This window comes from Suncus etruscus, chromosome 6 (assembly GCF_024139225.1).
Source record: "Suncus etruscus isolate mSunEtr1 chromosome 6, mSunEtr1.pri.cur, whole genome shotgun sequence".
Classification (NCBI taxonomy): Eukaryota; Metazoa; Chordata; class Mammalia; order Eulipotyphla; family Soricidae; genus Suncus; species Suncus etruscus.
Window position 1 is genome coordinate 66,835,887 of NC_064853.1, and position 71,723 is coordinate 66,907,609.

The window sequence follows — 71,723 nt, forward strand, 5'->3', positions numbered from 1 at the left end:
ATATGAGTCAGGACAGCTTTGCTGGACTGTGCGCAGTGTGGACATTTGAACTTGGAGGCTTGGAGTGGGTAACCCTGGAAAGAGCATTTCTGGAGGCTGATCCCAGCACCACAGAGATGTGTCCTGGAAAATCTCACTGAGCTTCATCCTCAGGGGGTGCACCCCCAGAGCTGGGGCCATCACAGTTAGGCAGAAATTGAGCCTCATCCTGCCATCCTGCCCTCCTCCCATCTCCTCCCATTCCCAACCTCCCATATCTCTCCTACCCCTCCTCCCATCTCTTCTCCTGTTCTCTGGCAGCTCCATATTCTGTCCACTGTCTTCAAGTGGCTACTCCTGTATTGGAAATGAAGACATTCAAGAAATAAATAAATTTAGCTAGAGGGGCAGATAAAAGTGATTTAAAGACTCTTAATCTAAATTACCTGAGCTCAGGGGCACCACTAGAATGCTCTGAGGGCAGGAGTCCTGTATTCATCTAAATCTGCTGTCTCTCCTGATGCAAGACAAACTTCAGATTCTACATTAGCTTCCTCTTCCTCTCACACATCCCTTTTAGAAGTGTAAATCTCCCTTAGGCTTGGTTAGCATCAGGCAGGAATTTGCCTGTTATCTGCCCTTCTTCCCATGTTGATGGTCTCTGAACTGTAAGTACTGTACATGGACAGTTTGGGCTCTTAGTCCAGGAGACTGAAACGGTGTCCCTGATTCAGGCTGGTTCACCCGGGAATGGACTCTGGACTCCTGTCCCAGCTGCCCATGCCACAGTTATAGAGGATGTTCCAGGGTCCCATCAGGCATGCCAGGAAGGGTCGGGAGTGGTTAGGACAGGCCTGCTCTGACTCTTGCTCCCGAGATTAGTCAGAACAGGGTCTGGTGTGTAGATTCCCAGGTTTGACATCCTGTGTACTGGAAACTTAGGTGAGTACAGAGTTGGACCCCAGCATCTGTACCCTGGGATCCCAGGCGGCCCCATGGCCAAGAGGAGGCAGCCAGAGCTAGAAACCAGCAGCATTTTCTTCCAGTGCACTGAACTGGTCAGAGCATGGGCCATGGTGGCTGGGTCCAGCTCATTCTGTGGCTGCAGAGAACTGTCCCTTCTGCCTCTTGTGTTGAGCAAAGGGCCTCTGTGGGCAGTACTCTGTTCTGCTGTGGTGGTTATAGACTGAGGGGCTGGCAGAGACACACAGAGCCAATCCCAGAAACACTGAGGGCAGAGTTAGATCACAGAAGCTCCCAAGAACCCTCAGTCCCACTCAGAGACACTCATTCCTCCAGCACCTAACAGAATCACAGCGTCAGTTTATTATCAAAATATTCCCATCAGGTGACAACAGACTGCGGACACAAGACCCTTGAGGGCCACCCACAGCCCTCGTAGTCTGGTGATTGTCTTAGGCCCAGTGGCCCCAAGTCTGTGCTTTTCCCAGAGAGCTTTCCATCAATATGATTGATAAATTCAAAAGGATTTGGATCTTCATCTGTTCAGCCCTTCATAGATCTTGGCTCAGATCTCAGCCTAAAACTTTAAGGGTAGTGACTGAGGACAACAGTTACTTAGCCATAAATGTGGTTAATCATTAAATATAAAAAATTATTTGTACATGACTACAAATCTCTTAAAAAGATGAGAGAGAGAAAGAAAGAGAGAACATGAGATTGTTTTAAAAAATTGAAGAGAGCCATAAGAATTCCAAGATCCATCTAAGCAGGTCCCACAAGGAGGGGTCAGGGCCTTTGGCTTGGACAGGAGAGCAACTACTGAGACCTTGCCTCAGAATGCAGTGCTCAGAGCTGCTGGTGGGGCCTGGAGCAGCACAGGAACCTGTTGGGGCTGGAGGGCTCTCTTGCCTTCTGTGATGACAAGCACCTGGCTGTGTTCTCAGCCCTTGCCCTCCAGCCCTGTGGGTGTGGCTCAGCCCTTCTGCCTCCCTCTGATCGGAATGTCCAGTTATGATCCAGTGGCTGGCACGGATAGACAGCAGGAGAGCCAAGGGAAGTCAGCCACATCAGTGCAGTCTTGAGTCACCACCCCTGCAAATACATAGCTCTCCGGATCTGGCTTCTGGAGGACGAGTGCCCCCATCTGTGCTGAGTCCAGTGGAGGGCAGCAGGCCTCATCTCTCACCATACACGGCACTTCCGGTTGGGGTTCATGTAGGTGTTCCTTTGGCAATGGTAAGCTTCAGAGAACTCAGGAGAGTTCTGCAGGGTCCCAATGATCCTGCCAACAAGCCAGAACAAAGAAAGTTTTGGTGGGGACAGTCTCTTGAGCCGACCAGGACACCCTCTGGGTGGGGAAGGAGTGATGGTGCTGTCTAGAATGTGGTCACAGACCAAGGCTGTGCTGTGCTCTGCATCTGATAGGGGTCTCAGTGCACAGGGGTGAAGAACAGTTACTCCTTTTGCCCTAAGTAAACCCTTTCCAGAAACCAGTCCCAGAGCCTTGAGGGTCAAGTGAAACATTGCTTCTTGGGCCCCCTTGATTAGACACAAGACCCCAGGTCAGCCTGCTTCAGAAAGTGGGCACCCTATAGGCAGAATGGCTTGGGTCCCTGACTACCTTGGAGATAACAGTCTTTGTATTCATGGTTTTGGGAGGACCGCAAGGGTTTCATTGACGACTGCTTTTACTTTATCACACAAAACAAACACAAAACTGCTTTTACTTTATCACTGGTTTGCTGCCATCTGTGCCCTCAGCTGGGGCCTGTTTCAACAAGCTCTGAAAGGTCTGAATTGGAGTCTCTGAGCATTTCTGACTGCCCACCCACAGCAACATGAGCTTGTGGCAATTTGTAGGCCTGAGAAACTGTTGCTTTTAAAGGAATGGCTTGACTACAATATACCATAATTTCGATTCATGAACAAATCCATCTTAATAATTAAAGAATGATTCTTTGAAGGTAGGTACCACTCTTGACTCTCAGCCCTGCCATAAGTTCATGAGAAAATTACTGCTGGGATAGAGGCCTCTGCAGGCCAAAGGTTACACACACCCCACAGGAAACCTGCAGTAGGAGTCTACAAAGCACTGACAGCAGATGCACAGCAAACACAGTCGTATGGCCCATTCTGGAATGAGGCTGGACAGTAAAAATTGGCTTGAAAGAGAGAGAGATAGAGAGACAGAGAGAGAGAAGTCATTTCAGAGAGTACATTCAATTTCCAACTCTCCAGGGGAGTATGTGGTTTAAATGCTGGAGTTTTTGAAGGTCCGCAAGACTTCATTGAAAATCCCAAATGAGAATTTCCACCTCAGAAAAAGCTAGCTGTACAGTTCCTTTCATATTTATATTGTACTTATTACATGTCCCCCAATGTCAGAAATGTTTCTACATAAAATATGAGGCAGTTTTTCAATAGTGACTCAACCTCTATTAGCTTTTAAGAGTCTTATAAAAATAAAGAAAGAATGATTCACTTTGTATAGCCAGAAAGCTGCTGTTTCCAGAACGAAAAGCCATCTCAGCCTTCTGCCAGAAAATCCCTGGCCTGCAGTACAGGGACAATTTCCTCCCCCTCACAGTGCAAACCTGCTCCTCACAACCACTGACAGATGCATCTCTTGGGACCAGAACAGATAAGAATGCAAGTGACAAATCATTTTACACATTTCGAGTATGATATTACTCTCAGGTAAAAATTGGATATAGGAAAGAGCCATATTGTGTCCAGTGGCCTATTGTGCAGCCAGGAAACGAGCTAAGATACAAGGGATGGCCATGATGGGTGTGGGGATCAACCTGTGATCATATTCTGCTCCTCTTTCTCATCTAAAAATAATCATTAAAAATAATCCTCTATGAGGTTCCCAGTGTCACAGGGGGCAGCTGGAGACCATGTGAGGAAACAGAGAAGCACTGGGCAAAGTCTGGAGAAAATGTTGGGCAATGACTGCAGGGGTCCTAGAAGACCCTGGGCTGGGCATAGAAAGTGAGAGCACACACATACACTCATACATTTACACAATACTCTAACACATACACAAGATTCTACACACACACATATCTCGCAGGAAACCTGAAGGAGTCTGCAAAGCCCCTGACAACAGATGCATTGTTGTCTGGGGACAGGAGACACAGCCATAGTGTCTCTAATGTTCTGGGGGGATTTCAGGGCCCTGACTGCATCTCAGCTTGGAGACTTTCTCTCTGGGTCAGAATATTGGCTACACTTCTCCAAGTCCCTGTGCTCACAGGACTCAAGATTCAGCCCTGGGAAACATGAAACTTCCTGCTGGATTGTTCTCAGACATCTTCCCTGGAATCAGTGATCCTGGGTAAAACCTTCCCCTTAGGGGGCTGGAAATCTCTCAAACCACCAGCCATGGAGTCTGGGGCTACAGCCTGGGCATGTCTCTGTGCTGTTTCACACACACACATTCTGAGGAGGAGGAGGAGGGAGCATACACAAGCCCCACATAACAGGACACTCATTCTTTGGGGCTCTCAGGACTGTGCTAGGACCCTCAAAGACCCCCGCTCATTGCATGTCCCCAAATGCCCTACCCACTGTAGCCTAGCCCAGCGCACCTGAAGTTCCCAGGGCTATGCACGTCTGTGTTGATGGAGTTGACAGCGTATTCGGGTCTGTAGGTCCCACACCATACCTGTGGGACACAAGATGCAGGGGCAGGCTTAGGTTCCCACCACGGCTGGCCAGGGCTGTGCCTACCTCTGCACGCCCATGGGGTCTCCTTCCCGGGACAGGACTGAATGAATGGGCCTAGGTTCTTTGCTTCTCCACACTACATGGTATCCCAGCTGCAGGCCTGGCTACCTGGGGTTAGCAAGTTGCCCAGAGGTGACCCCTGGAACTGGCCTCCTGCAATCTTAGTTTTGGAAGGAGCAAAGCGCATACCTGGGCAAAGTTCAAGAAGAAAAGTTGCTTGTGGTTTAGGTCGAGCCCTGGGAGCAGCTTCTCCTCACCGTGTTTTCTGACATAACTCTGATAGGCCTGGAACAGGGTGACATGGGCACAGCATTAATTCACCTGTCACTCACTACAGGATAATTTACCCATGGGGTGGACAGTCTACGCAGTGGTCTCAAACTCAATTTACCTGGGGGCTGCAGGAGGCAAAGTCGGGGTGATCCTTGAGTGCAAAGTCAGTAGTAAGCCTTGAACATTGGGGAGTGTGACCCAAACAACTAAAACAAAACAAAAAAAGATTCCTCTAGGGCAGGGCCACAAAATGTTGTATGGAGGGCTGTTTGTGGCCCTCGGGCCACAAGTTTGAGACCCCTGGTCTACAGGGTGGTATGACAGATAGAAGATGAGTTTATCTTCAGTACTACTCTTTCAGCAGGGAACAGAATTATCATAGTATTGATACATGCCAAGTTGCTGAACACCCCACAGCCAAGCTCCTGGAGTCCTGCAACCCCCAGTTCCATCCCTCGGACCCCCACAGCTTTATCTCCCAGACTTATACCCAGAACACAGCTCTCCTGACTGGCCTCTCTGATAAATAGTCTAATGCAGGGGTCCTCAAACTTTTTAAACAGGAGACCAGTTCACTGTCTTTTAGACCATTGAAGGGCTGGACTACAGTATAGAAAAATTTCTATGCACACTGCACATATCTTATTTTGAAGTAAAGAAAACAAAATGGGAACAAATACAATACTTAAAATGAAGAACCAGTAAAGTTAAATCAACAAACTTAGCAGTATTTCAATGGAAATTATGGGCCTACTTTTGGCAGGCTGTAATTTGAGAACCCCTGCCCTCATTGAGGAGAATCTGAGAGGAGTTGAGTCAGTGAAGGAGGGAGTTGGAGAGTGTGGAGCACTTCCTACACATGGGGGATGAGTCTACTGCTAAGCGGGACAGGCAGCAGTGACAAAAACACCCGGAAGGCCAGATAAATATTGTCAGTGGGCTGCATTTGGCCTGTGGGCTATAGACTCAGAACCCCTGGTCTAATGTCTGTTTTGTTTCATTTTCTATTTTGTTTTGTTTTGGGAACCATATCTGGCAATGCTCAGGGGGTGACTTACTTCTTCCTGCTCTGTGCTTAGTGGTCACTCCTGGTGGTGCTTGGGGGAACTAGACAGTGCTGGGATGGCACTTGGGGGGGCAAAAGTGTCTGCTGTCCTATCACTCCATTTCCAGCAGGCTTTCTTTATTCTGAACATATGAAACAGCTCGTGTGTGTTGTTCTCTTTCCTTCCGAATCACCTCGCTTAGTTCGAACATTCAGCTGCATCAAACTGGCAACTTTTCAAAGTTGGACAGACTCACTCTCCCCTATAACCAAGGGTCAGGGCACCCTGCCAGGGACAGTCTCACTCACCCTGTAGGCCTGGCCGAGACCCCCATTGTCCGCAATGTTCTCTCCAAGCGTGTTGATCCCGTTGAGCTGTGAGGGAGAGAATGATGTTGGGAACCTTCTGTAGGAAGGCCCTGTGCTCAAGGGCCAAATTGCTTCTGAGAAATTCAACCACTCTGTGATCCCAGCCACCTATGCTGCCAAGACAGTCCTCAGGGCATAGTCCTGGGATCCGAGGTGCCACCACTTAAGAGTGTGACTCGGGGCATCCCACCAGATGTTTGGCCTCAGTTGGAAGATAAACACTAGGGGGCAGTCGTGTCCCCACAGTGGCAAGACCCAGGTCTGAGCACACGTACGTGTTGGCCACCAGCCAGGTCCCATGAGAAGTTGCTGTATTGGTCCACTATGCACTGGGACTGCTTCTTGAAGTTGTCAGCCGACTGAGGGCTCCACCAGTCCTGCAGATCCCCGTCTTTGTTGAAGTTCCTACCTGTAGGATGGGTATATGTGAGGCCTGCATAGCCCAGGATCAGGGCCCTGGTAAGCCTCTGATGCGGGGCTGGGAGAAAGTGTTTGCATGCTCCCAGTGATGGCCCAGACAGAGGCTCCTCCCAACTCCTCACTCTCCCCATCATGCTAGTTGCTGGGTGTCTGTGTGTCTATGTCTGTGTATCTATGTGTCTGTGTACTCTGTGTTTTCTGTGTGTCTGTATGCCTATGCATTTTCTCTGTCTGAGTGTTGTCTGTGTATCTGGTGTATGTCTGTATCTCTGTGCTTTTGTGACACACAGATGTATGCAGACACCTAGAAAATGTCCCAGCTCGGGAGGTTTGGCAGGCCCCCAGCCGTCCTCCTCTTTCTCCCCTGAACTCCAGGCCTTCCCTGGGTGCCAGCTCTGATGGCCAGAAGTGGGTTCAGGTGGACTCTTAGGGGTCCTCAGGCTTCCACCCTCCCTCCATACTCCAGGGGGGAGGTGCTTGGGGAGGAAGGCGGGCAGATATCTGGCTTCTGGTTTCCCCTTTGATTCTGGAGGCCAGCTCTTGCCAGGTATGGGGTTTGGGGAGGCCCCATGCGGGAGGCCTTCTCTCAAGCCTGGGGAGTACTGGGAGGCTTGGCAGGCCCCCAGCCATCCCCCTCTTTCTCCCCTGGACTCCAGAACTTCCCTGGGTGCTGGTCCAGGTGGACTCTATAGGGGTCATCAGGCTTTCCCCCTACCTCTCCCTACACTAATGGGAATGTGCTTTGGGAGGTTGGCAGGGGCCGTTGCAGCACTGGTTTATGTTGGGACAGTCACTGGAAATTTTTCTCTTTGGTCTCCTTTTCAAAAACCACGCGGGGGCTGATGCCCCCACGCGTACAATATATAATGATAGTATTATATGCATATAGTTTATATTTGCATAATATCCATTTTGTATTGTGACCTTGATACTGTCCTACAAAGCTCATTTCTAATCTTTTCTGCCTCAGTCCCAACCATTATTTCCCCCATTTACCCATGTAGGTGCAGCTCATGACATGAAGCTCACCACATAGAGTGATGAGTGCAGTTAGAGAAATAACTACACTGAAAACTATCATAACAATGTGAATGAATGAGGGAAATAGAAAGCCTGTCTTGAGTACAGGTGTGGGGGGGTGGGGAGGAGGGAAATCTGGCAATTGGTGGTGGGAATCTTGTACTGGTAAAGGGGGGTGTTCTTTACATGACTGTAATCATACAACTACAATAATATTTGTAATCACAGTGTTTTAAATAAAGATAATTAAAAAAAAAGAAAATGTCCCAGCTCTCCCAACCATAGGGCTCAAACCCTTCTACCCCCCCCCCCCCCGCCACTGAACACACAGGCATTTTTTTGGGGGGGCTCTGTGAACCTTCCCTGCATTCACCCTCCATGGCTCCATGTGCTAAGGTGGGGCCTGGGGCAGGTCTGAGAACAGGCTCTGAGCGGTACCTGCCTCCTGGATTCCAGCCCTGTGTCTCTGGCAGCCAGCTGTTAGCCTCTGCTGCTTCCTCTGAGCCTGGACTTTTGATGGCCATGCTGGATGCCAGAACCAGCACTGAGCCAGCCTCGGGAGTACAGTCATTGGGGATCCTGTCTACTGCCTCCTGAGATCTCACCAAAGCCACATGGGTCTCCCCACATGCCTTGTCTTCACCTCACTCTCCCGCCTCAGTGAGTTCCTGTGTTTGCTTACTTGGTGGTTTGAGGCTGCACACAAATGGAAAGTGCATAGCTCCCTGGCCAGGTCTTTTCTTCATGTTCTGGGCACTTACCATTGTCGTCAAAGCCGTGGGTGATCTCGTGCCCAATGACCATGCCAATGCCTCCATAGTTAAGAGACTTGGGCTGCTGGATGCTAAAGAATGGGGGCTGCAGGATGCCTGCAGGAAAGACTAAGGTGGGGAGAGGTGATTAGTGCTCCCCCAAATAGCCTGTTCCTGCCACTATCTATATTTTTTCTCCCTAGCCTCAGTCTGGCTCTCCCCCCCTCCCTTACACATTCTATGTGCACATATTCTTGCCCTAGGAATTTCTACTGAGCCCACCCATTCTCTGTCTCCCCCACTGACCATGTGTCCTACTGCCCACTGTGTCCTGACCCCCAAACCTTCTCCCTGCACACCTACCAAGAAGGCTACTAACTCAGAGGTCTTAATTTTCGCTCTAAGACTGTAGTCCTGGAAAGTCTGCTGAGCCTCTAGTCCATCCTGTACTGGGTGTTAGAGGGTTGGGTCACACCTGACAGTGCTCAGGGCTTACTCCTGGCTCTATGCTCAGGGGCCCTTATGTGGTGCTGGGGACAGAGTTCAGCTCTGCGGTTGTCTTGCAAGACCAGAACCAGCACTGAGCCAGCCTCTGAAGTAGTCATTGGGGATCTTGTCTACTGCCTCCTGTGATCTTACCATGGCAAGACCAGCTGTTCTAGCTCTCCAGGACTCAGCATTTTTCTGCCCTTTTTTTTTTTAAATGAAGGTACCGTGAATGACAAAGTTTTTCATATAGAGTCTCAGTCACTGGTCCCCCCACCAGAGTCTCCAGGTTCCCTCCTGCAACCGCCCTGTCTCTATCACAGACACACTTTCCTATTTTCAGGTTCAGTTGCTGTCATTTGCTTACAGTACAAATGTATCAACCTGGGGTGAGATCTAGAAATGTGCCACAAGTTCCCTGTGATCAAGGTCCCTGATCCCTATTTCTGCTATCTTCTGCCCCATCTTACTTTCTCCCCTCATTTCCTTAGTCCTGTTATTACAAATGTCACAAACAAGTGAGCTCTCAGTATTTGCCCTTGTCCTCTGCATCCCTTCCTTCCTTCCTTCCTTCCTTCCTTCCTTCCTTCCTTCCTTCCTTCCTTCCTTCCTTCCTTCCTTCCTTCCTTCCTTCCTTGTTTGTTTGTTTGTTTTTGGGCCACACCCGGCTCGAGGGACCATATGAGACACGGGGATTTGAAGCAACCACCTTTGGTCCTGGGACAGCTGCTTGCAAGGCAAACATCACTGTGCTATCTCTCCGACCCCACATCCTTTTCTTAAATCTAGACAACAATCTTTCATCCATGTCACATGCCACGCATTGGGCCCTGCCAGGCAGGACTCAGGGATGCGTGTGTGGGACTCTGACCTTAACCTCTGTGAGTAGGACTCAGGGACACGTGGAACTCTGACCTTACAACTCTGTGAGCCAGGAGCCCATAGAAGCACATGCTCCAGCCCTGGGATGCTGCTGAAGTCAATACCCACTTAACTGATCATGAGGCTCTAGGAGGGAATATTCATCACACAGAGGTGACTTCGAGACTGGGCAAGGAAAGTGTTTGCCAGGTCTTGGGAATAAAAATCTAGACAGTTTCTCCCAACATTCCAAATGAGCAAAATCAGGAAGATACCAGAACCTGGAATTCGAAGAATTCCGATGAGAACCAAGCCTCACGTGTAACTCCCTGAGCCATCAACAGTGTGTTGAAAACTTATTTTTAGCTCCAAGTATAAGAGTGACATGCAGTGCTGCAGGCACTAAAGAGAGCTTCATCTCCCACACTATGTACTTAGCTGCGAGTTGCCCATTATATAAAATGCTCTTATGAAACGTGCTCTCAGGTGTAAACATTAACTGAAAAGAACCTGCTGCTTTAATGATGCCCGGAGAGGTCTCCCTCCGGCAGCTGATAAAGTTTTTATGGCTCCTATGAGTTTTCAAGTCCAGCTCTGCAAATGGTATTGACTACCTTCTGTCAGCAAAATTTGGGGCCAGGATTTTCCTCTTAACCTATTGCTGTTACTACAGAACCTCACAACTCTTGATAATCACCAGCTGCTTAGTTGCACATTTTTCATGTTCAACACTGTCAACAAGTTAATTAACTACCAAGCCACTGGGTGTGACACACTCCCATTCTGCGCTCTCTCCCCCACCACTTTTAAGACTGCAGACAAATTCTTTTCAGCATCTTTGATTTAAGTTTAAACTTGCAAAATCAGGTAAAAATCAGACAGTCTTTTGGTGGGGAGAAAAACCAAACAAAACAGTGAAACCTTTTTATGTTAAGTAGAGTTTCAACCTGTTTGAAATCATACTTTGATTTCTCAGTCTGAAAGAAAGAAGTGAGGTATTTTTAGGTCATTTAACTTTCCTAGGGTGTTCCAAGACCACCTGGGTGAGTTAAACTGGAAGAATAGCTGCATTTTCCAATAACCAGGAACAAAAGAAAGCAGGGGTAGCATTTCCATCTTGCTTCCTTAAACAAGGCTAATTTAATAGGATGACTGAACATTGCTAGACCTGAGAAACCCCTCCAAAAGTCCCAGATCAGCTCCCCAAATGGAGGGCAGGAGCCGAGGGCTCTGGGGACCAGGGAAAGCTGTCTGTGTTGTCTCCTCCTGGAAACAGACTCACATGTTGATGTGAATTTGGAATTAGGACACTGGCATCTGCGTGCTAACACAAAAATGGGTGGGACTGGAATGAAAACAGAAATAAGAACCATGAAGGGTCACTATGTTCTTCATCTGAGACCAAACAGCTTTATTTGCCATAAAAAAAAAATCAATCTCAGGAGAGTTTGGACATGAGCTCACTGAGGTGGGAGAGGGGAGGGTGGCCCACATGGCTCTTGCACTGTCACTCTGTGTGAACTCAAAATCTGTAATTCATGGGACTCTGCACAAGATGGCAAAGCCACATGCACATGCGTGTATACACAGCACACACAGACTTACTCAAGCATATGCGCATGGGTGCACATATACACATGCACACAGGCATGTACACACAATTGTGTCCCTAAATTGGGAAGGAAAGGGGAAAGGGCACACCATGGTTTTCAGTTAGGACAACCCCCAGGTGGAAGGAGAGAGCAACACAGCTCAGTCCCAGCATGACACCCCTGCATGTCTGTCATTCCCAGAGGAGCTGTAATGAGAGCGACCGGGGCTCTGGGCAGCATGAATTCTCATCACCCCATTACCGGAGAGGTAGGAGATGCTCTTTCACAGATAGTTCTCATCTGTTTACTTACAACAGCCCAGATCAGGGAGGTCAGAGGGCAGAGGATGTACAACAAGCACAGGAGAGATGGGTCCTTCGCTAAAGGAACAGGAAGGCCCCGGGAGCTCAACAGGCAGTGCATGATTCTGGGGTCTTTCTGGTGGAGGGTCAGCAGGTCTGGGAGAGTCTGGAGGCCTGGCAAGCTGAAAAAGACCTTCTGTCCAGAGGTCACCCTAATATAGACCCAAGCACCGCCCTTTGGCTGGAATTCCAGGAAAGCCAATCACGTGGCTTAATGAGTCTAGAATGCACTACAGCTGTACAGACACATTGAGCTGTGGAGAGTGTCTCCAAGGCGGTGACCCCTCCACCCCCAAGGCCTTGCTCGGCTCCAAGTGGGTCTTCAGCTCTAGCTGTGCTTGGGTAATCATTTCACATGCTGAAAAATGCAAACTTACAATGATTTTGACCCTGGTTTATTATTAGTGGGTCACAGAAAGTCACTTTCTGGTGACCAGACATGACTCAATTGCATCTCCTGTGCCCACACAGAGGTGACCAGATAAATTGTGCAAAGTTACCAGAAGCAAGCTCTGGTGCAGTCTCAGCTCTTCTGGGCTCCAATAATTGGGAAAGGCAAAGCAAATGTGAAAGTGGACCATTTTTTTCTAACCAATGGTGATAAGACTTGGAGGCTTTCTGACATTTCCCCATTCACTGGTCAGAGATTGGGATCTGGAACTCGGCAGATAGAGAACGAGATAGCATTGCTAGGGGGCTCTCTCTTGACTCTGGCCACACTTACAAAAGCAGGGCTGGGTGAGGTGAGGTCCTGCTTGAACACAACAGTGCAGTGTTGGAGCCTCTCTATGGATTCAAACTCAGGAGCAGGACTGAAGCCTGAGGACAGTAGGGAGGGCACTCATCTTGCATGCAACCAACCTGGGTTCAATCCCCTGCATCCCATATGGTACCCCAAACACTGCCAGGAGCAGTCCCTGAGTGCTGAGCCAGGACTAACCCACATTGCCAGCATGGATCTCCTCCCTCCAAATCCATGCAGTGGGGTAGGGAACCACACAGGTCCCTCTATAAGATTCATTTGTTTTGGTGATGGAGGGTACACCTGTCAGTGTTCAGGGCTTACTCCTGACTCTGCACTCAGAGATTACTCCTGGTGGGCTTGAGGGGCCATATTGAATGCCAGGAATCAAACCTAAGTCAGCGTGTGCAAGGCAAGTAACCTTCCTGTTATACTATCACTTTGAATTCTTAAGAGAATTCTTTTTTTTTTTTTTTTTGGTTTTTGGGCCACACCCATTTGACGCTCAGGGGTTACTCCTGGTTATGTGCTCAGAAATTGCCCCTGGCTTGGGGGGACCATATGGGATGCCGGGGGATTGAACCACTGTCCATCCTATGCTAGTGCTTGCAAGGCAGACACCTTACCTCTAGCGCCACCTTCCCGGCCCCAGAGAATTCATAAGAGACTTAAAGATGTCAAGTTTGTCAGGCCAGGAAGAGGGGGAAAAAAAACCCTCTTCTATTAGTCACTACTTTGGACTAACATTCAATTCACACAGACATTTATTCCTGCATATAGTTCTCTTGTATTATTACTCAAGGACATATTACTTTTGGGATTAAAAATGTTCAGATAGTTTCATTATGAGTCAGCCAGCACCACTGACTTTTTGGCTTTCAGAGCCTCTGGACTTTTCCAGAGAAAATTTGGAGCTGGGGTCTCCAGCCGAACCACCCGAGTGTTCCAGCAGAGCTACTGAGTCAGGAAAACGGGGTCTCTGGAAAGTTGGTTCTTGGATGCTTCAAGCTTATTAAGAAATAAATGCCTACCAGGCAGACAATGCAACAAAACTTCACACACACATACAGAGAGAGAGAGAGAGAGAGAGAGAGAGAGAGAGAGAGAGAGAGAGAGAGAGAGAGAGAGAGAGAGAGAGAGAGCAGGCTTTAAAAAGAGGTTTAGTGTGGAGTTAGGTTACTTAGACACAAGTTAAACCTTTCAGCTACGAGTGAAAACGCAGTGATGGAAAACAACTTAGTATGATTTGAAGTCATTATAAACTAGGCATGACAGTGAAGAGAGTAACAAAACACATTTACTTCAAGAAATATATACATTAAATCGATAATTCGATCTCCCTGTATTTCACATGGAATAAGATCAGGAGATCACATAACTCACTGCAGACTGGCACCAGGACGGGTTGGGTATCTTAGACAAATCTTACCTATTTGGTTTCGTCCCGAGGAGTAAAAGGCATTGACCACAGCTGCCCCGCTAATCCACCTGGAAGAAACAGAAGGTTGTTATCTGGGAGCTGATGGTCTGACCTATTCTGCCTGCCTACCTCCAGCATCATTACTCCCCTGGAGGAATGGAAACTTGTGTGTAAAATCTACATTGTCCACACATTGGAGTCAGCTCCTTGGGTGAGCTGGCTCAAGGAAAAAGTGTGTCTGATCCCTGGAAAACCAGAATTGAACCAGCTAAGTGCTCTGCTATTGCAACAGCAAGACTTGCTCGAAGCTGCTGAGGTCACAAAACCAGCAAAAGTGTCTCTTTGGGCATCAACAGGATTCAGGGGCACTGAAATATCTTGGTTCTCTCTCTCTCTCTCTCTCTCTCTCTCTGCTACATGCAGCAATGCTCAAGGCTTTCTCCTGGCTCTGTACTCAGGCATCACTCCTGTGGGCTTGGGACAATCATATTGGTGCTGGGGATCAAACTGGGTCAAGGCTGTGTGCAAGGCCAGTGAGCTCCCTCCATCCTCTCTCTGTCCCTCCCCTGCTTTCTCTTTCTGACCTGAGTCACAATGTCAACCATACTGGAACAAGTCCCCAGGACACTTGAGGGAAGCCCTGGTCATTTCAGATCCAAGTACAGCTGAAATACTCAGGCTGCTTCCTGCTAGGGTGTGACATTGGGAACTTTTCACATACAAGAATATTGGAAAGGGAGTTGCAAATAGCTCATGGCCACTGGTTGATGACACCCTGCACTGCTTAGGCATGTGCAGTGATTCAGGCTCTTCTTGTGAGGGTCCCAGATGACCCAACACTACATGTGACTCCTAGAATGGGGTCCAGGCCTCTGCTGACTCTCAATACTACCCCAAGAACTGGGGGTACCTGGGGTGTCCTTGCAGGTGCTACTTACTCAGCATGTGTCTATGGGATAGACAGAATCTGTCCTAGGAGTATAAAGACCTTGCAAGAGAGACATACCCAGGGCCAGAGTGACAGCAAAGAGGGGAGGACACTTGCCTGGCATGTGACTTACCTGGTTTCCACTCTGTCATCCCAGAGTCACCTGAGCCTGGCAGGAATAACTCCTGAGTGCAGAGCCAGGAATAACCCCTGAGCACTGCCCAAAATCAAACCAAAACAAGTGATCCTTCTCCACCGAGTCCTGTCAGAGCACTGGCCATTGGCTACTCCTGTCCCCAAGTGTCTGTTCTGGGACCTGCAGAGCTCAAGGTGACTGGTATCTATGTGTAGGGTTCCCTAATTCCATCTCTCCACCTGCCTTCAACCTGAAAATTCACTGTTCCCGTCGGTTACTGCCTAGCCACCCTCACCAGCTGCCAGTACTACCTATCTCTAAGCTATTCACACTTAGGGAGCACTTTGCCCAAGGGGGCACGGAGGATTCATAAGCTTTAGGGTCTGGTCTCTGTATCCCCCTTCTAGATGTCATAAAAGATCTCTTAAGGCCAGAGGTAACGATAACTACTGTAAGCACTGACTCAGTACACACACAATCATCAAAGTGGGGCATTCAGCTGTCCACACAGGGCACTCACAGCCATCCATAAGGGATACATACAGACACTCATATGGCAGAGTGAATAGGCACTGTTGGCCAGGTCATTTAATGGCATTGTTGAGACTCAGACTCTTGTGGTGGAACTGCCAGTGTCCAAGTACAGGACAGGACCACTGAGCCCCAGAGCCCCAGAACCCGGACTGTCTCTGTCCCCCAAATATGGACACACATACTCATCCTTATCCACTCTTTCCCGTAGCTTCTTCAATAGCCTGTTTTGGCTGAACTTCAAATTTTGCATGATGTTCTCAAAGTATTCATCTTCCTTGTAGTTCAGCTACATTAGAGAGATTGGGGTCAGCACAGTGCCCAAAAGGGTCCTGTCACCTACCTTCTCCACCCACACAGCTGACAGCATGAAGGGGCAATGCCCACCCGCAAGCCCCAGGTTATCACAGCTGTGGGTGGTTCCTGCAGTTGGTCACCTTGGGAACCCCACACCATAGGGTGTGGACATGAAGTCATGGGGAGACATACAGTCAGGGGTGACATAGAGTGCCAGGGACAGAAGATCATGGGAGACCAGGAGGAGTGTGAGAGTATATGTGTGTGTGAGTGCAGATCAGAGGATACAAGTGTGAATGTGGTTGTTAGTGTGTATAAGTGTGGAGGTGCACATGAAAGGGTAAGTGTGAAAGTGTGAACAAGTGTGTGAGAGTTTGGACGAGAGCATCAATGAGAGTGTGTGAGTCTGAATGACTCTCATCATGTGGATGACAATATACGAAAGTGTATATGATTGTGTAATGTGGATGTGTCTGAGTGTGGAGTGTGGACAGTGTGCGAATGTGAGAATATGAGTGAGTGTGAGAATGTGTGTTAGATGAGTGTATATGTGAGTGCAAAAGTGTGTGTGAATAAGTGCATATAGAAGAGTTGTGAGTGTGGGAATGAATGTGAGGAGAATGAGTGTATATGAGTGCATATGTGAGTTTATGTATTATCAGTATATATGTTTATGTGTGAGAATGTGTCAGTGTGAGAAGGAGGTTTGCTTTTGTGTGTGCGTGTGTGTTTTTTTTTTTTGGGGGGGGGAGTCACACCTAGCAGTACTAAGGGGTAACTCCAAGCTTTGCATTCAGGGATCACTCCTGGTAGGCTCAGGGGACCATATGAGACGCTAAGGATTGAACTCGGGCTGGCTGTGTGCAAGGCAAACACTTCCCCCATTGAGAATGTATGTGAGTTTGTGTGAGTGTGAGTGCATCAACTATTAGCCATTGGAACCAGGCAGTGATAGCCAGCTCAGGTCTAAGCTGTAGCAAAAATGGCCTGGGTTTGCAGGCGAGACACATCATTCCCCCCCCCCCCTCGCCCCGCATGACAGCCCAGCCTGTAGGCAAGACTCACGTCGAGGTACTCCTTATTGAGCTTGTCATTGTCGGAGATGATTTCATTAGGGTAGCCGATCCTTTCTCTGATGGCCAATGCCTGAGAGGGCAATATTGGCCATGAGTGACTGTGGGGCTCAGCCAGGTTTCCTGTCCCCTCAGTGGTCGGCATCAGGGTTCCAAAGCACACACAAACACACCCTCACAGACATACAAATATACAGACTCTCCCACAGATACACACAAACCACTCTCACACACAAACACACCCTCACACATGTACAAATACAGACTCACACATGGATATACACAATTCACTCACACATTTACATTCTCACACACAGACTCTCACAAGTACACTTTCACACACAAACACACACATGATTCATTCATACACACAGACATATTCATACACTACACTCTCACTTGCTAAATTCCACCCAGGGAATAATAATCTAAAATCATCCATTGGCTTCAAGGAACTGAACAATGTTTGAGAGGGTGACGGTCCAGCGCAAAATAAGGGGACACCCTAGGCCCTTCAAGGCTCTCTCCCAGCAAGGCTCTGTTAGAACTGAAGGAGCTTTTCTTCCCTTTCTATTCTCCTCCCTCTCTCCCTTCCTCCCTCCCTCCCTCCCTCCCGCCCTTCTTTCCTCCCTCCTTCCACCCCTTCCTTCTCTTTCATTCCATCTTGCCCTGGACATGGCCATTTGCTTGTCACACCTCCTGCCCTGGTAAGCACTGCTTATGAGAATCCCAAGCTGCTCCAGCTCTCTGGAGATGTCAAGAACAGACATCACAGAGGTCCCTTACTCTTTTCGGAGTCACAGTTCTGAGCATATCATGAGCCCCAAGATTGGCAAGGGAGGTAGTTGGAAGCTACATGTACCAAACACTACAGACTTGATAGAAAACCACAGTGCCACAAACTTTAAAACAGACACATCATGTGAGTAAGAGCCATCCAGAACACATTTCTTTCTCGCCCTGTTCTTGACTGGGTGCCTCCCCTTTGCTCCAACAAAAGTTTGGTTCTTTTATTACTCCTTAGGGTCAGGGCAAGGGCAAAATAAACTTCAGCTGGAAACAAATATTTAAAATGAGGGGTATTTGGGGAATTGGTAAAAGCTTTATAATTATTTGTTATAAAAGGAGGAAATAAGGGAGGGAGAAAAAAAGGAGGAAATATGAACCACTGGGATGGGTTTTTATTTATTCGTAAAATTCTGAAGTCTTCCTTTTTGACTTTTTTTTTTTTTTTTTTTTTTTTTTGGTTTTTGGTTTTTGGTTTTTGGGTTACACCCGTCAGCGCTCAGGGGTTACTCCTGGCTCTACGCTCAGAAATTGCTCCTGGCAGGCTCGGGGGACCATATGGGATGCCAGGATTCAAACCACTGTCATTCTGCATGCAAGGCAAATGCCTTAGCTCCACGCTATCTCTCTGGCCCCCCTTTTTGACTTTTTAAACAAAGGAAAATTGGACATCTTTCCTTTTTTTGGGGGGTGGGGTCACCCCTGCAGTACCTGGATCGCTCTTAGTGCTGGGGGTTAACCTGGGTTGGCTGAGTACTCAGCCAGTGCCTTCCTCTTATTCTAGCTCTGCAGGGAAAGTCTTTCCCAGTTTGAAAATGACTGAGGTGAGTTGGAGGTGGTGCTCCTACATAAAGGGGAAAAAATGAACTATAAATAGAGGTAGGAGGGCTGAAAATCTGAGGACAGAATCCCTGTGCGTGGACCAGGATTGTGTCCGAGAGAGATGCTGCCATTCTGTACCACTCCCAAGACCAACTTTTCTGAACTGCCCGAAAGTCCATCCATTCCTGTGAAGTTTCGCCCTTGAGACCTGAGCCCACCCACACTCACCTTCTCCTCTGCTTTCTTCTTGGTCTCTGTATCCATCCAGGTGAGGTCATCGAGAGTCTGGACAAAAACTTCCCGTATCTGTGCGATCAAATCCTCAACCTCCAGTCGGGAGAGAGACAAAATTACTATCTGTGATACATTTATAGACCTGAGCAGGCAGAGCGTCGGTGGGTGACAACATACATGAATCAATGAAATTGGGTCTCAGTTGCTGGGGCAAGGCCACTCACAGAGCGTTCTATTCTATAGCTACATTGCTGCTATGTGTGTGTGTGTGGGGGGGGTAACTAAGGGGCAATAGAGACACTGATATAAAACCTTAGAATGTAGAGGCTATGCTAGCAGAAATCAAAGATGAGAACTCAAGCCACAGGCCATGAGTGCTGATTAACATCAAATGGCATTTCCAAGAATTCTTTGCCCCAGTCTTTAGGGGCTGTGGGGCTTATCTCAATGTCCAACAAAGTGGAGCTCCTGCTTCAGCTTCACAAAGACCATGGTTCCTCACTGGGCTTATTTCAAGGTTGCTCTTTGGGGGAGCTTTCAAGCAAGGTTGGTGGGTCCTAGGACCAACTGAGTTATACAGTACGCTCTGGGGGCCAAGGATGTGGTAGTATGCAGGCCCTGCTGGGCTTGGGGATACCCAGGCTATATATAAGGAGTGCCAGGGGCCACAGATAAAATTTGTGCATGCAAGACCTGAGCTTCCTTTCTGATCCCACTTTCTACTTTTGTTTTGGGCCATCCCCAGTAATGCTCAGGGATTGCTCCTGGCTCTAGTCCCAGGAATCACTCTTGGCTGTGCTTGGGGGAAGGGTACAGCATGCAGAAATTCAAACCTAGGTTAGCTGCATGCGAGGCAAGCACCCTACTTGCTGTACTACTAATTCCTAGTGCATTTGGTCAATGTTCCCTTCACAAGGCACAACTGGTTTCAGACTCAGCAGTATTATGGCAAAAAAGCAGTGCCAGGGGTCCAGGGTGGCAGTACAGCTGGGCCCAAGAGTGTAGAGGCTACTAGCATGGCATTTGTTCGGTGGGATGCAGATGGGGACGTTACCGCGTGTTTACTCTCTCCAGCGAAAGCCTCCTCCACGTACAGCCGTCCCACCACGTTCTCCATAATCCCATTGACGTAGTTGGCACAGCGCCGCCAAGCTGCAATCTCTGAGGTGGTGCCATACAAGGCCTGGGGGTAAGCAGAGGAGAGTGGCAGGTATAACTCCAGGCCTCTTGTCCTGTCTCTCCTTGCCAGCGCAATCCTGTTCCCTCTCAAGAATTAGGGAGAACTTGGGCCCCTGCCCATTAATCTCCTTCTAGAAGACTTTAGAAAATAACAGTCAGAGGCAGCCCCATGAAATACCCATGATAACAATGAAGAAAGGCCCAAGAAGGAAATTGGGGTGACAGCTAAGTGCTGCAAAAGTCCCTGATCTAGGTTTGGGCCCAGCTCCCCACAGGGTCTGTGGGGAGATGGTTAAATACTCGCCAGGCTGTGTCAGGCGAGGGGAGCCTATCCGAGCCTGTCCTCACTGTCTCGGAGTTGGATGTTATTTGAGTCTCTCAGATGGACAGACACTGCCCTCAAGCCTTTGCCTAGACACTGGCTGGTCCCTTATGGGAATTCCTCCTTCCAAACCCCTCCTACTGTGCCCTTCACTACAGGAGAAACACAGCAGCTAAAAGCATCCTGAGCAGTAAATGAGGCTGCCAAAGGCTTCATGGTTCTTTCTTTTCTTTTCTTTCTTTTTTTTTTTATGTCCTTGGGCGCTCAAAAGTATACACCAGAGCACTAGGGTCTGCCTGACTGCCTGTCTGCCTGCCTACCTGCCTGCCTGCCTGCTTGTCTGCCTGCCGGCCTGTCTGTCTGCCTAACTACTTTGTCTGCCTGCCTGTCTGCCCGGCTGTCTGTCTGTCTGTTTACTTATCTGTTTGCCTACCTGCCTGCCTGCCTGCCTGGTCAGCAATGGGATGTCACTGACACCAATGGTCCTGCAATTACTTTCAATATTACCACAAACCAAGCTGCGATCTCCTTGGAACTGAACAAGGGATCAGCCCCCTCATCCCAGAGCCATGCCAGTTACAGCTGACACCAAGGCTGACTAGCAGGGCTGATCACGTCAGGCCACCACAGATGACCACCATGATGCCCATCACAGAAGCTCACCACAGCAACAACCACAGTAACTCCATAGCGCCCACTAGGGGAGGCCACCATGGTGCCATGACACAGAGGCACAGCCCTGTGGCACTGATGGCCTAATCATGGACTAAGTGGCCGGCTGTGGGCATCTGCCTCTGGCCATGCTGGCTGCTTTCTCACCTGCCCCGTCCATCTCTGACCATGCTGAGGGAGACAGAAGTTCATCTCACCTTGCGGAAAGAATTGCGGGACTCCTTGTAGTTTCGGCTGAGGCTACTGACTAGGTCCATAATAAAGCGCCAGGACATCAAGTTCTGAAGATCCCTATAGGAGACACCCCACAGACAGTAGAGGATATGGGGCCCAGGACATCCTAAGGGCATTCACATCTTCTCTGAGCCCTGGGACTTCCGCTACCCACCTGGGAGAGTACTTGCTGAGGATAACCTTGAGTTCAACTAAATAGTTCGGAGCATAGACAATTACATGCTCTTCATTTGGAACACTGATGTTCACGGTCCCCATTATTTCATTGGTGAAGTTGGACCAGCTGAATGGCTGGAAAAAAAGTAGCACAAAACAATTAGTTGGGATGGATTTCTTTCTTGACAACAGGGGCACAAGGGTTGCAGGGGCATTGCTTTCTATCCAGCACAGCATTCTTCACTGGCATTTACTATATGTCTTCCTCCATGCTTCCCACCAATGTTTGAATATAGATCAATATTCAATAATCAAATCTATTGAATAGCAAGAATGGCATATCAATAAAAGTAACCATGAAAAGACAAAGCAAAGCTGTAAGATTAGGGAACACACAGCCAGAAATCAGGTATCTGATAGATTCTTGGTCTGAGTGTGGGTAAAGAAAGAAAAGGACATGACAGTGTGTGAGGTCATGAAACCTCTTCTGACTGCATGAGGTTGGTCCTCACAGTAGAGGTCAGTGATCCTCCTTCTGTGGTGGAGTTGTGGAGATTCAGTGGTTGTTCAAGACACTGGGGAGGGGGGAGGAGTGGTGGATGGGAAAGTGACTTTGTGACTTGCTGATTTGTGACTTGCTGAAAAGCACATTTCAGCCTTGGAGAATGTTGGAAAGTGCCAAGGTCTGAGGCATCAGGATGGATGTGTGTGTCCAACCCTGGTCACCTCCTCTGTAGGAATCACTAGGGGCCTTTTCCTTGTTTGTCTCTGTACCTTCCAAGTAATGCTTGGCATGGCCTACGAGCATGGCCAGTGAATCCTGGTAAACTAGTCTGGACAGGTCAGTGCCTGAATCACACAATGCAGGGCTGCTGGGGGAAACCAGAGTCACACCTGGGGGTGCTCTGGGACCATGGGGTTTTGGGATCAAAGTGGGATCCCTGTACCCAGAGCCCTAGGTCACTTCCCTGGCCCCTTTTTGATTTCCTCTTAAAATTTACTTAGCACTGATTATCCTAATGGATTTGTTGTGAGCAACTCCCTTAAAACATGCTGGGCTTGAAAAGTACTGTTCAGGCAACACAGCAAGGGGTGCTGCCATGGATGAGTCACAGATGAGCTGTGGATAGGCTGTGGATGGGCCTGGATGGAAAATGGATGGGATATGCATGGGATATGGATGGACCATGGTTGTGGATAGGTCATAGATTGGATATGGATGGGCCATGCGTGGACCAGAGATAGTGGTGATGGGAGACAATACCTTCCTTTCTGGAGTAAAGAAAGCATAAGAAGCCTCCAGTGTTTCCTCATTTCACCAGCCATGTTCACTGGCACAGCCTGACCTCTCAGGAGACATGCAAAATTTTTATAGCTGTAGCTATATCTGACATTATGCTGAGCTCTCTTGAAAGAACCTTCACCTTTGATATTTCACTTAACTAGAATGATTGAAAACCTTTATCCCATGTCTCTTAAGGAAACCAACAAATGGTATCTATATTGATTTTGAAGTTGGATTTATCTCAATAAACAAACAACTGAATCATAATAAACTGGAACTGAGGTTATACCCTTGGAACCTATATCAAGAGGGTATCTGGCTGGCAACTCACCTTCCCGCCAATCTCCAGAGAGAAGTTATTCTGAATTTGGGCTAATGTCATTTTGTTATAAAGGAGCATCGGATCATTCCGGTCTTCAGCTTTGGTGGTAGCCTGTAGATTTAATTGTTGATTGTTATTTCAGAGTTAAGAATTCTCTAGAAAGTCACCATTGCAAGACAGGAAATGGCATCTGCAGCACAGAATGAAGGCATATTTGGGACGTGGGATCCATTTTGCCATTTCAAAAGGAAAAGTTGAGTTTGGAGTCACTGTAATAGTGATAGGGATTTGGAACCCTGTCAAGGCTATGTTTTCTTGAGAGTCTTTTCGGACACTTTGAGAAGCCCCTATCACAGAGGCCACAGCCTGAACCTTCAACAGCTGAAGGTCAGTGTATTTGTCTGTGGCTGAATCTGAACACTGTCACCTCCAACTTCACCCTCAAATATCCTCTCCCCCATTTAGTGCCCTGTTAAAGTTCTGTCTCTGTTGAGCAGCTTCCCAACTCTGCAACCCTCACCCAAAGCAGCAACTCTTTCTTCTTTTTTTGGGGGGGGCTTTTGGGTCACACCTGGCTGTGCTCAGGGGTTACTCCTGGCTCTGCATTCATAAATAACTCCTGACAGGCACGGTGAACCACATGGGGTGCTGGGATTTGTACCGCTGCCTGTACTGGATTGGCTGCGTGCAAAGCAAATGCCTTACTGCTGTACTATCTCTCCGGCCAGAGAGCAGCATCACTTGTCTTCACTGGGCCCACAGAGCAACTTGCCATGACAGTCCTGCCTGGTGGCTGCTGTGGCAGAAACACATGCAGATAGGAAAAACTGAGACAGGGGGCCGCAGGGACAGGGCTCAGCTCCCATAACAGCCAACCTGATATCACAGCAGTCAGATTGAGAAATAAGACATGGATGAGATCATATCTTGGGGAAAAGGGGGACAGTGCCACATCCCTTTCCTTGTCCTGCTTTCTGACCCATCTCTGGCACCCCAGCTGTGCTGCTTTGCTTCTAGCCAGGTCCTTGGCTGCCAGCTGCCCCAGAAAGGCCAACACTGGCCTGGGGTCCCCAGACTGAGGGTGACTGATCTTGTGGATCAGCTAGGACCCAGAGTAGCATGCAGGGTAAGGTTTGCAGGCAGTGCCTGCCATGTAATTGGTAAGACTGGCTGTGGTTTTACATGCTCTATCTACCATGCAGTCTACAACCTATATGCTGCATAGATGCGTTCATAAACGCATGGTGCTGCATGGACTAATTCAAAGACATGGGCATGGACCCTGGGTGCTTCAAAGACTAAATTCATAGACCAGGGGTGCTGCATAGATGGAGTTCATGAACCCAGTTGCTGCACAGATAGAGTTCATAGACCCGGATGTTGCATAGACAGAATTCATGGGCCCTGACATGTGAGTCAGGTGAGTAATAAGTACCTAAGGCTTCCAGGATCCCTGAAAACTCAGGGAAATGCAAAAAATCTCATCTTGGCTTGGTCCCGATCCTGCTCCCTGTGCACAGCTGCTTGCTGAGCTCAGGGTATGTCTCAGCTCAGACCCTGTGTTGGCCCTCCCTCAACTGGGGCAATAAAATGTGGCTTGCATGTGGGAGCAAGCCAGCATGATTAGACTGTGACCGAACCAGTGTGACAGGAGCGCCTGGGCCAAAAGCCCCTTCGGCAAAGAAGAGTGTTGGTTTAATATTTGTCCATCTGTGTCTCCCAGGTTAAGGAATTTGACTGTTTGCCAAACTTCATTAAGGGTTTCAAAGTTCTTTCCAACAGGTCATACCTGTGGAGAGGTGTGACAGTCCAGAAGGACAGATTCATGGACCCACAAACACACAATAAAGAAGGAGAGGGGCAAGAGCACTGCTCCGAGAAGCAAGAAATGCAGCTTACATTGGCAATCTCTTTTTCCAGCTCCATCACTTTATTCATCTCCATAGTGATCTCTGTCTCATTGATGGGCAGTTTTCTTTCTGTCCGGATCAATTTGGCCACGGAAACCATAAAGTCCACATATGCTGTGCAAGCCTGTGAGGGATAAGCAAACAGTGTAATGGCTAGACACCTCAGAAATAGTCAGCGTGGTGCTTTAGCTTGAACTCGGTTTTCATTTATTATTCATATTTGCCAACCCCTGAAGCACAGTGAACTGCAAATTCTTCCCAGGATCCAAAGAGAAAAGACCTTACACAGAGCCTTAGAACACAAAGTGTCTTTGAATTCCAACAAGTGAAGGCTCATTTGCAAAGTATTGGGTAGGTGAGAACGACTGGGCTAAGGAGACTTCATTCTGCCTTTGTGAGAACACAGTTGCAGAAACAGCTAGCAAACTATAACTCATCAATTTTACTGGAGCACTGATAATAAATTGCTTTAAAAAATGTCCTTTACTGAGACTTTTCTCTGCTTGGACCTATCAACTATTTATGAGCCCAGAATCACAACTCATATATTGTTCGGATATTTTATGCCTTTCTCCTCTGGACAAACAGTAATTTTTTTTAATGAGACCATGTTCTCCTGTGTTCGTCCAACATAAACTTGTGGATTTTAATCAGTTTTGCAGCTGCTTCCTAAGAGAAAGTAATTCTACTGTCAGACATAGATTTGAAATTCGACTTTCTTTTATGAACTCAGTCTTTCTTATCTTCTGTGAGGCAACCTATAAAACGGTTTGGTTATCGGCCTTTGAGGAATCCATCAATGCCTCATCCTAGTACTGAGGGGGATTCACCCAGGGAAATGGGGCACCGGGTTTAAAACCTGCTGGGGGTTTGCTGTTATTACCTCTCAGCCATGAAGAATAAATTGTGAACCCGCTGTAATAAGCTGGTGCAGGACTTCCCAGCGCCCGCTCACCTCCCAGCAGCAGCTGGCATCAGGAAAGCATACTGCAGAAGGTGTGCCCTGGGTACACAGGGTAATGCCCAAGGAAGGCTAGAGAAGCGCTTTCTCTAGCAGAGGAAGCAGAGGCCAAGCCTAGATTTCGAGAATGCACAGAACAGACAGAACCTACGAAAAAAAATCAACCGCAGCCTCAAGAAAGATACAATCAGGCAGGGATGGAAGCAGCAAGTGCTGTGACCACTGGCTGACGGACCCAGAGCTCACTCGAAGGGAGGTCTGAAGGCCTCATTCCTTGGTCTTTCTTCCTGTGGAGAGACCCTCAGTGGCGGAGGTCATGCCGGGGTCAGTGGTGCTCGTGGCTCTGTCCTGCTATAGAGTAAGCAACCTTCCCGTTCTGAGTCTGCACTCTCTACCCGCAACTCAAGGCAGCAGAAATAAAGAGAAGTTGCTATGACAATTCTCATCACCTCTTCTCTTTGCCCACACCCAGGTGATCCTTGGAAGTGAGCCCAAGCGTGCCTCCTTATAGTGTGTGCCGCATGTGCGGCAGATCAATAGGGAATACTGGAGGACCATGAAAGCAACGGTGATTTGAATGTCCAGAATTGCTCTATGAATTTGGGGTTTGGGTTTTGCCTTATGTTAATAGGGATGTGGGGTGCCTCTTTTTGCTCACTGGTATAAAGACAAACTCAGGAGTCATCAAGTTTCCCAGCAAGCCAAATTATGAACTATCCCTACTCTAGGGTATGTGAATCTTTGATCCAGCTGCATGGGATGTGAGTCCCTTTAATGAGCTCCAGTACCTCGTAATGGTGCCAACATGACTGATTAAGAGATGTGAAGAACTATCTTGATTCTCTTTCCTGCTTCCAAATTTACCCGTAGCTGTCACAGCCAAGGCTCACGGCTGCTGTCAGAACCTTCTCACCAGGCACAATTCTACTTTAAGACTTTATAATTTTCTTACTTGAGATGCTTTGAAATATGTAAAATGTCAAGTAATAATAATTGCCAGGATTTTGGGGGGGGGAGAAAATAGTCAATGCATATTTTAGTATCTAAATAATACTTTGGTCAGAATTTTTTAAAAATCCAAACTTGATTTTTCTTTCCAGCCATTAAGTGAGCAATTATTTGTATAGATGAGCCACTGCTTCTGTGCTTAAAAGTAAGTTCCTCGAGGGCTGGAGAGATAGCATGGAGGTAAAGCATTTGCCTTGCATGCAGAAGGTCGGTGGTTAGAATCCCGGCATCCCATATGGTTCACTGAGCCTGCCAGGAGCAACTTCTTAGCATAGAGCCAGGAGTAACCTCTGAGCAGAGCCGGGTGTGACCCCAAAACAAAACAAAACAAAACAAAACAAAACAAAAAGTAAGTTCCTCAGAGTCTGAAGAAATAGTGCAGTGGATAGGGCACTTGCCTGATTCATTCAGGCTCTATCACTGGCACCACATATAGTCCTTTGAGCCCAGCTAGTGATCCCTGAGCATCACCAGGTATTCTCTCTGCCTCATAAGCTGCTCAAAGTTTTCATGATTGATTCCCTTAAGTGAAAAGGAATCCAAGAGTGCCCTTGACCCTCAAAACATAAGGACCCACCTCTCACAGCCACAGCTTCAAAACCACTGAGTTTTGGTTGCTGGGGAGAAGCATGGTAGCAGTTTTCTTTGCTCCGAGACATGGATGATGAAGCTCCCTGAACTAGCCCAAACTAGGAACTGCTTCTCCACTAAAACTAACCTCACTTTGCAGGGCTGAGCAGAAGCATTCTGAGGTCTGCTCTACCTAGAAGTCAGGCTTCTTCTATTTCGAAGCCGACTTAGAAGACTACTTCTGCTTCTCCTATGTAGCTGCTATTTGGGGCTGGGAGACAGTCCAGGAATTAGGAGATATGCCTTATAGACCCTGGCTTGATCTCTGACACTGCAGCCTTCAGCCTGAACACTGCTGGCATAGACTTGGTGGTCTCTCAGCACCGCTGAAGTGTCCCTGGTGGTCCTCAGCACTACCATCTAACCAGTCAGCACACTGTAGTCCCCATGGTACTATTGAGAATCCCTCCAGAGAAGGGGACATTTGCTGATACCATCCAAGAGAAGTGAGCAAAGCCATTGGACACTGTACCCTCAACTTTACATCCTTGTCATCCAGAACAGACCCTGGGTTTGGACATTCAGTACCCTCAGCTACCTATATGCTGATATCTGTGTGCTATGGGGCACTGGAACCACTCTTGATGGGGCTTATTCTGCCATTTTCTAGGAAGAAATAGACCTAATTTAGGTGCAGAATGCCACAGACTTGGACACCAATGTGGAATCACTTCCAAGTGTGACACTGACATTTGGAGACAGTAGGGGACCACAGCAGAGACATTTCTTATCAAAGAAAGAAACATAACTAAGAAATAAATTGATAAGAAATTGATATAAGGGGCCGGGAAGGTGGCACTAGAGGTAAGATGTCTGCCTTGCAAGCGCTAGCATAGGACGGACAGCTGTTCAATCCCCCGGCGTCCCATATGGTCCCCCCAAGCCAGGGGCGATTTCTGAGCGCATAGCCAGGAGTAATCCCTGAGTGTCAAACGGGTGTGGCCCAAAAACAAAAAAAAATTGATATAAAAGAAATCCCCTAAAATGAAACTTCTGTTCAAGCAGAATATTGAGGAGCACATGATGGAGACAGCACAGAGGCTGCCCCAAACCCCACAGATTTTCATTTGGAAATGGCACAGCCCCTAGCCCACCCTGCAGAATGGAGCAGAGAAGTATAGGGCAACAGTACTTGGGAGGCAGGATGGTGAAGGGGGTCCCTTAAAGGCAGTGCAGCCTCAACACCAGCCTTGGTGTTTGGCCAGGTGGGGGACAGCTCTGTGCCTATCTCCCAGGAGAACAGGAAGCCAATGGTCATGTTATCATGCACACCAGAAAGAAAATGACCCCATAAGGCTGCAGCACATTCTTCTTTAGCAATCAAGGATTTCTTATTTGGGTGCTACACCTAGTGATGCTCAGGGGCTACTCCTGGCTATGCACTCAGGAATTACTCCTGGCAGTGCTCAGGAGATCATATGCTATGTTGGGTATCAAACCCAGGTCAGCTGTGTGCCAGGCAAGCGAGCTAAGCTATATTTCCACTGTGCTGTATTTCCAGTCCCCCTTCGAGCCCTGACTAGTTCTTAATTTCAGCAGGAGTGTCATTTTCTTAGTGATTCTGCTATCCTGATAGTCATTTGACTGGTGGCCCAGAAAAACCACTGACACTGGTATCCAGGGCACCTGCTCTCATGCCCAAAATGCCAGGGGAGCACCTGGAATTCTACATGCAGCTTCAGCCAGTCTCAGAACTGAGACCCTACTTATGGGGGAGTTTCAGTATCTAAAATGACTCTTCAAATGGTCTTGTGGCTCAGAGCATCAATTCAAGTTTCCTTGTGGGGAAAGTCTACCTGCTCAGCTACAACTTGCTGCTGGGGAGCTGCACAGGGCAAAGGGCACAGCGGGGACGTTAAAGAGGACATATTTCTCCTTCAGGCTCTGTTTGCTTTTCTCTTTTCGTTTTTGGGCTACACCTGGTGGTGCAGGGCTTGAGGGAATGGGGTGCCGGGGACAGAGCATGGGTTGATCATATGTATGGCTCCTCCCTGCCAGTCTATTTTTCTGTCTCTCTTCCAGCTTTCTAAGTGGATGGCTCTGTATTGTGGCATCTCTACACTGCCAGTTTTCTCTCTTGTTTCTCCTCACCTCTGCATAAATCCCAGTGCATTCATAGTAGTCTCTGGAGGGGAGGCCGAGTCGAGGCTGATCAATCTGAAAATAAGCAAAACAAAGTGGAGAGTGGCACGGGTGCACTCGGTCAATGGCAAGGGCTCTGAGGGCCAGGCAGACAGGGACACAGCCAGAGGTGGCCCCTGCTACCCAGGGTTCAGAGGAGAAGTCAGACCACCTAGAAGCCTGGCCAAGATGCTAGGGTAAAACAGATGTGGACACAGATGAGGAGAGGGAAGCATGAGGGAAGAGGGAGAGGGAAGATGAGGGAGGAAGTGTGGCTCTGAGGAAGTGGCATGTTTCCTATTCACTGCAGACTTCAGCAGCCCCTCCCAGGGCTTGGGGGATGGATTTGACTCCTCTGGCAGAGGCTCCTCCCAGGTGGTGCCAGGGGCCTCCATGACTGCATTTGGCTGTGCCAGGACAAACTGGGGTTGGCTGCGTGCAAGGCCAGCACTAGCATCCTCTGCTTTCCCTCTGATTTCTTGGTCTAGATGTCGTCTTTGGTTTGTTTTTAGACCACACCTGGCAGTGCTCAGGGCTCACTCCTAGCTCTGAGCTCAAAGATCATTCCAGGAAAGCTCAGGGGATCATATGGGATGCTGAGGATTGAACCCAGGTTGACCACATGCAAAGTGAGTGTCCTCCTTATTGTGCTATAGCTCGAGACATGATGGGACATTCTGGCTGCACTTAAGTCTGAATCAATCCTGTGGGGGACATGCACCCCATTATTCTCTCAAAATCATTTTGCATTGATTCAAAGGATAGCTCATCTTTCATCAGGTAGTGGGAAATACTCTCCTATCCCCAACCCTGGCTGGAGTGAGAAGCCCTGAGTAACTTTCCAGCTAGTGCAAATCTTGCGTAATACGTTCTTGAGACCACCTGCCCTGGTTGGGGAATGAGGGGCTCTGACTCTGAGTCTCTGGAGCAGCTGAGCTGAGAAAGAAGTATCATTGACACCCAGATCTGAACCCTCAGGCTAGTGCATAGCACAGCCCGGGGCAACACTGCATGGAGACAGGGGCTACTGTGCTATGACAGGAGCAGCAGTGGCCTGGCCATGAAGAGAAGCTGGAGGTGAGGCTGGCCTTGGGACCTTGTTTGTCCTCCTCATCTTTCTGGGAGATGGTGCTGGATGTGCCAGTCCATGTGGAGGGCTGTTGGTAACTAATAAAAGTGATCATAAGAAGGTGGACAGCTAGCAGGTGGCTGACCTGGGTTCCAGGTTGAGCTCCACATAGGGCTCCCCAAACCTCGCTAGGAGAGATCCCTGAGCACTATGGGGTGCGTCATTCCCCAAGGATACTCAGTAGTTGTGGGGTGCAGTATTTGCTTGTGGGGTGCAGTATTAGCCCTCCTGGTTTTTTACCAGGGCTCAGTGAAAGCTCTGCTAATGCCCGAGCCTTTATCAGCACACGTTCCCCAGTACGGTCTAACAATTCTTTTTTTTTTTTTTTTTTTTTGCGGTCTAACAATTCTAAAAGAATGCTGCACCCCCCCCCCCTTTCCCAGCTCCCTCAGCTTCATGAGCACAAGAGTAGAGTCTACAGTGAATTCCTGCATCCTGGAGAGCAGAGGGGGAGTTCCCCATGAGGTCTGTAATGAAAGAGTGCTGTCTGGTCCACATCACAGGAAGAGAGTGCCATGAGGGCCAGCACCAGCCCTCCCAGTCCATGCACCCGTGTGTGAAACAGAGAGACCTTTTCAGTGGCTCAGGCACACGTACATGGATTATGTGGCTTGTGGAGTTCTTATCATCGGTGCCAACAAAGAAATTAATCAGGACTTTCTTTCCGTACTTAGAGTTCAGGTGGGCCATGGACTTCTCTGCTGTCCAGGAAGAACCTGTAAGTAGAGGGAAGGGGGTTGAGAACTGCAGCACCTACCCCCATTCCCAGGGATAAGGTAGGGGATGTGAGGGGAGATGGTAGAACACTTCCCAGAGAAGACCACAGACTGCCAGCAGGTCTGTAGCCAGATATATGCAGGTTCTGCACCTCCATCAGGGAAATGCAGTTGGTACAGCAGTGGGGACTGGCTCACATACACAGGCCAACAACAGTGCTGGTGAGGATGAGGAATGTGGAAAAAAAGGAACCAGCAATCACTGCTGGAGAATATTGCCAGCTCCAGCCTTTGTGCAAACAATGTGGAATTTCTGGAGAATAAAACAAATAAACTAGGAACTATCTTTTTTGAGCTGGCACACCTGGTGACACTCAGGGGTTACTCCTGGCTATTCATTTAGAAATACTCCTGGCTCTAGGATGGGATACCAGGGATCAAACTCAGGTCCGCCCTGGATTGCCATGTGCAAGGCAAACGCCCTACCACTGTGATATCACTTCGGCCCCCAGGAACTGTCTTCTGTTGGATCCAGAAATTAATGCTACTTCTTGGCATCTGCCCCAAAGGTCCAAAAACACTACTTGGAAAAGACATTTGCACTCTGATGTTCACTGCACCACTATTCACAATAGCCAGAATCTGGAAACAACCCAAATGCCTGAGAACAGGTAAGTGGGTCAAGAAATTGGTACATCTACATAAAAAATTGGTACATTTGGCTGTAAGAAAAGATAAAATATTGCAATCTGCTGCTATGTGGATGGATCTAGAGAAGGTCCTGCTAAGTGATGACTCAGGGGGAGCAGGACAGATGCACAGTGATCTCTCAGATGTGGGATAGAAAGAATCACAGTAAGGGAGGAGCAAACATCCAAGGACAACAAAACTGGAGATGTGAACTTGCAGCAGAACTGAGCTGACCCTCGGGAAGGTGGAGAGTCTTTGGACAGTGGTGAAGGAAAGTAAACTGATTGGTGGAAGGTTTGCTGTTGGAACAGTGTGAATAGAACTGTAGGTTGCAGGGTCTCCACAAAAAAAAAAAGTGGATGGGGAGGGCCAGGCCTTACCATAGTTTTCCTCCCACATCTCTGTTGCCACAGGCCAATCGTAAATATCGGGTAAGAGTTTCAGCAGAGGGTCCCCACCTCTGCCTTCGATGACAGCTTTTGGAAACAACAAAAACAAGCTGGTTATGAAGCCTGAGCAGCTGCCCCAACCCAGTTTATAGGAGATGCATGGACTGGGCATTTCTGCCAGTGGGCAGGCACTCACATTCGTTCACGCATGAGTAGTACAGACTCTTGGCTTTACGCACAGCTTCAATGTCTCCTGTTTTATGCTCCTGAAGCACATCTGAAACAGTATAGTCAATGTGCCATAAAGGGAAGGCTCAACGTAGTTGCTAAGCACATTTCAGCGTTGGCAGGGTTGCATCTGCCCAATGCCCCCATATTTGAGTTCCCCGATGTTGTTTAGGCTGCATCCTGGGCATCACTAAATTCTGGGAATTGTGGTCAGGGGCTGTGTGGTCCCTGAAGCTACTTGGGCTTGTAGTGGAGATGAAATGGGATCATTACAGGAGGAGTCTAGGGTCTGGTTGGAGAAGGAGGGCTCTGTGTGCAAGGGCTGAGACTCTGGATGAATGTGCCATCTTGTCCACTTGCTGGCAAAATGCTCTATCCATTGAGAAACTTTCAGAAAAGCATGGAGCTTGGGGGACCGTCTGTCCCATGTCTCCTTCCCCAGGGGCACCCAGGAAAGGTCCCTGCAACAGCTCGATTTGTATCCTCCATGCCCCTGTCAGAACTCCTGGTGACAACACCCACCTCCCCTCTCCCTGTTTTGTTTCCTGGAGGTACCCTCCGACTTCTGTGCTCATTCCCACCCACCTTTCAGGACCACCTCGAGCTCGTCCCTTAAGATGTCGAAGTTGCTATAGCGGGAGCTGGTCTCGGGAATGACGTTGCGTTTCATCCAGCCCCCGCAGGCAAATTGGTAGAAGTTGGTGCAGGGTTCAGCCGCAGTGTCCATATTCTGGATAAGCCTCGCAGCTGCAGGGACAGACAGAGATAGATGGGGACATGGGGTGTGGGCTGGGGAGGACTGTGACTGAAAGATGGACTGTTGCTCCAAGTCACTTACTGCCACACACTGATTGGCTCAGTTGTGTGTGGGGGAACTCAGGGCTCACCCACTAAAACACTTGGTAGGTGTAATTTTTATTTTGGGGGGCTCCCAAGCAGGAGGTCCAGGAGCTCTTGGTCAACAGGGAGGGAGGTTCAATGCAATGGTCCAAGGGTGTGGGCTGCTGGGACCCTGAGATATTGGGCACCACCTAGTGATTCTTGAGAGACCACACAATGCCAGGAATGGACCTGGCTTGGGCACCTGCAAGGCATGAGTTCTAATGGCTGCATCCTCTCCCAGCTCCCTGTGGATTTCATTCCTAAAAGGATTGAGTCCCCTTTTGGCAGCACCTTCTTTGCCTTCCCTCTACTCTCCCCTGCCTTCTCCTGTCTTCTCCCTTCCTCTCTTTCCTTTACACTGTCCCTTCCCCTCCTCTCCCCAGCCCTCTGTCCTCCCTTCTCTGCCCCTACCCTCCTCTTCTTGGTTCCTGTCTGTTGATGTATGGTAGTTGATGTGAACATGCCTTTTGGATAACCCCACTGAATGACAGTTGAACCTGGACACGCCCCTGAATGCTAAACCTGTCCCCTCCCTTCCTCTCCTCAGCCTTCTCCCCTCCCTTCTTCTCTCTCTTATCCCCTCGTCTCCCATCTTCTCTCCTTCCCATCTTGTCAAGGGAACAGCTGGGTCACAGAGCCACTGGGCAGAGAACCGGGGACAGGAGGCAACAAGAGAGACGGCTATCCTGGGACCCTGGGCTGCCTCAGTGCTGCCGAATCCACTGAACTACACCCTGGGCCCTCTAAGCAGTGCTGGGGGTGGGGTGTGAGCTACTCTTGGCTGTGCCAGCTGGGCAATAACTGAGCTATGTGAAGTATGGCTTCTGGGTGGGAGACCTTGAGTGGGTGCTGGCGTCAGTCAGCTAATTTCCCTGGGCCACGCAGGGAGAGGCTTGGGCTGGTGAGCCTGCAAGGAGGTACTGTTTCTGAAAGTATCTCAGGTGTCACCTCTGCAGGTGACAGGAAAAGAGAAACTGAGGCAAGTTTCATACCACGATGGGTCAGATAGATATTCTGAAAGATTCCAGCCCTCACTCCTGGGTAGGTTCTGGCCAAACTCAGCACCTGCCCCATGTGAGCCAGAGAAAGGACTGGGACAAACAATGCTGCCACATTGGCTTTCCTCCTGATCCATACTGAGCTGAAACTTTTCTCCTGGAGAAGCTGGAACCACCCTGTGCAGCTGATATAAGAACCTCCATCCCTCAGCTCAGACAGGATGCGGTGAGTTCTGAGCTTTCATGGACACCTCTGAGAGTCTGACCCTTGTCCTAATGCCTGATGTCACCCAGTCAGGTTGCAGCCTGCCAGATGGGGTTAATGCCAGCTGAAAGCAAAGGTGAGGGGCTGCTCAGGGCTGAGCTGCAGCCAGTGCTGAAGCCCAGAAGGTTTCGCAGGTCCAGCTAAAGGGGATGAGGCGAAAGGTCCCAGCCCCTAGCAGTGCCTCTGGGGGAAACTTTTTCCAGAACTGGGAAATGAGCCAGAGAGAGGCCCCAGGAGGGAATGTGCACAGGAGGCAGCAGATAGGCTGCCTGGGGGAGAGGGGGGCCTGGGGGAGATTGAGCCATAGTCACAGAGCTGGGGGAGGTGTCAGAGAGCTGGGGTGTCAAAGATCTGGGGGTCACAAAAAGGGGGTCACAGAAATGGGGGTAACAGAGATGTGGTCACAGAGCTGGAGGCTACAGAGCTGGGTGTCAAAGAGATGGGGGTCACAAAGCTGGAGGTCACAGAGATGGAAAGTCACATACTGAGGAGTCACAGAGCTGGGGTCACAGAGATGTGGTAACAGAGCTGGGGATCATAGAGCTGGGGTGTCAAAAAACTGGGGGTCACAGAGATGGGGTCACAAAGCTGGGGTCACAGAGCTGGGTGAGGCCTGAACATAGAGCCAGGGATGAGCCTCAAGCATAGGCAGAAGTGAGCCCTGATCACAGAACCTGGAGTGAGCCCTGAGCACAGAGTCAGGAGTGAACCTGAGCACAGAGGCAGAAGTGAGTCCTAAAAAAAAAAGAAGTGAGTCCTGAACACAGATCCAGGAATGAGCCCTGAGTACAGGGCTCGGAAACTGTCCTGAATACATTGCCAGAAATGAGTCCTCAAATACATTGCCAGAAATGAGTCCTCAACAGCACCATCAGATGCGGCCTTGATTCCAACTGACCCGCCAGAAGCGTGAAGCCATACCAGAATCTCATGCATCTGCAGAGTGAATCTTTGCTAGAGCCCACCTCCTAGCTGCCCTATCAGGTGCTGGACTTTACAGGTGTGCATGATGTGGCCATCCCTTGAGGCCTCCCACCTGCTCACTGGCAGCTTGGGCCCTGCCAACACCTCTGCTCCTCTTCTGGGCAACTCCATCTCAACCCTGGAGTAGTCCAGCTCCCTTCCCAGCTTGGGTGTGTGGCTCCCTTTGAAAATGGGGTCCTGGCCCCAGGGGAGCTGTGTTCTCCAGAACCCCTTACCCACAGCACATGTCTGAACCACCAGGCCACTTTGTCCTGTGTCGTGAAATCCACACAGACTACTCTGTCCACCCACATATACTACATGCTGCAGTGTTCATGGTTCCCAGGGTATTCAAGATCACTTACCAAATGAGATGTTCCTAGCACCAGAGCAGAGAAGGGGAGGACAGGACTGAAGCAGGGGTACTAAGGGCCTTGGGGTATTCTTGTGATGTAGCTTCAAATCAAAGAAGTGCCTTGATCTCCAGGAATCATGAAACATTCCAAATTCAACCAGTTCTCAGGGCAGGATTCTTGCTTTCCACCCTGGGGTGGCCCAAGAGTCTGGCTGTGATACACACATGGTCCCTGTGACCTCACCTGACTCTTCTCACCCAGGCCTGCAAATGGGGCCTCTCAATCTATTACTGTCATCACCAATTCACAGGTAAACCCCTCCCCATCCCTTTCAGCAGCTTCACAGCAACTCAGTTGCCTTCCTGGGCTGAAATCTGGGAACAAGATGAAGATGCTATATCTGAGCATCTCATAAGGATGTGACCAGAGTTGAGCACTGCGCGGGGATGACTCAGACTCTACTGGGAACTCGCATGTAAGCAAGAGGGCAGAAACAAAAGCAAGGGATTCTGGGGGCAGACACTGACTCAGGGGGACTTCGGAGGAGGGTGTGGTTGGATCTTAACCACCTTAGTGAACCTCATATATGAACCCCACATTTGTCCCCAGACTTTACATGAGTTTATGTCTCACTGTGTGAGTGCAGCCAATCCAATGTGTGTCTTAAAAGGTGTAGCCAAGCTTTCTGTTGACTGTGCTCTGAAAAGTTGGACCCTGTTCTTCCTTGTGCCTGGCCATTCATGGGATACAGTTATCCCAAGGCAGATCACAGGTCCCAATGTTGAGAACATACTATCATAGCACTGATGTCCCTAAAAGTGGCCACACTGGGGGTTGGCCAGAACTTAGAGTTGGCAATGTCTTCCCTGTAGGATCCCAGCTGGTTCCAGGGCACGTTTGTTCCCCCACTCCTGGATAGTTCCAGTGCCAATCAGATTGCTAGGCCCAGCATTGGCTTCTGGGACCTTTTACTCCCTAGACCCCTGAGCACATTTGGGAGGTCCCCAAGTAAGCTATTAGTTCCCAAGTTGTTCCATGTACCTCCTTTTATGACCTGCCAGTGGAGTGTGAGGACCCCTGGTTGGTGTAGGGGATTTAAAGTTCCCCTTTTGATCCATTCCCTGTAAATACTGAATCCAAGGGCTGCCTCTCACTAGAATCTGGCCCCCTATCCATGGGGGAAGATGAGTAGGCTCCCTCTCCATGGGACCCCTACTAAGTGGGAGCCCCCAGCCAGGTCTACCCACACTGTGTGAACAAGTAAGTCTGAGCCATAGGAAGGACATGCGTCCAGGGTCTGCTCACACTGACCCTTCTCTGCTATTCACATTTGACCTGGAAGGACTAGGAGGAAAAGGCCAGTGTCAGGTGAGCATCTGGTCTCAATAAGGACTCTGGCTCTGGAGGGTCCAGTCACCCATGATAGCCAAACAAGCATCATTGCTCAGAACAGGGAGATGCCTAGCCAGATTCACCTGCCAGTGGGAATGAGCCATCAGGGATGGGCCATGGGGGATGGGCCCTGACAGGGCTGCCCACTGTGCAAATAGCTGGTTTCTGGGTCTCAGTGGTGCTCACCTGCCCTGGTCTGGACTCACGTTCAGCTCAGAGAGAGCCATGCTGCCAGCTCTGTCTCCAGGATCTCCTGGGCTGTGGGGGTGGTCTTGAGGGCACTGACCATGGGTGCTCCCCAGAAACTGTTCTGGGGTATCTGAACAGAGGGACATGAACCTACCACAGGACCTGAGCTCCAGCATATCCTGGCTGGCAGTGCTCAGGGACCCTGTGATGCTGGGGAGTGACCCATGGGTGGGACACATGCAAGGCAGACCCTAATCACTATGCTTTCTCTTCAGCTCTTTATGGTTCTTGAGGTCAGTGTCCAGAAGGGCCACGTAGTATGTCTGACCTTATCCTGCTACCGTGGCACATGGCCACAACATTCTGACCTCTGCTCTTTCTACCCTGCCCTCCTATTCTGGCTCCTGGGGATTTATTCAGAAGGGCCTCCCCATCCAGGTACCCTGACTCATCACACGAGCAGAGTCCCCTTCTCAAGGAGGTGACATAGTCACAGCACTGAGAGTGAGTCATTCTGTGGGCTTGAACCCCAGTTCTGGAGGGCCCCAAGGCAGAAACCATACCCATGCCTCAGTGTCTGGGGACCTTGGGGAGAAGTGATGATGAGATGAGATCTTAAGGTGTATGTATGGGAAGGATACCCACAGTGGTTATTGCAACCTCTCCACTTAGTAAGCTACTGTTCCAAGATTTCCCACCAATCCCCCACCCCCACCCCCAGAAACATGGGAGGTGCCTGCCTGCTTCAGCCCATCCAGATATTCCTGGATTGGGAACATGTAAACTATGACCAGAGTGCAGAGCATGCAGAGGAGGCAGCACCAGGCCTCCTGCAAATGGCCTCACATGTACGTGAGGGTGTGAGTTCCAAGATCCTTCTCCTTACCTGACTTGATGCAGTCTGAGGATTTGCAAATGCCATCTGGAAAGAGAAAGGGGAAGCATCAATATTTGCAATATTCTACCTTTGTTTGCTCTTTTGCTTTCTAAAAATTTGAAACCAAGAGCTAAATTCTGACTGTTGTACAACATTGTTAGTGATTGTTAAAGGTAATAGAGCACATGAGAAGTCATTCTGAGTGCTAAGGTTTTCTTGATCAAGAAAAATGTAAATTTTTAGGTGGGGGAGGGCACACCTGGTGGTGCTTAGGGATCTCTCCTAGAGGGATTCAAGGGGCCATATGGGGGGCCAGGAACTGAACCCAGATCAGCCTCATGCAAGACAAAAGCATTGGCCCTGTGTTGTTGCTCAGTCCACATGCATTTTTTTTTCATATCTTCTCTCCCTACAGAGCCAAAGATTAGAACTATCCAGTTATTTCAGATGGGAAAGTCCATCTATGAAAGAATCAGACTTTACTAATAGTTAAGATTGGTTTTCAGATTCTGGGGAGCCCCTGAGAGCTTTAGAAACATCTTGAAGGACTGAAGAGGCAATAGACCTCCTCAGAGACCCCATCCTGATGCCAATGAGGCTCGAGCATGGGCAGAGGGCATTGTTCCGCCATATAACAGCTGCCCTCCCCAGGCCATCCTTGAGCTGAGGGTTGTCGGTTGGACACTCACCATCATAGGTGGCGTAGAGGGCGATCATAGTGATGGCGATGATGCTCAGCAGCAGGACCAGCACCGTGAGGCTGATCTCCAGAGGTGTCCAGCGCTGTGTCCGCGGCTTGGGCGGGCTCATATCTGTGATATCCATCTGGCTCTCTGACCTGCCCATTACCTAGGGTCTGCCAGAGAGAGGAGAGAAGAGCCGAGTTTGAATCCATCCAGGTGATGCTAAGAGGAAGCACCGCAGCCTCCTGCCTGCTCCCTGTGGCCGAGCAAAACAAGAGGCCAACGTACATTGTTGGTGCAAAATCAATGCACTCTTCGTAAAGGTGGGAAATTTAATTCTGAAGATGGATGCCCTGGATGGGTCCTGGTCACCAGAGAGCGTCTGCAGATCCAGCCAGGCACAATCAAACCAGGATACACAGTGAAAGAATCTCCTGGATCTCTCAGGCAGAGCTTAATGTCACTGCTACCTGCACAGGCCTTAAGTCCACTTTCCACTCACTGCTGAACTTTGCACAGTGCCAAAGGCACGGCCTCTATCTTACTCCAGTGCTTTCCTCTATACCATAAGAAATTAACAGATACTTCCAGGCTGTGACTAAGCAATAATGCCTATAACCAAGGAACAAACACCTGCAATCTATTTGTAAGTCCAAAAATCACTCTTACTTTCTGCGTCTGACTGCAAGAAACAGGGCCACTGAATAACCTTGGCAACAGGGCCCATCGAGGATGACCCAGGATCAGGGCCCACTTCCTGAATAGCCCCATGAGAATGTCTCCCAACTCCGTTAAGGTCGGCGGAGCTATGACCCAATATCCATTCTTATTATGCAGGAAAGAGAACTGGGCAGCTTCACTCCTAGGCAGAAGGAAAAGTTGTTGGCTTTAGAGCCAGTGGCATCAGACAGTCCTGAGTGACAGGGACTGTCACTCTTCCTGCACCTCACCTTGTGCCTCATTCAGTCATGTTCGGGGTCTCATACTCTCACATAATGGGTTTGTTCTCTCTTTGTGTGTGAGGTGGCTGTCAAAACTCCAATAGTACTACTCAGGGACATGGGTCAAGGGTGGTCAGGGGATAAATGACTGAGGGCACTTGTGGGGATGCTGTAGAGCTCACAGTGGTCTCCCTTGTAAAGAGCCCTCTGTCCCACCAAAAATGCTCTGAGATCTTAATGCAGAAGTAAGGTTGCAAGAGTAAGGAATATAAAAAGTCAAAGATACCCAGGTTCAGTCCCTGGTACCATATATGGTCCCCCAATCACTGCCAGGCATGGCCTCTGAGCACAGAGCCAGGAGATGGCCCTGAGTACTGTCAGGGGTGGTTTTCAAATCAAACTTAACCAAAACAAACTAAGCTTCAATATAATGTCACTTTTTTTTTTAATTGGAGAGCCCCAAATTTTATCAGTCATTCACCCAAATTCAGTGCTTGAGGTTTTTCTGCCTGGCTGTGAGGAAACTGATTAGCTCTAAGAGCTTCTTAAAGAATGGGTGTAGAATAAGCATCACACAGATTGGGTGTGTAATCTGAAAGGGCTGCTCTGAAATGCATCTATAGCTCTTCATTCTGCCTGAATGCACAGAATTCTATGTATGTGTGTTTGGTAGAGATGGAGGCACCAGAGGATGTAGAAGTGAGTGCAGTAGAAGTGGGGTCTGGATTTACAGCAGACACCAAAATGTCATCTTTCAGGGAGCTATTGATCAGTCACAAGTGGCCTTCACAGTTGTGGAGACAAAGGCTTGGACATTATATCTCCTGATTACATGAGACTATAGCTAAGGAAAAATGAGGAACATTTTATCAGGCCACGACAACCTCGTGTTCCCAGTGGAGGGGGCAGTGACCACTTGGGCACTTGGGCTCTGAGTAACCACAGAGCTTGATTGGACTCTGTGCCTGGTTCACGGGAACTGCACTGATCCAGTCCAAGTAGATGGAGACGTGGAGGCGACAAGAAGCAAAGACTAAACAGGGTTTGGTCTTGGACACTGCCCCGAGAAGCAGCAATAAAACATTGGATGTTGAGATGTAAATTTAAAGTTCTTCTGGCTGCTTTGGACACTTGTTCAATTCTCCAGGATATAACGTCTCATCTTGCTCTAGAGAGATCTACCAAGATGGTCTCCACGAAGTTTCCTGTCTATCTGACTCATTTCTCTTTTCAAGGTTCTTTCCTGGAAACTGCAACCACTTTCCTCATTAAAATGCAGGCAGACAACCTCGCATCCTTCGGGGAGATTCTCCTGCGTTCACCCCATATACTGGAAAATGAGGGAGAGGTAGATGAGCTCCTGATGGCTGCACACCTGAGGTGTCAGAAGTCTCTGTGGGAGCTTCAGGCTGAGCTCGAGCTGTCGTCTTTTACCTCAGGTGACTTGTCCTGATGCTGCCTGTCGACTCTCTCTCCATCTTTCTCCTCTTATATACATCTTACAAAACTGCTCTGAACTCTTTGGCTTCTGTAGAACCTTCCCAACAGCACTGGGCAAAAGAGATGATGCAAGTTTAACCTGCCAGGGAACTTGCTCATTCATTCCCAGTTTATTCTGAGTCATTCTGGAAATGAAGCATCCCAACAAACCCCCAGATGCTTGAATAGTCAACTCAAGCCCATTTCAATGACGTTATTAAATGATTCCAGGGTTTGGAGCCACAACTGGCAGTACTCAGGGGTCACTCATGGCTTAGGTGTTCTCCTGTCATTACTGCATTACTGGGACTCAAATCTAGGATTACTGCATGTAAAGCCTGTGCTCTCCAATGCTGATTATAAATCATGGAGTCACTGTCTCCATCAACTTTATTTTGTTTGTTTCTTTGTTAGCTCTTTGGTTTTTAGGTCACACTCAGCAGTGCTCCTGGCTCAGGGGACCATACTCAATGCTGGGGATGGACCTGGATTGACCTCTGCAAGGCAAGCGCCTTTCCATGGTGCCATCACTTGCTCCGGGCCCTCAACCAGTTTAGATGGGAGGAGAGGGACACATATATGCAGTGACAGAAATACGAGAGTTAATCTTCCTAGTCCTGCAAAAATATCAGGCTCTGAGCAAACATATGCTCCTTCATACCTCTCTCCTCACAACTGAAGAAAGTCAGAAAAGGAACTCTTCAGAAGTGAGCAGGAGTCACTGCCAGCCAACCAGAATCCTCAAGCTTGGCGACACCAGGAAAAGTAGGACTATTTGGCTGAAGTTGAGACTCAGTTTCCAAGACTAAATATTGGGAAGATGAAGTCTTAGATGACTGGGGCCCCAAATGAACATGCAAAGGCCTGGCTGCATCCACCCCAAAGCCAAGTCCAAGAGGAGAGGAGTGTGCTGTGCAGGGAGTCTGGACAGCACTGCTGTTCTCCAACCCTCTGCAGCACTCATTGCTACCTTCGTATTTCTTCAAGTCCCTAAGGTCAAATAGCACAATGCATTGTGGAAACTGAGGCACAGTCAGCAGGAGAAACAGGTTTACAGGTGGCAAACCTGGGAGGCAAGAGATAGACAAGAAAAACCAGGACTCCATTCCCAAAGAGGAGAAAAACTGCACTTCCTGGGAGGTGGCACCCCGGATACCAACTGGACTGGCCATTAAAGGGCGCGCAAAGGCCACAGGCAGGAGAGAGAAGTGGCCCTGCGGCCTCCCAGCTGCCTGCCCTGGGCCAAAGAAGAGTGGACTTGGTCCTGTTTTCCCCAGGAGCTGGTGATCTTTGTCTCCCTCTGGAGAGTCCAGCACATTTGAGCAAGTCCTTAGCAAACGGCGGGGCGCGCCTTGGCCCGCAAGGCTCTCCCAGCGCAGGATTCACTCGCAGGGAACTTTGTCCCGGCGGCGCCCCGCGCCCTCGGGCTTTGAGGGGAGTCTCAGCTGCAGGAATTACATAACGGGAAGGAAACCGCGGTTCAAAGCAGCCCGAGGCGCTCGCAGGGAGGGCAGCCCGGGGCTCAGGGAGGCGGGTGGGAGCAGACAAGGTGCGGGAAGCCTGGAAGCAGACCCGGAGGGCGGGCGGGCGGGATGAGCGGCCGGTAGCCACTGGTCCCGCGCTCCTCAACCAGTGTCGCTGACCCCTGCCCCGCTGTTGCCAGGAAATCCGAGGAGCCCCCCGAACCTCGACTCACTGCTGCACTCCTTGTCACCCTCGCTGAGACTGTCCAGGACCCCGTGCACCCCCTTTGCATAGCCCGGATTTCGTGCGCCCCGATAGCCACTGCTCGCTCCAGACCCACATTAGCCCCAGTCTCCCGCTGTTCCGCCGGGACCCCACACTCACCTTGGGACCCTGAGATCGGCCCGACCGGTGGACGCATCCCACCCCCTACCCCTAGAGGCTCCCATTTTCAAATCGACCCGGTGCCGCGGGACTGATCGGTGGAATTGGGAGAAGTTGCCGCCGCCAAACACACGTGTCCGCACCACTGGACGCGGGGCCAGGCCCTCCCCATTGCACCCCAACCGAGCGCGCCCCCTTGGCAGCCTGCGCGTCTCCCCGGAGCCCCCCGGTGCCCCTCGACAGCCCCGCGTGCCCCCAGCGGCCTGTACAGCACCCAAGCCGGACTCCTCGGAATGCGGGGGTGCCCCGGCCGCCTCTCGCCCGCCCGCCCGCCCGCCGCGACTCACCGCGACCGGGGCGTGGATCCCGCGCTGGGACCGGGTTGCTGCCACGTCCAGCCTCGCTCGCCCCCAGCACATCCCGCGGCCCGCGCGCGTCGCCACCCGCTCCCGCCCCCGCCGCAGGACCCGCGGGAGGGGGCGGTGCCGGGTGACTTCAAGGTTCGCCGTGTCTCCCCCACACCCGAGCCGGGGCTCCGTGGGTGTGGGGGCAGAAGAGACCCAGACTCCCTCCCCAGGGCTGGGCCGCCGCGGGATCCCCGCGATCGTGGCTCCCCCCCACCCCAAGATCCAGCACCCCCTTCCCGCCCCACGACGCGCCGGGGCCTGCCTCACCCTCTCCAGGCTTTCGGCCACGCGTCCTCGCCTCGCGCTCTCCGAGCTCCCGGCCCCGCTCATGTCTCCGTCTCTCCTTCCCTCCCGCGCCGCTCCCCGCTTCCCTCCTCCCGAGCACCCTCCGGCGCCCCGCTGCCTGCGCGCGTCTCCTCCCACCTCCGCGGCCTGGGACGTCCACAGGACGGGCAGCCCGCGACCGTGTCTGCTCGGCTACCGGGGGGCTGCGCCCGCGCCCGCGCCATCCCCGCAGCCCGGGCCGGGCCAGGCCGGGCCGCGCCGCGCCGCGCGCAGGTAACTAACGGAGCCCGCGGCAAAAATTGCTCGAAATTACTTCCAGCAGACGCGACTCCAGTGAACCGCCGGCTCTCCGAGCTGAGAAACAGCCCATTTTGTTTTGTTTTGTTTTGTTTTGTTTTTGGCTTTTATTTCTTTTCCTCCCGTGACTTTTAGCTCTATGATTCAATGCCGAGTATTTTAGTAGCTGTAACTTTGATCTCTTTTTCTCTTTCATACAGTCTCTCTCTCTCTCTCTCTCTCTCTCTCTCTCTCTCTCTCTCTCTCTCTCTCTCTCTCTCTCTCTCTCTCTCTCTCTCTCTCTCTCTCTCTCTCTCTCTCTCTCACACACACACACACACACACACACACACACACACTCGGACACAGGTGGGAATGACTCCCTTGGGAACATTCAGCTTTTTTACTGGCCCAAAGTCTCCCTCTGTGCCCACACATTCTTCTTTTTAATAGTAGATAAAGGGGAGTGAAGCAAGAACAAACTGGACCTAGGAAACAGTGACCGAGTACAGCTAAGAGGCGAGAGACGTTTGAGGCGTGAAAACAATCTTTGAACTGGGATCCTATCGGCCCCGTCGTCTCGTCATCGCGACACACTTTGTTCCAGCACATTGCAAGCACCACTTAAAACCCCCAGGAACCCTGAAAAGGGGGGGCAGGATCACTCCCCCAAAGGAGCGTAAGGGAGGAGTTTACGGCAAGTTAACATTCCGCCCTGTCCAGCCTCTGAAATCTGAACTGTAAGCAGATAGCCAGGAGTAACCCCTGAGCGCCACCGGGTGTGGCCCAAAAGCCAAAAACAAAAAACCCAAACAAACAAAATAATTCATGAAACCAAAAGGCAATTAAAGATCTGTGATTGGTGGTGGCTCAGACTCTAAAGGAAACTTAAAGAGTGTCCCAAAAAGGGAATGAAAAACATGGAGGTTTTTTTTTTGGGAATAGAAGAGGGGGAGCAGGTAAGCGGCTAGTAAAAGAGCCTGTCTGGAGGAAACAAGGTCTAAAACTCCTCCTGGCTGCCAGTAATTGGGTGAGGTGAGGGTGCCCCGCAGAGAGTTTGAGGCAGCCTCAGGACTAGCTAACTTCCTAGAGCAATTGTCAGCTAGTTGGTGCTTTGGGAAGCCTTTGGCTGTGTTCATTTGTGATACCATTAAAAACATGGTTTGGGGGACCTGGACAGGGAGCAGTAGCTAAAGCTCCTGCTTTGCAACTATGAGATTTGGATTTGAGTTTGAGCCCTTGTGCCACCACATGTACCAAGCACGCTTCTGCCTAGTGTGACATTCGTTGTGTCAGGCAGATGCACTGTCTGGGATTCTCCAAGGCCAAGCAGTTTTCAGCTATTTGGCCAGGCAGCTGTGAACACAGGAATCAGGGATGTGAGCCTTCTATGCAGCAAACACTGGGGTTAAATTGCTACCTGGTGTTCACCCATCACTGTGGCAGCTGTGCCCACAGAATTCCAGTGGGAGAGAACAGACCTCAGATCACCTTCTCTCATCTGGGGTGTGTGTGTGTGTGTGTGTGTGTGTGTGTGTGTGTGTGTGTGTGTGTGTGTGTGTGTGGTGTGTGTGTGTGTATTTAATTTAGGAAAATTTATTCTCAGGGAATTCAGTATTTTTAAAACATTTCACAGCCTAGTCTTTATTACTTTTCAGCTAAATTGCCAAAATGTTATTTGGGCCTTACATAATTGGCAGTGAATGAACATGAGTTAGAAAAGTCCTTTCATTTTCTTCTTGTGGCACCCAGCGCACATTAAACATTAAATGCATTTCTCTTGATTAACATAATAATGAATTTTGGTGGTGGGAAGGATTGTCTGGGGCAGAATAATCCCACGTTTGCATTTCAACAGGAAATATCAAGGTTGGATTTATAGGCCTGGACTTACCATTTGGATAATTTGAAATTTCAAGAGAGGTTTTATTTTTCGATTTACAGAATATTTTTAAAGAGAAATTATCTTTTGTACAGTGCATGTCTATCATTTAACAGAACACAAAATTTATTTGACAAAATTTGTTTATAATGCCTGTAAATTTAGAGTAGAAAGTAGAAAACAAGGGCAATTTATGAATTGTTTTTTTGGGGGCGGGGTCCTGTCCAGCAGGACTCTGGGGTGCCACCCAATGCTGCAGACCCAAAGCTAAATACTCAGGCATCACGATTCTGGGTGCTATGCCTGGCGGTGCTTTGAAAATCTTAGGTCAAACTTTGGGTGCCTCCACATGCCCAGCAAGTGCTCCAACCCTTTGTCCCATCTCTTTGAATCCCATTAAACATCTTTATTCACTCTCAAGTTTGTGAATGAAAAGTTTGAAGACTATTCAGTCATAAAACATATGTCATAGTTTTAGTTGGATCTTGTAAGACAACAGGAAAAAAGGCTACAGGAAGTAGTTCAGAGGTTTGCTCTTGTTTTTATTTTTAAACAGGAAAAGAGAATGTATATCCTTAGAGTATGGAGCAAAAGAAAAAAATAAGTTATGTACTTTAAGACAGTGATTTTAAGTTGCTAGATTGATGGATTTTTTTTGCAAATCTTAACTCATTCATGCTCCCAGGTATGGGTGAACCACTGGGAAGGCTGGACTAGGAATCATTCCTGAGGGTGATACACATGGTGGAGAGACTCCTGTCCAAGGACCTGAGAGGACCACATAAGGCTGCTCAAAAACTGGGTTCTCAAAAGTTTTTCAAGGTCACCTTGATGTTGTCTAGGGTGGTGGGCTAGGAAGAGGGTGGCCTCTACTTGTGGAGAATAGAGACAGACCCTAGCACTGGCTGTGTGCAGGACAGAGCCTACGACCAGTGCTTGAGAATATGTTTTAAAATGTCCTTTAAATACAGCAGTAAGCTGTCAACAAGAAAGTGAGGAAAAAACAGATATGATCAGTAACCTAGAAGGAGCTAAGTGCTGAGGAGGGCCTGAGGAGGGTACTGAGGTGGGCATGATGAAGAGGGTCTGAGAAAGGTCTGAGGAGGGGCTGAGAGGGCTGAGAAGAGACTGAAGGGGACTGAAGAGAACCCTAAAGAGGTGTTAAGGAAGGAATGGCCTGTTGAGGGGCTGAGGAGGGGCTGTGAAGGGTGAGGGACTGAGGACCTGCTGAGGAAGGGTTAAGTTGCTATAAAGGGGGCTGAGGAGGAGCCAAGCAGGCCGAGAAAGGTCTGAGGAGGATCTGAGTAGAATCTGAGGATCTATAGAGGAGTAACTGAGTGGGTTGAGGAGGAACTGAAGGGGCTGAAGAGGGGCTGAGGGAACTGAGGAGGGACTTAGAGAATTGTCATCAAGGGACGCTCTGGAAAGGAACTGCTTGAGAATGACCTCTGGCCACAAATGACTGCTAGATTGAAGACATGTATTGGTAAGGCAAAGACTGGAGAAACAGCACAGGAAAATCTAAGAGGATATTGACTGTAAGTATGTTTGGGGAAAAATCCACCTAAGATCCTGATGGTGGTGTGGCTTTCGAGGCCACAAACATGGGTCTCTGTTTACTTCTGTTGCAGTCAGGGGCGGTAGTAATGTGACTTCATCTTAGAATGTATTAAGTAAATTGCATGTGATATTATTAGCTTCACCACTAAAGGAACCTACCTAGAATGCATTAAGACTAAATGATTCAAAGTGAAAGAAGCTAGAATTAAATGAAAAGGAAACCTATAAAAAGGTAATCCAATGGCTGAAGAAATGCAATAGCAGGTAAAGTGCTTGCCTTTGTTTGACTGACATGGGTTCAAAATCCAGTATCCTGACCTGGGTTCATTCCCCAGTATCCTACATGATCCCCTGAGCCTGCCAGGAGTGATTTCTGAGCGCAGAACCAGAGTAACCCCTGAGTGCTGCCAGGTGTGGCCCTCAAACCAAAATCCAGTACCATTTATGCTCTTCTGAGTGCTGCCAAGGGTCATTTCTAAACACAGAATCTGAGGATCAATCTGACAAGAAATGTACCCACTGTATTTTCTCTCTGGTCCTACATTGAAGTAGTCCCCAAATTGGAGGTCCAATTTTGAGGGTTTCCCAAGTGGTGCTCAAGGGGACTGGGGTCCTTCAGGTGATCTCAGCCTACTTCCCCAGAAGTTCAGTGCAATTCAGGATATGGTGCTGCTTGACCATATGGTTCGGAGGATTTCTGGGTTACCCCCATTTTTGTTATTTTGGGCCTCTGGGCCATCCTGGATGGAGCCTCCTTGACTGTCCTCAGCAGTGCTCAGGGACCAGTGGCCCAGGGCTAGAGCAGAGGGAGGTCATATCCAAGGCAAGTGCCTGCCTTAACCCCTGTAGCCTTTCTGACTGCTCAACCTACAGGGTCCCAAATCATTTATTGTAAACACTGATTATGTATTGAATCAAAAGCAATGCAGTTCAAAAAGACCTCATTAGAAATAGTGCACGTTAGTACATTAACAGTAATAAACAGAGCAGAGCTTGTGCCCTTTATGAAGTTGTGTGATGAAACACACTTTAGATTTTATAACACATGTACAAGCAACAAAGTCACAATGAAAATTTGAAAACATAGCTGAATGACCATGAAAATCCTGAAGAGCAACAGAAGTAAATGCTGGAAAACATATGCTTTTTTTGTTTGTTTGTTTTTTGGGGAGGTCACACCCAGCAGCGCTCAGGGGCTACTCCTGGCTCTGCGCTCAGAAATCGACCCCTGGCAGGCTCGGGGGAGCATATGGCATGCCGGGATTTGAACCACTGTCCTGCATGCAAGGCAAACACCCCACCTCCATGCTATCTCTCCGGCCCTGGAACACATATACTTTGAAACATATACTTTGACTTTAAAAGGAAAAATAATCGCATTTAATAAGGTGAACATCCAACTTGAGAAACTAGAACAAGAATAGTAGAAGGAGCCCTACCAAAGCAGAAGAATTGAAAAAGCTACTGTGATGTGATACTTCATGAAAATTATAGACATTAGGGCCCGGAGAGATAGCACAGCGGCATTTGCCTTGCAAGCAGCTGATCCAGGACCAAAGGTGGTTGGTTCGAATCCCGGTGTCCCATATGGTCCCCCGTGCCTGCCAGGAGTTATTTCTGAGCATGAAGCCAGGAGTAACCCCTGAGCACTGCCAGGTATGACCCAAAAACAAAAACAAAAAAAAAAAAAAGAAAGAAAATTATAGACATTAAAACTAAGGTAGTTTCACATCGTATGCAGGCAGGACCTACAGTCCTTTTACCAGCATGAAGAAGTTACAGAGACTGATCTTCATCGATTTTTCCTTTAAAAGATTTTAAGGTGGTGAAATCTCCAGAGAGGCTATGAAGCAGGCCGGCAGGCAGGCAAAGCAGATAGGGAAGGCCCCACCACCACCAAGGCAATGAATTCTTGAGATGTAATAAAACCCAGAGAAAGGCTTTAGGGGATTTACTTTATCATTGCTAAAAGTCTCACCTGGCGCCACTGAAGGCCCAGGAAAGCTGTGATCCCTCCTGCTGGGAAAAGGTCTGGCAGGAACAGAGGGCAGAAAATGAATTTCAGAGAAGACCATTAACTTCCAGGCAACCCCCTAACAAATGGACTCTTATGTGGGTAGAAAGCCCTAGATGGCAAGTTGGGAGAAATCCTATAAAAGTCAATTTAAGGCCTGGAGAGGTAGCACATCTGCGGTAGCCTTGCAAGCAGCTGATCCAGGACCAAAGGTGGTTGGTTAGAATCCCGGTGTCCCATTTGGTCCCCCGTGCCTGCCAGGAGCTATTTCTGAGCAGACAGCCAGGAGTAACCCCTGAGCACTGCCGGGTGTGGCCCAAAAACCAAAAACCAAAAAAAAAAAAAAAAAAGTCAATTTAAAAGGAGGGGCGCACATGTGCTGCCTTGGGTCCATAGTGCCTGAATGCATGTGACCCGGGTCTCCCCTCCTGAGATGGGGATTTTCCTACTTTCATACCGGGTTGGATACCAGGGCTTGACCCACCTTTGGAGAAGCCCAAGCTCTGTTTTGAGCACTTGTTACTTGTTACTCTCTCTCCTCCTCATCCTTTCCTTCCCCTTCCTCAGTACCTCCAAATAAAACCCATTTTTTACTTCAAAGAAAAAGAAAAAAAGAAAGAATATTATAGATTGCAGAATATCAAACTGATGCAAACTTGGATCTTTGTAGAGACCAGCAAAGTTGGAAAGACTCCCTAGGTTGGGGAGTGAGGAGGCCTGGGTAGTGGAGAATCACAGGCACATGACAGACATGGAAAGCTGAGGGAGAGGACACGATGGAGCAACTGAAGCTGATGCAACCCCCAAAATGAGAACGAATGGGAAGACCTAGAAACTAAGGAATCCTATCAGTTAGGGAAAATGGAAATCAAAGTCATTCATGAGTTTAGAAGCTAAGGCAAACTCTTAGCAGGCTAAAGTGGGCAGTATATAATTATGATCCTAGACACTTGACTCAAGTATCATGTCAGAGAGTTAGTTGGGAAAGAGAGAGAAAAATAAACAGAGACAGAGAGAAACAGAGACAGATGGAAAGAAAAAAAAAAAAAGGAAAGAACTAAGAAAATACAGGTAAAGTTCTCATTGATTGGAAAATAGAATGGAAACCAAAACCATTTTAGGAAGGATCATGTCTGGAGAGAGAATGTGATCACTGTATAAGAGTAGTATTGGGGCCGGAGAGATAGCATGGAGTGTTAGGAGTTTGCCTTTCATGCAGAAGAAGGTCATCGGTTCGAATCCCGGCGTCCCATGTGGTCCCCCGAGCCTGCCAGGAGCGATTTCTGAGCGTAGAGCCAGGAGTAACCCCTGAGCTGTGCCAGGTGTGACCCCCCCCAAAAAAAGAGTAGTATTGAAAATTACATGAAAAAAAAATTAAAAGAAGAGAAAATTACATGGAGGGCCCATACACAGCACACAGTGGGAAATGCTGGCTTTGCCTTGCACCAACCCAGGTTTCTTTCTTTTATTTTTTTCAAATTTAATTTTATGACTTTATCATTTTATTTTATTTTTGTTTTTTCTTTCTTTCTTTCTTTATTTTATTTATGATTACATACATAATTGTAGTTGGATTTTAGTCATAAAAAGAACACCCCCCTGGGGCCAGAGAGATAGCATAGAGGTAAGGTGTTTGCCTTTTATGCAAGAAGGACCGTGGGACAGTCGGCATCCCATATGGTCCCCTGTGCCTGCCAGGGGCGATTTCTGAGCATAGAGTCAGGAGTAACCCCTGAGCACTGCTGGGTGTGACCCAAAACCCAAAAACCAAAACAAAACAAAAACATCCCCCTTCACCAGTTTAACCTACCTACCATCAATGCTCCCCATCTCCCTCCTTCCCCATCCCTTCCTGTATTGGAGACAGGAATTCTACTTCTAATTTTTTTGTTTTTTGTTTTTTGTTTTTTGTTTTTTTGGGCCACACCTGGCGGTGCTCAGGGGTTACTCCTGGCTGTCTGCTCAGAAATAGCTCCTGGCAGGCACGGGGGACCATATGGGACACCGGGATTCGAACCAACCACCTTTGGTCCTGGATAGGCTGCTTGCAAGGCAAACACCGCTGTGCTATCTCTCCGGGCCCTCTACTTCTAATTCTAATGAATTCACTCATTAACATTGTCATGATAGTGTAGTCATTACAACCCAGGTTTCATCCCGAGTACCAGGGTTCACTCCTGGCAGAGCCAGGAGTAAAATAAAAACCAAATGAAAACCAAAACAAAACAAAAAGCAAAAGGTAATTTCTTGAAGTCTCTCTGGGGCTGGAGAGCCAGTACAGAGATTAAGGTACTGGCCTTACATGCTGCTGACCCCAGTTATACCACTGGCATCACATATGGTCCCTTGAACATCGCCAGATGTGTTCATCTGCTTGTCAAACAGACAAGCAAACTAACATAAATTTAACTATGGGGGCTTTGTCTCACTCCCCAGTGAGAAGCCATGATCAGCTCTGATTTACCTGCCCTGGGCCCTGGCACTGAGCTGCAGGAAGCTGGACTTTCTGTTGGACATCTCCTAGGAGTTGCCCCATAAATTAAACAAAAGGGAACAGAGAGAAAAAAAAAAGATTCTGGAGCCAGAAGTACTGGTGCCAACCATGGACTGTCCCAAGGGAAGCTTCCTGGTTCTTTCCCTACTGTGTGGCTGCTCAGGGAAAATGCTCCAAGTTTAGTTGTACTGAAACTTGGGATTTGAATGGAAAAAAGGACAAAAAGAGAGTTGGAAACACTGTAAGTCAAGGAAGAGGATGCTGTTGGACAAGGAGGTTTGAGCCATACTTGGGGCGGTGCTCAGGGGCTACTTGGTTCTCTGCGCTCGGATTGCTTCTGGTTGTGCTTTGGAGATAGTGCAGTGTTGGGGACTCAGCCCAGGCCTCCCACCCATCTGTCCAGTCCACTTAGTGTCTTTTCAGTCCAGACAGTATCTTTATGATTTATAGTAAGGACCAAATTAAAGCCATAGGAACCAGAGAGATAACATGGAGGTAGGGTGTTTGCCTTGCATGCAGAAGGATGGTGGTTCGAATCCTGGCATCCCATATGGTCCCCTGAGCCTGCCAGGAGCAATATCTGAGCGCAGAGCCAGGAATAACCCCTGAGTGCTGCCGGGTATGACCCCAAAACAAAAATCAAACAAAAAAAATTAAAGCCAATAAAGATTGATTAATTTAATTTCATTGGAAATTAAATTATTTGCTGAAAAACACCATAAGGGAAATAAAAAAAAAGACAAGTGATGAACTTGGGAAAGGAATCGCCAACATGTAAAAGTAGAAATTACACAGATAGTTTAAAGAGCTCTTCATCAATAAAGAAATGCCCACCAATAAAGAACTTTCCATCAATAAGCAACTGTCCATTAATAAAAGCCAATGACACCTGCTCCCACACTACAAACCTGAACATGCAGGGAGTCATGGAGAGCCAAGCCAGCTGAGGGACTCCTTTGAGATTCAGTGAGAGGCGCCTCTGAGCTAGCGTAGTCCTGGAGGAGCGTGTGGTCTGGAGGATCACCAGCCTTGTTCTAGTCTGTCTAGCCCAGAGCCCTGACTAGTTGTCTGGTCAATGGAATTTTGGGCTGAAGAAAACACGAAATTGCTCTAGGCAGGGTCAGGTGGTAAAGTTCAGGCTTTGTCCACACATGATTCTGTTGTTGTATCTATTCTGTTTCTTTGCTGCTACTGGTATGTTACAATTCTCTAAAGATATTTATAAGCAAAACCCAAAACCTTAGCTTGTGAGTTAAGAGAAGAACTGGCTTTAGGAACCCCGAGAGATAGCACAGCAGCGTTTGCCTTGCAAGCAGCCGATCCAGGACCAAAGGTGGTTGGTTCGAATCCCGGTGTCCCATATGGTCCCCCGTGCCTGCCAGGAGCTATTTCTGAGCAGACGGCCAGGAGTAACCCCTGAGCACCGCCGGGTGTGGCCCAAAAACAAAAAACAAAAAACAAAACAAACAAACAAACAAAAGAACTGGCTGTAGATCCCTCTCTGGCCCGGGTCTTTCAAAATACCTGAGTAGCCCTGTTAGAAATGGATGCAGCAATCTCTAGTAGTTGCTGGCCACCTCACAGAGCAAGGTCAGAATCAATGATTCTGATTTATTTACAGCAAATGAACTTCTACTAGAGGAGAGGTTATTGACTGCTATTAAACAGATATGCCAAAACATTACCTTATATCAGCCCAAGCCAATAAAAGCTTTGGAAGACCAAAATTGTTTTGGAAACAGAACAAAACCAGCTCCACTGTAGCTATGCATTTTGGCAAACTTTTGCATTATCTGAAGAAGTGAAAGGAGATGAGTCTCAGGCTAGTGAGGCAGACTCAGACCTTTTTAGACCTAGTCTGCAAGACTTCAGAGCAATTCACAGGGAAAGAGGAAGCATAACAAAGAGAACAGGACACAGAACAAGGATGGAAAAATGCTACGAAGTTTTTTTAGGGTGTTCCAAGCTATGTTCAGGATGTACAGGGGCTTCACCTTTGATATTTGGTTGACTGGGCTGGGCTTTAGCACAAGGACCTGAGGAGTCTGTGCTGCCCAGTCCTGCAGTGCTGGGGATTCCCAGGCCCTCCAGGACCTGGTGATGCCAGGTGGGGTTGAATGAGGAACCATGTGGTGTTGAGAATCAAACCCACAGACAAGGCACATGCCCTAACCACTGTGCTATCTCCTCTTCCTATTGTAATATATATTTGTTATTATTATATTGATTACATTATTATTAGTAATATTAGTATTCAGTTTTGGCCCTTACCTAGCAGTACTCAAGGCTCACTTCTGGCTCTGTGCTCAGGAATAATTCCTAGAAAGGCTTCAGGGACCATGTGGGGTATTGGGGATGAAACCCAGGTAGGCTGCATGAAAAGCAAGCAAGTAAGTACCTGTTTGTATTCTCATCATCTTATTTCTCTTTCCATCTCTGTTCTTTTTTTGTTTTGTTTTGTTTGGGGGGCCACACCTGCTTGATGCTCAGTGGTTACTCCTGGCAAAGCGCTCAGAAATTGCCCCTTGTTTGGGGGGACCATATGGGACGCCGGGGGATTGAACCTCGGTCCTCGGTCCTGATCCTTGGCTAGCACTTGCAAGGCAGACACCTTATCTCTAGGGTCATCTCACTGGCCCCTCCAGCTCTGTTCTTAAAGAGGAAGATTGGAATATGGCACAAAACAAAGGAGAACCAACACAGCAGGAGAAATGACAAAGAACACAGGGTCATGGGCACAGAATGCAGGAGAACTGACAGTCGGCATCAAATCAATGTGGGCCACTCAGCCAAGGGAAGGTGGAATGGTTCGATAGAAAGGAAAGGCGATGTGAAGGTTTTATAGCTGAGACAGGCCTGTTCAGCAGGTTCGAGATGCATAAACAGCATTTGCATTTATCACCCTAACTATAGGCCATGCTTCTTGGAGCAGTTGGGATGGGGCCACATTTTATCGCAGAGAGTCTGAACACACTCTTTGAACACACAGGAAGAATAAGGACTTGGAGAACCAGAAGAACACAGAGATGGGTTTCCTGTCTGGAAAAGTGCATCATATTTTGATAAAATGCTGAAGGGAGGAGCAAGGGAGGGGGAGATAAAGATGAAGAGGGAGATGCTGGCACCTTTTATGTAGAACGAAGAGTCCTGGCTTGACTTGGTTGACCAAGGGCACCTATATGGCCTTGATGGACCTAGCAGAGGCTTCTTGCTTGCCAGTGTAAGAATTCCCCTTGCCACATTTCTGTTTAGCTTGCCTGCTCCTGAAGAGAAGATGGAGTGACCAAAAAATAAAAGTTGCAATGGGCTGTAGGCCGAGGGGGGGGAGAGAGAGAGAGAGAGAGAGAGAGAGAGAGAGAGAGAGAGAGAGAGAGAGAGAGAGAGAGAGAGAGAGAGAGAGAGAGAGAGAGAGAGAGAGAGAGATCTTAGAGGGTTGGAGCTTCAGGTTTCATATCTACACTCAGGGTCCCCAGCCATCATTAGGACTGACCTTCCCTCCCCCCCAAAAGATGACCTTATTTTGGAGGAAGAAGCTCCCACAGGGATGCCGGGAAAGGAGAAGCCTGGGGTGGAGGCCGGGGCTCTGCCAGCTCTGTAGAGTTTTCTCAGGGAGGGATTCTGGGGACCCGTGTCTCCAAGCATGGGTGGGCACAGGACTGCATGTGGCCCAGAGATTGTGTATCCACATTGCTCAGGAGAGGGCCTCTCCAAGGAAGATTTTCAGTTTCTGAAAGTGATCAAAAATTGGTTCCATCCATTCTAAGGTGCCAGGTGAGGGTCAATGTCTGAGACATAGCTGCTGTCTATTTGCCTCTATTTGCTGAGATAAAGCTTGTCTGTGGTTTCACCCTTCACCTCCATGAAGTCCAAGAGGAAGGCAGATCCTGGGCTCTGACATGGCCTAGAATTGAGGCCTTTAAACATTGCAGTATTTAAAACTCCCAAATGCCACGTTCCAGATACATACCTACTGGTATTCTTTTTTGCATTCTGGGATCAAAGCCAGACCTGCCCTGTCCCACCCCTCTTTCATCTGCTTTTAATGCTGAGCAACTTTTGCACATTAGAGATTTGGGAGTATGGTTTCCAATATGACTGTTAAAATGCATCAGCTCAGCTCTTCACTTTCAAACAAGACCTGGGAGCATTAAAAAGATCAGAAATATTAAGATATTCCTGCCAGGAGCGATTTCTGAGCATACAGCCAGGAGTAACCCCTGAGCGCCGTGGGGTGTGACCCACCCCAAAAAATAACCAAAAAGAAATATTAGAAATTTTTCTGGAGGGAAGTTGTACTCAAGGAGACAGCTCCAAATCTCTTTAGTTTTGATTATTTTTATGGTTTTTGGATTTGGAGCCATACCCAGTGGTGCTCAGGGCTGACACCGGTGGGGTTCAGGGACCATATGAAGTGTCAGGATTGAACCAGGTTTGGCCATATGCAAGGTGAAGCTCCTTATCCACTGTCACTCCAGCCCCAGCTCCCAAACTTTTAAGCAACAGGGCCTGGCTTGTCTCTGTTACTGTTTGGCTAATAATGGGCTAATTGTGTGGTGAAAATGTGATTAAACCTCTAGCAACTGCCCGTGAACCTATGCCATGAGGCGTGAGTTTTATTATTTTGGGGTGGGAGGTAATGCTGGTAATGCTCAGTGATTACTCCTGGCTATGCACTCAGAAATAGCTCCTGGCTTGGGAGAGCATATGGGATGATGGGGGATTGAACTGCAGTCTGTCCTAGGTCAGCCACGTGCAAGGCAATGGCCCTACCCGCTGCGCCACCGCTCCAGCCCCGAGGCCTGAGTTCTAGACTCTTTGGACCAGAACCTCTCATCAGTTCTGAGGTCACTGGCATGGCCTGGGCAGTGGGCAGGGCCAAGCAGTCAGGAGTCTCTGCCTAACTCATAGTTCACAGATAAGAACCAAGAACCAGCTGGGGCACATTCCTGCCCAAGGCTAGGAGGGAGAGAGAAGGGGCTTGGCTGGGCCCATGTTCTGGTCTTCTTGCTTTGTGCTCAGGACACTCTGAGTCTTTTCCTGTTGAGGAATCCAGGGTCAGGGCAACAGAGTAATTTCCTCAGCAAAGGACAAGTAAGAAGGGGCTGCTTCGTCCACAGAGCACCCTGCCAGGGCACATCCCAGTAAATGGAAAAAGACAAGACATCGCCATTTCCTGCTGGCTCCTCTTTTTCCTGTCTTCCCTCTCAGGCAGGTGGCCTTCACTGTCTGTTTATCCTTCTGCCTGCCTGCAGGCATGCCCTGCGTTGATGCCCTCCTGTTCTTAGCAGAAGCATTGGTCAGGAGTCCCTGCCATAGTGAGTCCCAATACTCTCCATTTTTTGGACACCTTCGCCCAAACCCAGGGGTCCCTCTGCCTGCCCTCATGCTGTGTGTCTGACCAACTGATCTCTTTCCTGCTCTGCCCACTGCACTTCCAGTCTATACTCCTTCCTTTTCTTTCTACCACTGTCTCTCTACTCTCTTCCCAAGTCAGGGTTTGACTCTGACATCAGCTCACCTCTGCATCCCAGCAGCTTCTTCCTTTGGCTCCATATGTGTTCTGAATGGCTGCTCACTCAATCCCACACCAGAGGCCAGTTGGTACCTTCACACATACCTTCACAAAAACCTCACATGTGCCCTGCTGAGTGTCAGGACTCCCAGTGCCTATGTGAGGGCTGCCTCATTTTCTCTCATCTCTTACTCTCCTGTGGGCCACACACTTGACACACAGCCCCACATTCATTGCTCACAGGTCTTTCTAGATGTCTTTTACTTGGTGGTGGTGGTGGTGGCGGTAAGGGGAATAATGGGGCAGCACCTGGCCATACTTAAGGGTCACTTCTGGTGAAACTCAAGAAGCCATTAGAGGTTCTGGGACTGAAGTAGGGACAGTGGCATGCATGAAGCAATCTGGCCCTTGGCTGACTGCATTCATTGGGCATCTGCATTAAATCACCCACTTGTTACAACACTTTTAATCACACTCTTCCTGCCTCCAGCACAAGCTACAACCACAGACATGCATACATTCAAACACACATAGTCTCTTTCTCTCTCTTATATATGCACTCTCACGTTCACAGATACACATGTGTGCACATGTATACACATATTTGTGCACACGGACACACACTCATTCTATCACACACACTCTTTCACACACAGACACACTCTCACATACATATTCTATTTCGCATTACACACTTACTACTGAAAGATTCTGTGGTCTTAAACTTTACTCCTGCTTAGTGAATTGAGCAAAGGTTGTTCTGTTCCATGTGACCAGTTATCTAGGATGGAAGTGGAAAGGTAGGATGGGGAATTCCAAGAAATTCTAAAGATAGAGAATTCCAAAAATGTTGAAGATTGTTGCAATGTTGTGGAAGAGTGTTGCAATCAATAATGCCAACACCAAACAAACCCACACTTTCCTGGAGGCAAAAGTTTTAACACGTGTACCTGATATGCAACATGCTGAACTTAGCCACACATGTTTCCTGTGAGTACTATACTCATAGTATATGCACACCTTAATATGTATTTTGTGGTGAGTACTGGAAACACATACTTATATGAAACAGCCTGTGTGCAGCCAATGCATTTTTCATTCTGCCTACCTGACACATAACAGCAGATACAACCCCATGATGTTTCATTGTGTGAACCAAATATACAATGGATCAGATGCACTGACATATATGGATCATATGTAGACCTGATTAATAACATTGCACTCAGGGTTTTATTTATTGTGTATACCTGATATCAGTCAGTGGGCCATGTGTGACCAGGTAGACAGTTCAATCAGTCTTTATTTTTACTTTATTTGAAGAAAATGCATCGCAGTTATAGTAGTTGATCATAATGCATTTGTTTCTAGTTAAGTGAGAGCAAAGTTATTAAAAAAAAAGAATAAAAAGATAAAAGGAAAAAAAGGAAAAGAAGAAAGGAAATTAAGAAAGAATAAAGAAATACAATGGATGGAGCTAAAGCAGTGGTGCAAGCGGTAGGGCATTTGCCTTGCATGTGCTCACTTAGGATGAGCTAGGTTCGATACCCTCGAGGCCCATATGCTCTCTCAACCAGGAGCGATTTATGAGCTCATAGCCAAGAGTAACCCCTGAGCATCACCGGGTGTGGCCCCCCCCAAAAAAAAGTACAGTGGCAAGTTAATTTGTGAAAATTATTGTATCTCCAATAAAGTCATTAATACAATGGCAGAAGGTTTGGTAAGCTCTTGTTGTTAGCTGTTCATTGTTAAATTTGGGTGTTACAATAGGATAACAGCATCAAACGAAGTTGTCCAGGAATTCAAAGAACTCCATGCTTTTGTGGGGCATGTTTTCAACTGCCAGTCTTCGTAGGAGGAGAATATGGGCAGAGGGTGCTCACAGTCACTCCAAAAAAGCCTTGATGATCTCAGCCCAAATACTGGTGTAACTGAATTTTGGTCAGATTGGTGTCCTAGAAGAGAATTATAGAGGGGGTGGTAAGGCAGGGACATAGGCAATGTGATGATTCTTGCTGATAAATATGGCAGCTCTGGCTTCAGCATACCTCCTGAGATTGCCAGCTTTCTGCAGCATGGCCAGTGCACCCATGATTTTTCACAGCTTGGTTTATAACTCTTTGGAGGAAAGAGTGAATCTTTGGAGCTGGCCTAGAGAGAACATGCCATCAGCCTTTTCTTTTAAAAAAAAATGGAATCACCATGAGATACATAGTTATAAAGTTGTTCATGATTGAGTTTCAATCATACAATGTTCTCACACCGATCTTTTCACCAGTATCCATTTTCCTCCACCAATTTCCCCAGTTTCCCTCTACCCCTGAGCCTATCTCTTATGGCAGACACTTTTATTTTTTTCTTTTAGACACTATAGTTTTCAATACTGTTATTGAAAGGGTACCATGTATATATATTTATAACTTTTAAGCATCCAGTTCTTGTCCAGAGTGATCATCCCAACTATTATTATTTTACTGTACCCTTCCCCATCTTTGCTAACCTTCTCCACTGCTACAAGCTTCCTACCAAGGACTAGTTCTCCTGTCCTTCATTTGTAATGTTTTTGGGCATTATTCCCCTACAATGTTTCTTTATATCCTCCAAATGAGTGTAATCATTCTATGCCTGTCCCTCTCTCTCTGACTCATTTCACCCAGCATGATACTCTCCATATCCAAACAGGTATCATGACCTCACAAATGCAAGCTGTGCATTTATGTAGATGTACCATAGTTTCTTTATACATTCAGCTGTTTGTGGGCACCTGATTGTTTCCAGTTTCTAGCTATAGTGAATAGCTGTGCAATGAACATAGAAGCAGATGCCTTTTCTGCACCTGCATCTTGAGTTCCTAGGATATATTTTCAGGAGTTGTATTACTAGGTCTTATGGAAGCTCAATTCCTACTTTTTTGAGGAATGTACATATTATTTTCCAAAAAGTCTGGACTAATCAACATTCCTAACAGTAGTGAATGAGAGTCCCTCCCCCCGCCCCGCACCTGTACCAACATTGGTTGGTTGTAATGAATGCCAGTCTCTTTAATGTGAAGTGGTATTCTTGTTTCTTTGATTTCCTGAAGTAAAAAAAAGACATTTACAGGTATGCAAGCATTCATCAAGAAAGGGACCACATAAATAATTTGACTTCACAGCTTAAGAAACCAGAAAATACATTTAAAAAAGAGCACAAAGCAGGCAGGAGGAATGAAATAATAAACTTAGAGCAGAAATCAATTTATTGAAATTTTAAGACTTTTTTTTAGATTTGAAAAAAATCCACCTGGATCTGGGCTTTTGTTTGGGGGTAGGCTTTTGATTACCATTTTGATTTCTCCTATAGTGATAAATTTGTTCAGGTTTCTATATCATCTTTGTTCAGCCTTGGAAGGTGATAGTAGTCCAAGGATTTATCCATTTCTTCTAGAGTCTTTTGTTTCACGGTATATAAATTCTCAAAGTAAACTCTGATGATCTTTTGAATTTCCATGGCATCTGTTTTTTGTTTTGTTTTGTTTTGGTTTTTGTGCCACACCCAGCATTGCTCAGGGGTTACTCCTGGCTGTCTGCTGAGAAATAGCTCCTGGCAGGCACGGGGGACCATATGGAACGCCGGGATTCGAACCAACCACCTTTGGTCCTGGATTGGCTGCTTGCAAGGCAAACGCCGCTGTGCTATCTCTCCGGGCACTCCATGGCATCTGTTTTTAACATCTTCCTTTTATTTCTTTTTTTTTTAATTTATCATTTTTTTTATTTAAACACCTTGATTACATACTTGATTGTGTTTGGGTTTCAGTCATGCAAAGAACACTCCCCATCACCAGTGCAACATTCCCATCATCAATGTCCTTTTATTAGGGTTCTCTCTTTTCTTCTTTGTTAGTCTTGTTAGTAGTTATCTGTAGCTAATCACCTTAAGCACACACCCTGTTTTCCTTAATACCCTTACCCTGTCTTTCATAAACACAAAAGTGCACACCCTGTTTTAATCTCCTCTCATATCCTACCTGATTGGCTGACACAGAGTCCACACCCTTCTCTCCTCTAATATAAAAATCCATTTCAACCTACAATAAACTGAGTTACTCTCCCAAAGTGGCTGGTGGATGCTTCTTTGTGAGTACTCTACTTGCCTGGGATACAACCTTACATCTTGGGATACTTCACCAGTGTCATTTATAGTTATCTACCCTCTTATTTTCCAAAAAGAACCAGCTCTTAGTCTCATTACTCTTTTGGATTAAAATAATTAATTCAAGTTTCTTTTCCTCTCTTTCTTTGTGAGTTTTGCCAATGGTCTATCAATCTTTTTTATTTTTTTCAAGAACCAACTTCTGCTATCGTTGATCTTTCAGATTGTTTTTTGGGTTTCCACTTTATTGATTTTGCTCTTAGTTTTGTTATTTTCTTCAGTCTCCTTATTTTTGCCTTTTTTTGTTGTTGTTGTTGTTGTTGATCACTTTCTAATTCTATAAGCTGCATCATTGAGCTATTCATGTATGCTCCTTCTTCCTTCCTGATGTGTGCTTGCAAAGCTATAAATTTTCCTCTCAGTACCACTTTTGCTGTATCCCATAGGTTCTGATAGTTTGTGTTTTCATTCATTTGTTTCCAGGAAAGTTTTGATTTCCTTTTTGATTTCATCTCAGACCCACTGGTTGTTCAGTAGTAGACTGTTTAATTTCCAGCTGTTAAAGTTTTTCTTGTGTGTCCCTTTGTAGTTCACACCTAACTTCAGAACCTTGTGGTCAGCAAAGGTAGCCTGCAAAATTTCTATTCTCTTGATTTTATGGAGGTATGTTTTATGTGCCAGCATGTGGTTTATCCTGGAGAATGACCCATGTACGTTGGAAAAGAATGTGTATCCAAGTTTCTGAGAATGGAATGTCCTATATATATCTACTAGGCCTCTTTCTTCCGTTTCTCTTTTCAAGTCTAGTATATTTTTGTTGGGTTTCAATCTGGTTGACTTATCAAGTGTTGATAGGCCCGTGTTGAAGTCTCCCACAATTATTGTGTTATTATTTATATCCTTTTTCAGATTTGTCAACAATTGTATTAAATGATTTGCTGGTCCCTCATTGGGTGCATATATGTTTAGGAGAGTGATTTCTTCCTGCTGTACATAACCCTTGATTAGTAAAAAAAATGTCCATCTTTGTCCCTTACAACTTTTCTGAGTATAAAGTTTGTGTCATCTGATATTATTATGGCCACTCCTGCTTTTTTAAGGGTTTTGTTTGCTTGGATGATTTTCCTCTAGCCTTTGATTTTTGAGTCTATGTTTGTTCTGACTATTCAGGTGTGTTTCTTATAGGCAGCAGCATGTTGGGTTTAGTTTTTTGATCCATTTCGCCAGTTTGTGTTTAGTCCATTGGCATTGAGAGAGATAATTGTCATGGGATTTAGTGCCATCTTTGTGTAGAAGTTTGGTGTGTTTGTTGGTCTGTCTTGTCTTTAAATTATACCTTTCAGTTTTTCTTTTAAGGTTGGTTTTGAGTCTGTAAAGTTTCTTAGCAGTGGAATAGGCCTGAGTACTCAGAGAATGTTCCCCAGACATACAACCACCTAGTTTTTGATAAAGGAGAAAGAATTCCTAAATGGAGCAAGGAAAGCCTCTTCAACAAGTGGTGTTGGCACAATTGGTTAGCCACATGCAAAAAAGCGAACTCAGACCCCCAACTAACACCATGTACAAAGGTAAAATTCAAATGGATTAAAGACCTAGATATCAGATCTGAAACTATAAGGTATATAGAACAACATATAGGTAAAATACTCCATGACATTGAGGTTAAAGGCATCTTCAAGAAGGAAACAGCACTCTCCAAACAAGTGGAAGCAGAGATAAACAGATGGGACTATATTAAGCTGAGAAGCTTCTGAACCTCAAAGGAGATAGTGCCCAGAATACAAAAGCCATTCACTGAGTGGGAGAAATTATTCATCTAATACCCATAAGATAAAGGACTAATATTCAAAATATACAAGGTACTGACAGAACTTTACAAGAAAAAACATCTAACCCCATCAAAAAAATGGGGAGAAGAAATGATCAGACACTTTGTAAAAGAAGAAATGCAAATGGCCAAAAGGCACATGAAAAGATGCTCCACATCACTAATCATCAGGGAAATGCAAATCAAAACAACTATGAGGTACCACCTCATGCCACAGAGATTGGCACACATCATAAAGAAGGAAAACAAGCAGTGTTGGCGGGAATGTGGAGAGAAAGGGACTCTTTTTCACTGCTGGTGGGAATGCTGTCTAGTCCAACCTTTATGGAAAGTGATATGGAGATTCCTCCAAAAACTGAAAATTGAGCTCCCATAGGATCCAGCTATACCACTCCTAGGGATATACCTGAGGAACACAAAAATACAATACAAAAATCCCTTTCTCATACCCATATTCATTGCAGTGCTATTTACAATAGCCAGACTCTGGAAACAACCAAAATGCCCTTCAACAGATGAGTGGCTAAAGAAACTGTGGTATATATACACAATGGAATACTATGCAGCTGTCAAGAGAGATGAAGTCATGAAATTTTCCTCTACATGGATGTACATAAATTCTATCATGGTGAGTGAAATAAGTCAGAGGGAGAGAGATAGATGCAGAATAGTCTCATTCATCTATGGATTTTAAGAAAAATGAAAGACATTTTTGCAATAATTCCCAGAGACAAAAGAGATGAGGGCTGGAAGGTGCAGCTCATTACATGAAGCTCACCACAAAGAGTGATGAGTGCTGTTAGAGAAATGACTACATTGAGAACTACCCTAACAATGTGAATGAATGAGGGAAGTAGAAAGCCTATCTCGTGTACAGGTGTGGGTGGGGTGGGAAGGAGGGAGATTTGGGACATTGGTAGTGGGAATGTTGCACTGGTGAAGGGGGGTGTTCTTTACATGAATGAAATCATACAACTACAGTCATATTTGTAATTTTTGATTTTTACCATATCCAGCTGTTATGTTTAATGTATCTCTAATTCAGTATTTCTAGAGATTGCCCTGCCAAAGAGAACTAGCATTAGTAAATAATCTCTTTTATTTATCACCCAACAAGAGATACTTAATTTCTGGCATAATATTGTGTAACTAATACACTTGTATATTTGGGTGGGTGGGGAGTTTGGCCAGGTCTGGCACTGCTCAAGATCTACTCCTGACTATGTTTTTTTTTTTTTTTTTTGTAGTTTTTGGGTCACACCCGGCAGTGCTCAGGGGTTTTTCCTGGCTCTGTGCTCAGAAACTGCTCCTGGCAGGCACGGGGAACCATATGGGACGCAGGGATTCGAACCGATGACCTTCTGCATGAAAGGTAAACGCCTTACCTCCATGCCATCTCTCCGGCCTCTACTCCTGACTATGTTAAAGAATCACTTCTGATGAGGTTCTATGTTGTATTGAAATTAAAATGGGGTCAGCCATATGCAAGGCAAGTACAATCATCCCTGTATAATTCTTTATTTTTTTTTATAATTCAAGACTATTACACTCAAGGTCTTATTTGAGTCATTGATTTGCTTATATCATCTACCTATATAAAATGACTGTACTTGATATTATAGAAAGCTATTTTGAATCAATGATTTTGTTCTTGAAATCAACACTGATGAATAAAAATAATTACTTTTCCAAAAAAAAACAAAAACAACAATTCATTGACTTATGCTCTAAGTTTATTATTTCTTTCCTCCTGCATGCTTTGGGCTCTCTTTGTTAGTTTATTTCCAATTTCTTAAACTATGCTGTCAAATTATGTGGGCCCTTTCTTCCTGATGAATGCTTAAATAGCTCTAAACTTTTCTCTTAAAATCACTTTTGCTATATTCTACAAGTTCTGTTATGTTGCGTCCTCATTATAATTTGTTTCCAGAAATATTTTGATTTCCTTTCTGGTGCCTTTGGTTGTTCACTATTGAGTTGTTTAATTTCAGGTGTTTGAGTTATTTCTTCATTTCTGTTTGTGTTTAGTTTCTATCTCAGTGCATCATTGACTGAGAATATAGCTGATTCAATTTCTATCCTTTTTATAGAGGTATGTTTTGTGTCCTAGCAAGTGGTTTATCTTGGAGAATGTCATATAAACATTGGAGAACAATGTACATTTGGCTTTTGGGGAATAAAAAGTCTTACATATATAGATTAACCTCTTCTCATTGATTTTTTTCTTCAAAGTCATTATTTCCTTGCTGATATTTAATCTGGATAATCTATCAGAAAGGTGACAGAGTGATGTTAAAGTCTCCAACTACTGTTGTTGTGCTACTATCAATGTCTTTCTTCAAGTATATTAGCAGTTATTTTAAGTATTTTGCTGGCCACTCATTGGGTGAATGCACTCATTGGGGTATGATTTCTTCTCATTAAAAAATGACCGTTTCTGTCTCTTATAACTTTCTTCAGCCTGACATCTATGTTGTCTGATATTAGTTATGCCACCTCAGCTTTTCTGAGGAAGTTGTTTGCTTGAACGATTATCTTCTAACCTTTGACTTTATTTATTTTTTATTTTTTTTATTTATTTATTTTTTTGGTTTTGGGGCCACATTCGGCGGTGCTCAGGGATTACTCCTGGCTATCTGCTCAGAAATAGCCCTTGGCTGGCACCAGGGACCATATGGAACACCAGGATTCGAACCAAACACCTTAGGTGCTGGGTTGGCTGCTTGCACAGCAAACACCGCAGAGGTTCTGGCTTGAGCCCATATTCCCTTCCATGGCAGTTGCTGCTTTGTGTCATTCTGTATTGTCTAAAATTGTACATAGACATCATCACACACACTGTGATCAGGTTCCCCCCACCCTAGTCACAAATTTCGTCTTCATCATTGGAGGGTGTCAATACTTTACTCTGGCCAGTCTAACCTCAGTGTGTATCTGGGTCTTTGTCTTTGAATAGTGTCAATACATTCTCTTCTTTTTGATTCATTATCCATTTATCTGCCTCCATTATAGCCATGGTAACGGGGGTCAGTAATGTCTCTCAGACTTGGTTCTACATTTCTCTGCCTGGGACATCCTTTCCTACCCCTGTTTGCACCCACATTTGGTTCTGTAAATGTTCAATGACAGTTAAAAAGGCAGATATATTCACATGCTTTGCATTGCAGAGTATTTTGCCCATCTGAGACCTAGTACAGTTGTTAAATATCCTTTATAAAATAATAAAAGCAATATGGCCCTAATCATGAGCCAAGCACTTCATATGGTGTTTAATTAAAGGAACAGGCATCTGTCCCAACATGACACAATGCTGCATATTTATTTTTCAGGGCTGGCATTGAAGCTGGTACATAAGGTCTACCTTGAACCACATCCCAGTCCCAGGATACATTTCAAGTGCAGAAATGTTCTGGGCAGATTCTTCAATATGCACCTTTGAAAGGTTTTCATGGCTGATCTTGACTCTACATAATTTTTTCCCTATCCCTGTTGACCCTGGGACTCACCGATTTTAGTCTGTTCACTGTACAAGCCATGCAATGCCTGTGGTCTATTTCTATGGGCCTCACAATTGAATAAATGTGGGTTAGATACTGTCAACAAAGCACCAGCTTTTATTTTCTTTTTTGGCAGGCCCCTGAGATCCTGAGAAAGTTTACAGAGCTGGCTTTCTTTTTCCATATAATCACCACATCAAAGAGCCACACAGACACTCCACATTTATTTTTTTTAACTTTTTATTTTTAATTATGAGAACAATGATGCAAAGAGGACAAGGTAAAGTTACAGTGGAAGGACAATTGCCCATAAACAGAGTTCTCAGAAGAAATTCCCTTGATGACGCCTAAATATTGAACTTACAGTCAAAGAACATTAAGAAAAATAAGACAGAACTCATGTACAATTATTTTGTCCACAAGTCCCCAGATTGTAGTACATAATAACATTTCTTAGCAGTACACGAAGCAATCTAAAGCCATAAAATTTATGTGACTCCTTAAACATTGAAGGCATAGTATCTTTTTTATATTTTCATGCACATGCATATTGGTTTAAGTTAACATCAAAAGTTTAAGAGGTTTTTTTTTAAGGGTTAGAGTCAAAGGAGCACAGTAAAAACGGTATTAGAGTGGCAAATATTGTTTGTATAGGCCCACCAAAATATGGGGGACATGGAAAGGAAAAGCCTTGGTCTAAATACAAGGAGATCCTATGCCTGAAGTTTCCTGGCATAAGACCAAATCTAGGCTCCAGGCAAACAAGTTTGTTCAATCCAAGTCATTGTCTGTAGTGCCAGTACAGTTTTATTTTTCACACAGTCTCTATTGTTGGCATCAGGTTTCTGTATTAAAGATTATGGAATCTGCACATCCTACATTGAAGTCAGGCTGGTGTGGAGTATCCTCTAGTTTCACCTCACAATTAAGGGACAATACAGAAAGCTCAGTCCAATAAGCAGGTCATTGTTGTTGTTAAGTCTTCTCAGTGTTAAGGGACGTCTCTTTTGATTAGGTCAATGTTAGAGCAGTGGTAGAGTCTTCCCTGGTAGAGGATTGCCTCCAGGTGATGTTATAGACAAACTTGGATGTTTCGTAGATGTCTTCCCTAGATCAGGGGTGAATGGAGAATGCCCATTCTTCTGAGGCCTGTGCCAGGTCATTTTGTCAGTGATCAGGGTGTAAGGTCCCATTGCACTACAAGATTTGTGACACTCCACATTTATACAACAGCTAACACACAGAGGTAGGCAGGTGGCTTTCAAACAGTGGGACTACCAAGGGGAAGTCCAGGGAAGGAAGAAAAACTCAGATTCTGTCTTCAGATCCAGCATTTATCCCACTGAAGTTTGATGACCTTTCACACATGTGGATGTCTTAGTACAGAGTTTCTCAACAAATCCACTGGGGTGCACAACTTGGGTCAAAAGCATTGCAAAAATTCAACCTGGGGAATTGCCAGTCCAAGGTGCAGGCTCTACCCCAGGGTCATATCCATGGCCCAACAATAACATTTTCTGTTTTTCCTATTGTGTATCTCTGCCAGCAACCAGTGCAGAGAGACCAAGATTTTTCGAAACTTCTCATAATTTCCTACATGGCTAAATAGTGTGCTCTGGTGCAAAATGTGAATAAAGCCACGGATGAGATATTGCCATCTAGGACAATGGCCAATTATGCATATACTTATTAAATATTTATCATTAGTCAAGTGCTGTGCTAAATAAATAATGTCTCAGCAGTGTTTACCCTTGAAAGGTCTCAGATTCTCTCTATATGAGAACCATTCACTGACCATGAGATTTGTTTTTTTGGGGGGGACACACCCGGGAGGGGGTTACTCCTGGATCTGTGCTTAGAAATCACTCCTGGCAGGCTCCGGGGACCATTTGGGATGCCAGGATTCGAACCAACGTCAGTCCTGGGTCAGCTGGTTGCAAGACAAATGCCCTACTGCTGTGCTATCAGTCTGTCCCCAAAATTGATTTTTGTGTTGGCTAGTTGCAAAGCATGAACACTCTGGCAAATATTTTGGCTATTCTTAAGGGAATTGTCATGATCTCTACATTGGAACTGTCTGGGCCAGGACTGTGTGGTGGCAAAATGAGATTCTAAATGACTTTAAGCTCACAACTATGTTATGCTTTGATTGCCTTTGACGAACCAGCTTTTCTCAGAGAAGCCACCAGTATGGTGGCTTTTTTTGTTGTTGTTGTCATGTATCTGTAAAATCACGTTTTGCTCTTTACGTTCATCTTTTCAGAGTTAATTAGCACAAATATTCTTAATTACATCAACCCTCAAATGATTTATATTAAGCTCTGACTAATAAAAGCAACAGGAAAAGCAGCAGAGAGCTTGAAGCTTTGTCTGGCTCAGTAAGATCCAAGAGGCTGCTCAACATACCATGGTTAAAATGCACTTTCTCTGGTGAATCTGTTTGGTTTCTTGAGTGCTGACCCATCCATTCTTGAAATGAACAAGAACATGGTGAATACCACAAACTGTAATCAGCTGAAAGCAAGCTGTAGACAGCAACTATCTATCTCCAGTAAACCAGCCAACTAGTGAGCCCCAGAATTACCTTCACAAAAGTTAGTAAGATCCCTTAGTATAAAAAGGCCATATTGGATCAGGACCCCTGGTTTCTAGTCAAAACAAAACAAAATAAACAATGTTGAAAAGAAGCTGCCATTGTACTGAACTTGGTAAGCCAATCCTTGGGGTCAGATCACTGGATTCTTCTTAGGGTGGGGGAAGTCCAGTCGTTGCCCTGTTGAAGGACCCAGTGCTTCACCCACCCACATCTTCTTCTGATAGCTCAAATTTCAAAGGCCTGAGTCCATGATTGATGAGAGAAGCCACTGGTGTTTGTAGGTAGGTCCTAGTTGAGACTCTGAGACTCCAGGGTGCTGAATCATCCTAGTTTTACAGTGTGCGAGCATGAGGTGCATATACAGTCTTGTGATATCTCCAATGTTCCCAAATACTGGCAAATCAGTAGGAACACAGAAAATTCAAGGAGGGAACCTGTGCAGAAACCTACTATGCTCAATTCTCAAAAACAATAGCACAGAAGGTTCAACTAGGACCTAACAGCTCAGCAAATCATCAGACAATAATTTCAGTAACACCATATGTTGTAACAAGCAATACAAGGAAAATATTTTGTGTGGGCTAAAGGGGTAGGCTAGGAGGGTGGGTGGGAAACTATGGACATTGGTAGAGGGAAGGCCATACTGGTGGTGGTTTTGGTGTTGGAACATTGAATACCTGCCTGGATTGTGAACAACTTTGTAAATCATGGTACTTAAAGTTTCTCTTGGGAAAAGGTGTTTCTGCTGGACTGATATTGTGGAGAACATGAAATACATTTGTATAACCATAAGCTCATAGAAATTTGGATAAAAAGAAAACAGAAGTGATGTAGAACAGCAATGGCTGTTGGATTAACTGGGCCCTACCCTACTCAGTATACATTCTCCACCCCAGGATGTGATCTGATGCTGGATTATGAGGTTCTACCTTACTCAGTATTAATTCTCCACCCTAGGGTGTGGTCTTGTTCTTGCTAATAGAAAGCCTAAGTCTCAGGAAAGCTCTTGCATTCTCCCATCTCCCTTGACTGAGCTTTCTGCCTCTTAGGAGTGGAAGGCTTGTGTGTTGGAGTTCTTGAATCTGTCTCACCCCTTTCACTGTGTGGATTATTTCCTGTATCAGTGTTTACTTCCAGACTCATGTTTCTCCAGATCCTGATTTTGGAGCCTGAGGATTCCTTCATTGATGGTATCCTTAAAGCAAAATTTGAGTGGACACTAGAAAATAAAAGAGGAAGACATGCAAGAACAGAGAGCAGCCAAAGGGTCTTGATCTGGGGAGGAGGAAGCTTAGGATCTGGGGTTGGTGCCTTAGGGCTCAGATATTGGCTTCTGCAATGTGATCTGAGAGCCTGAGAAAGGATGGGGACATTTGCATGGCTTAGAAGGAAATGGGCTGCAAAACCTTTTGAAGAAGGAAAACAAGGGGATACTTTAATATTTTGGCCCAAGATCATTGACTACCATTGAAGATTATTGGAATAGTATGTGCCCGGAATTCAGTATTTCTAGAAACTTCAGTGCAGCTTAAGTCATATCAACATTTCCAATGGTCAGAAATTTAGGCTGGCCAAAACTTTGAAGCTGCC

General features: G+C 47.0%; 1 protein-coding gene across 1 annotated transcript; it reads right to left on the reverse strand.

The window, feature by feature from the left end:
- Positions 1 to 1,836: 1,836 nt before the first annotated feature.
- Positions 1,837 to 42,588, reverse strand: MME (membrane metalloendopeptidase). The gene is made up of 23 exons (XM_049775226.1): positions 42,462 to 42,588; positions 39,387 to 39,553; positions 38,707 to 38,742; positions 33,361 to 33,522; positions 32,744 to 32,824; positions 32,539 to 32,634; positions 31,350 to 31,468; positions 29,594 to 29,659; positions 24,893 to 25,027; positions 23,003 to 23,104; positions 21,385 to 21,521; positions 21,194 to 21,287; positions 19,878 to 20,006; positions 18,818 to 18,916; positions 16,974 to 17,054; positions 15,797 to 15,900; positions 14,026 to 14,084; positions 8,563 to 8,682; positions 6,637 to 6,770; positions 6,302 to 6,367; positions 4,864 to 4,959; positions 4,536 to 4,612; positions 1,837 to 2,224 (listed from the first exon to the last, which is right to left on the reverse strand). Exons 2-23 carry the CDS (start codon positions 39,541 to 39,543, stop codon positions 2,125 to 2,127), a joined length of 2,250 nt encoding a protein of 749 aa, XP_049631183.1. The 5' UTR covers positions 39,544 to 39,553; positions 42,462 to 42,588; the 3' UTR covers positions 1,837 to 2,124.
- Between the last annotated feature and the right edge of the window lie 29,135 nt (positions 42,589 to 71,723).

Coding starts and splice junctions, on each gene's coding strand:
- MME (XM_049775226.1), bottom strand. CDS start 39,543: ATGGGCAGGTCAGAGAGCCAGATGGATATCACAGATATGAGCCCGCCC. Junction 38,743..39,386: donor CCTCTACGCCACCTATGATG/GTGAGTGTCCAA, acceptor TTCTCTTTCCAG/ATGGCATTTGCAAATCCTCA. Junction 6,368..6,636: donor ACCTGGCTGGTGGCCAACAC/GTACGTGTGCTC, acceptor TCTCCCTCACAG/CTCAACGGGATCAACACGCT.